Genomic DNA, 72,089 nt, shown 5'->3' on the forward strand with positions numbered 1-72,089 from the left:
AAGGAGACTTCGTGCAGAGTTCACGGCCTGGAGGGTACACGATACGGCACCAGCACCTGTCACGCGTGTGTCCGTTCTGGCCACATTCCGAGCATTTGAACGGAGGCTTTTGGGAGCCGCTAGAGTGGGTGGCGAAGCTTTGAAGCTCTCATAGGGAATTTTGAATTTGAAGAAGCCTCTGTTGTTCCCCCTAAAACAAAATAGAAAAAATTTTGGTGATGGGGGAAGGGGTTCCAGTGCCAAAATCTGGGTTCTCAATTGAGAGAATGAATCATTAAGGCCGAGTAAAAACTGGTAAGATCATTCATCCTCTACTTGTTGTTGAAATTCTTTTAGATCACTACATTTTTGGAGGTGACTAAGTTCATCCCAAAGTTGTTTAATCTGGTTGTAGTATTCATGGATGGAGGTGGTATTTTGGTGTAGGGAGGATAGCTCTCGTTTAAGGTGATAGACCCGTGCGTTGTTCCCATGACAGAAACAGGATTGAAGGTCGAGCCACACCTCACGAGGATCAGTATGGAATTTGAGAGAGTTTGCGATGGAGGGACTGATGGAGTTAAGAAGCCAGGTAAGGACCATGTCCTTGGTTTGATTCCATTGAGTATAATTTGGTGAATCTATGGCGGGTGGGGAAAGAGTACCATCAACAAAACTGAGTTTGTTTTTGGCGTTGAGTGCACGGGTCATGGCTTTTTTCCATTTGGGATAGTTATCTTTGGTGAGTACTCCAGAGACTAGAATGAGGCTAGGGGAATCAGATGGGTGGAGGAGATAAAGGGACGGAGGAGGGTTCGAGGGAGTGGCCATGGAAGGCGTCGAGGTTGGAGGATTAGGAACGTTATTTGGCTGATACCATGTTAAGAATTGAACACTTTATTTCTCAAAAGTCTGAATGATAGTGTAAGGACGTCTAAAAATATATAGATACATACTTAGTCTTTCTATGGTAACTATTAAAAATGAAATAATTACAATTGAATGATAAATTTCCTAAATAATTACAATTAAAAGTCAAATTTCCTAAGATCAAGAGATGGCTAATTTGGTGGGATTTTATTCTTTCAATAATTAATGTAGAACCCCTAAATTATTTCAATAGTAATTTTTTAATTAATTTTTACAATATGAAAAATATATTCGATGAAGTGGTAAATATGAAGTCCGCAGAATAATTAATGATCCTGATGTGACAAATTCTAAACCTTTAATTTGAAGATATATAATTAAATAGAGAAAAATAATGTCGAAAGTCCTTTAGGCAGAATGCATGATTCTTCAGTACTCCAATTATTGGTAAACTAGTGGGATATTTATATGAACCAAGAAGTCCATATATGCCAGAGCACGAGTACCACCCAGCTAGGCCTGCGTCTCGTTATAACTCTTAATTTATACGATTTATTTCTCTTGTCGACTATATATACAGCCAAATACGATGCTCCTCGTTAATCGTGCGTTATAAATTATCTGTTTTGTCTGTGTTCAAGTGACATCGTAGAGAATTGGCTACCAAGCAAACATTATCTGGAACCTTATCGGAATTTTGTTTTTTGGAAACGGTGTTTGTCGACTTTGGCCAACTCAAATGAATCAAAATGAAGTATGCCCTTCTCTCTATAAAGCCCATCGACAACCAAAACAACTATGCACTCTTTGGATTCTTGTCTTTCACTGCTTTTATGGCCATCATACTTGCCCTATTTCTCTTTTTGTTATTTCTATTGTGGATATGGAGGAGAACCCAAAAAGCTGCCCCCAAAAAATACTCCCACCAAAAGCAGGTGGTGCATGGCCTATAATCGGCCACCTCCACCTATTAGGAGGGACGCAACCAGCCCATATAACCCTAGGTGACATGGCCGACAAGAACGGACCAATCTTCAGTATCAAGTTGGGCATGCATAGAGCTATAGTGGTAAGTAGTTCAAAGATAGCTAAAGAGTGTTTCACTACCAACGATAAAATCTTTGCCAACCGTCCAAAATCTTTGGCGACAGAACTCATGGGTTACAACTATGCCATGTTCGTTTTCAGCCCATATGGTTCCTATTGGCGTCATGTTCGAAGAATAGCCACTCTTGAGGTCCTCTCAAATCAACGTATCGAGATGTTGAAACACATCCGAGAGTCAGAGGTAAACACGGCCATAAAAGAGATATACGAGTTGTCGACCAAGAACAACAACGCATTAGTGGAGATGAGAAGATGGTTCGGCTATGTAACCCTAAACGTTGTGTTTATGATGGTTATAAAGAAGCGATTTGCTTGGGCTGCTACCAAGGATGAGAATGAAGGAAATGATCAATGTCAAAACACGATGAGAGATTTCTTTGTGCTGAGTGGGATATTTGTAGCAGCAGATGTGCTTCCATATCTTAGATGGTTGGACTTGGGTGGGTACGAGAAGGCAATGAAGAAAATAGCAAAAAAATTAGACCATGAGCTTGAAGGATGGCTAGAAGAACACAAGCAAAGAAGAATTTCCGAGGGGGTAAAGGAGGGACATCAAGACTTTATGGATGTGATGTTGTCTATTGTCATTGACAGTGAGGAGATTTCTAGTTATGATGCTGATACAATCACCAAGGCTACTTGTCTGGTATGCTTTTGATAACCCTATTTAAGCTGATGTAGGGTACTAAGATTGATTTGTTTTATATTTATTGAAGTATACTGATCACGAGTATCCATCTTTTTACTTCTTTAAATTATCCACTGGAGTTTAACATACAATCAGGGAATTTTTTCACATTTTCCAAAAGAATCCAGCTCACTTGTTATGGTAACTACAAAGGGTAACCTCCCCAAATTTTCAGTGAATTTGTTGGTTCTTGTTTGCAAAAATAAAATAGAAGATTTACAGGCCTGCTTGGGCAAGTGTTTTGGAAACATCCGTCATGTTCCTAAAGTCTGCCTAAATATATGCTAGCAGTCCCCCAAAACGAAATGTTTTGTACAATTCTAGGATTTAAAACTCTCGAGCACTCCATTTCAAACCAAAATGGGTAAATCTGGCTCATGAAAAAACTCACTTTCTAATAGTGGCCCCACTGCTTTTTAAAATGAATGTACGGAAATTTCATTCCTAAGGGTATATCTAATATTACTAATACTCGTCCACAAAAAATAAATCATTTCGATATTAAAAAAAAATATGTTTCTCTTCTAAACACAAAATAAGCCCAGGCTTGAAGAGAGCACTCATCAAAAACTTGAAGAAAAAAATACAAAACAAAACAAAATAAACCAAACCACAGAAGCGAGAGGAAATTGCAAGTATTTATTATAGGCATTGCACTTTTTTTTTAATCTTTTGAGGGGAATAGTTTCATTGAGTTCTATTTTAGTTTAATATGGTAAAATTATAATTAGCATATACATACATGCTGGGACTTTTGCAGGGCCTCATCTTAGGTGGTACTGGTACAACGACGACGACAATGACATGGGCGCTCTCTCTACTTCTTAATAACCGAGAGGCTCTTAAGAAAGCCCAACAAGAATTAGACCTCCAGATTGGTAGAGACAGGTTAGTGATGGAATCAGACGTGAAAAACCTAGTCTATCTCCAAGCTGTCATCAAAGAAACAATGCGTTTATATCCCGCTGCACCACTTTCTCTGCCGCACGAGTCTCTTGAGGATTGTAGTTTGGCAGGTTACCACATCCCAACGGGCACCCGTCTTCTTGTTAATCTATCAAAGATTCATAGAGATCCACAAGTGTGGACAGATCCAACAGAATTTCGCCCAGAAAGATTCCTTACAAGCCACAAAGATGTTGACTTGAAGGGCCAGCATTTTGTGCTCATACCATTTGGTAGCGGGAGGAGAGTTTGTCCAGGAATCTCATTCGCACTTCAAGTTATGCAACTCACACTTGCTAACTTCTTGCATGCCTTTGAGATTACGACAGTAACAACAGATGAACCAGTAGACATGACTGAGAAAGTCGGACTTACATCCCTGAAAGCCACCCCACTAGAAGTCTATCTCACTCCACGCCTTCCTTCCTCAGCATATGCATGATCATTTGAGTATATGTTAAATGGGAACAATGCTGTCAAGGAGTTTCGTAATGATCTTCATGCACAAGAATATATATTTAGAAATGCTTTGGCGTGCTCGCGTGTTCTTGTTTTTATTTTTATTTTGGCGTGTTCGCTTGTAAAAGTACGTACCTATCTTATGCATATTAGGGGATCTTGTACCACAATTTCATAATTAAAGTATAGCAATTTCTTTTTTGGAAAATTTATTGTACATGTCCTTCGAATTTGATATTTTTCCAAACTGATCCTAAAGTTGAAAAAGGTTCCATAAAGATCTTTCGGGTTAAGGTCTCTATTAAAATTATCCCTCCATGCTATAGGAAATCAGAAAAAAAAAAAAAAAAAAAAAAAAAAAAAAAAAAAAAAAAGATGGGAAAGGATACTAGCTCTTTGCACTAAACTATGTGTAACCAAATAGGAAACCAGAGTAGCTAGGTATGCAAATTGGAATTATTTTCCAAAGTTAAAGACCCTTTCTAGTGACATCATCATTATATCAGTTACGTTGGGGGACGTAGAAACCAGATTTGTCTTTACCCACGCACGTCTATACATTGAACACTTGATAAAAGCTGAAACTAAACTCCTGAAATTTATTCTACGTCCCTGGGAACTGCATATGGGCTTTTATGCGACAAGCTGGATTTTGTTTTCGGTACTGCAAATGGGCTTCAATGCGTCAAGCTGGGCTTCACCTCTAGCCCTATATAATATACACATTTTAGCAAACAACTATAAATTGGGAATAAATTTTGACTTGATAACTTGCTTAACTGAATTAATGTTTTCTATAATTTTTAATTAAATTCTAATATTTAGAGCGAGAGATAAAATATAAAAACATAAATAGGGGCTATGTTTACCTCCTTCCTGGATCATGCATATCTACGACTAGCCAAACATAACAAAAATCACTTTGTCATCAAAATGAGTGCATTCAAAACAAGGCCAGGTTTACCCCCACAACAAGGTTGTACATATTTGCAGTTAGCCAAGCAGAACATAAATCACTTTGTTACTAATGTGGGAGCACTCAAAACAGATACAACAATTTCACACCTGTGCGAAGGTCAAAATAGTGACGGTCGAAGTGGCTTACCTGTATCGACGATAGGGGCAAGATCGGAGGGTGGTCGCAGGAAGCATCCCATGGAGAGAAGGACTTTGCAGAAGGAGAGAGAGAGTGTGTGTTGGGGGGGCTAGGGAAGGAGAATTGGTAAAACAAAACCCCTGGGTCAACAGGGTGCACTGCACCACTTTTCTTTTTCTCCTACGAGTGGGTTGGGTTTGACATCCCTCCCCCTTATAAAAATTTTGTCCTCAGAATTTGCAAATATCAAGGTCCTTACATAGTGAGCAAGGGATCATATGAACATTTTGTATCCAGAACGTACTCACTTTTGACATGAGACAACAACACTTACCCCTCAAATAATTGTGGATACTTGACCCATATCTCTTCCTCAAGCTCCCAAGAAACTTCATAATTAGGATTATAACTAGACAAAATGGAATAACACTACTAGTTTACTTAGAATTTTTAGAAATTTATAGCATAATAAAAATCTTATGATTTTTGGATGCCAAGTGGGCCACGACTGGAAGAGTGCCACGACTGGAAGAGTGCCACATTTCACACTAATGTGCCAGGTCACCGGCCAGTAGACCCTTGAATTTGAACGCCCAAGCATACGTGGTTCCATCCTCACCATCCATTTGATCTTAAGCCTACACCTGTCAATAAATTTAGATTTGGTTCTGCTTGAGCATGCACAAAGCTTAAGCTGAGTAACACTCATTTCCCCTTCAAATGTATGGTCTGCACAATCGAGAGCATTCTCCTTTCTTTTCTTCATTTTATCTCTCCACACACACCCTCCATTTATCTTCTGCTACCTCTTCTCTCATACACACATCAAATTAACTACACAATCCTTTCCTTGATTAGAAATTGTGAGAGAGTGGTAAGTGTTTACCAACTTTACTTTAACTTTCAAATTTTGGTGATTGTATAACTTTCTTTCATGTTTTCTGTGTTTGAATCATATGTATGTTAGCTAGTCATTGGAAGTATTTTCTGGTAGTAAAATGGTTGCATGATGATGATCTTGTTGGTTAATGGTTTCAGTTAGCAAACTTTGGAGAGTAATTTATGAATCATGTGTTTGGTTGTTATAGGAGCTTTGTCATGAGTTTGACTTCCATTTGAGCCTCTAACTTGAGTATGATGTGTAAATATGTGACTTTTTGTACAAGTCAAACGAAGTTAATAAACAACTGGTGTTGAGCTTTTGTTTCGGTTAGCCCCTATATTATTAGTATGATTGGTTTGAGCTTTAAAATTGATAAAGATTTGATTTTTATTGGGTTGCTTGATGTGTTTGCAACCAGATTAAGTAACAAAAGGGGACACATTTAATTGTTTTATGATTTTTACTTGAGATTCCAAAGGTTAGAGCATAGGATGCAACATAATGTTTTATACATGTTTCGGTTTGACTATTTGTTTGTTGTATGAAAAAAGTTATTTTGAGGCTAGAAATGGACTTGCCATGGAATTTATTTCTATTTTGTGAATTTTGGAAAATGTTGGAGCTGAAATGTGGTTATTGAAAATTAATAGATTTAAAATTCAATTTTCTAGAGTTGTGGGGTTGAATCGCAACTCTATGATTTTTGGAAGTCCAGAAGTTTGCATATGAATTTTTATGATTAATTAGGTAGCCTCTAACCTTAGTGTGCATTTATTTAAGCATTTGGCAGTTTTTGTCTTAAGCAAATGATAAGTTTGTAAGTTAGCTTATAACTTTCTTATGGTTTGTGATAGTATGTTTATTGATAAACGTTGCATCAAAATTAACGTTTATGTTCTAAAGTTCCATTTATATCCAAAATATTCATGTCATGATATAATCTCATCTCTCATGAAGCATATACATCTCATGTAGCATAAGTTATGCATTAAATATGTTTTCTTACGAACGCAAGCTAGGATGTGGCATTATACTAGTGAAACTCCTTTATTTAGTCTGGAGTGAGTAATAATGGAGTGGAGTCCCTAGATTGGCGAAGGTACTAACGTTTTTGTAGCGAAGGTAAGACCATTCTCGCTGATGGGTGTGCTAGGATCCTCCAGGTGAAGGTTGTCATAAATAGCCATGTATAATTTTATTTAAATACACATTATTTTATTTATGCTTCAAATTAGGTTTATTATGCAAGAGGGTTACAAATATGATTATGTGATATTTTACCTTCTCGCAGATATAGGGTCGAGCCCATTAATTATATGTCGTAGGTGACAAATGTTACATTCAATAATCTTTCCAAGTTTTTCATAAACCTTTTTTTAGCTGTTTCATGAAGTTGTTTGATTTTTTTATTGGATGTTTTTTCTTGAACACCATTTGGTTTAATGATGTAACACCCCGTTCCCAGATATCCGGAGAGTTAACTCTTAATACCTAAAATCAACCTAAATAACACAACTATAAAATCCAAAAAATCCCATAAAAAGTTAATCCATTTAATCAATCCAAATATCTAAGTTCCTCCATGGGAACAATAAAGAAAATCTCAATAACATAAATTAAAAACTCTTCAAAACTCGAAATTATCCTTAACTTATCAAATCAAAATGCCCGAAAAATAAAATCAGTTTACTAACTACGACTCTCAAATAAGCACTTGTACCCTCAGGCACTTATTCCACTTCGATCATCACACATTGCTAAAACTTCCTACTCTTGTTCTCCAACTGAACCATCAAAATTATCTGAAAAATATATAGAGATACGGGGTGAGTTATCAACAACTCAGTAAGCAGATGACATATACTAGTGTATAAACACGAGCATTTACAGAAATCAGAATGCAAAACAAAACATTTTCATTTTCAGAGTGCAGAAGCAAAACATGTTATCAAAATATTAGAACGAAGATTTAGAAATAATTTCATTCAAAAATATCATTTTGCATAGCATAAATGATCATCATCATCATTAGAACATCATATCAGAATAGAAACCATGTATAACCCCCGTGGTAGGGTTATGCAATCTGCGGATAACAAAACAGAACATAAATAACTCCGTCACCAGGGTGTGCACTCAAAACAGAGACCACTACTATAACCCGTGGCAGGGCCTTATCCACTATAATAACCCGTGGTTGGGCCGTATCCACTATTATTACCCGTGGTTGGGCCGTATCCACTATTATAACCCGTGGCAGGGCCGTAACTGAACAGAACGGAAACAGAATCAAATTCAGAATCAAAGAGTCATGCCAAAGGTTTTCAGAAATCACATCTTATCCAAACAGAGTACTGAACAAAATCATATTATCTTCGTAATCAACACAGATCCAAAACATATTTACAATATTTATGCACAAATTTTTATATTCGCTCTTTTTGCATAAATCAGAAATAGAATGTCAAAAATAAACTCATGTCTACACCAGTCATGATGGAAAATACTTTCTTCTTAAATACAATCTCATGAATAATGCAGAACAAATAACTGAGATAGTTCAAATTTCTTTTCATAACCAAATATGTATATTTTTCAAAAAGTCAACCTCAACTCATTTTGTTTTAATGCAAAGTCTAGCATAGGAACCCCGCTTACCTGGACTTCTTACCTTTTTCAGAATTTTCCTCAAAAATGTCAAATAATAATTAAACATCACCTATAAAATAACCACGTAATTATCGTAAATTTTCAATCAATCATATATTTTGATATTTAATCATAAGCTTCTAAAATAACCTATATAATTCCTCAAAACCTAGAATTCTCAAAATTCCCAAAATACCATCAATATCCACTTAATCGAATTCATTCCGAAGAAGAATTTAATCGAGCAAGTATTAAGATAATTATAGAACTCAATAAAAATTAATATTCAAAATATCTAAAATTGCCAACAGCATTTTATAAATAAATAGAATACATTGTCTACTAAAATTTCCATAAAATAGGTCATGAAAAACTCATCTCTTAAGAAAAATAGGTTTACTTCTATTAATTAACAATATTATCAAAATACAATATAATACTTAACGAGACTTAAAGTAAAACCCATTTAAATATAAACCCTTATAACAAACAAAACTTCTCACCCGAAAACGGTAAGCTAAAACCGGGAACTTTTCATATATATACATATATATTAGGTTAAAACTTTACATACAAATATACGTATATATATATATATATATATAATTACACCTTATGAAATAAAATTAGCGATGAATATAAACATAAGAATAATAGTAGTGCAACGGCGGCAAGGACTCACCGAGTAGGTATCGTGTGACGACACAGTGCGCGATGGAAGGTGGTGCACTCGGTGGCTATGCACTGGACGAAAAAGAGAGAGAGAGAGAGAAAGAAACACAGTGAAGGTGTGAGTGAGAGACGGAGAGACTATGGTGTTCGGAAGGGGAGAGAACTCACTGAGGGACAGCGAGAAGGTGTGCGACTGGTCGGGAGTTACGTGCGGTGGTTTCCGTCATGTAACGTGGCTGAAAGACCGAGGGGCACAGGGAGAGGGAGAGGCTGGCGGAGGAGCTCAGTGGAATGGACTGCACTGTTTTTTGGACCCAAAACAGAGGAGTTTCAGATCACTCCGTAGATGGTTGTTCTAAGCACTTTGGTGGTGGTGCAGCGGTGTACGGCGGAGGAGCTGGACTTCCAGTGATGGTCAAGTGGAGGTGATGCACGACTTGGAGTGTGAAAAGCCGAGGGAATGGAGGCTGGGGCTTGCGATTCTAAGGTGGTGCGGCGGCAAGTGTTTGGGTAGTTTTTATAGCATGGAAAAACATATGCATCTATATATATGTGAGGTGAAACCCTAGAGAGACGAGAGAGACGTGTGTGTGCATGGAGCTTCTGTGCGTACGGAAACTAAGTCGTGCTTGTGTATGCATGCCGTGAACGAAACGAACACTTACTGGTGAAAAAGAAATATAGACGGAAAGAAAGAAAAAAAAAATAAAACATGCGGAAAAAATATTTTACGTGTCAAGAAAATAAAACAAAACCAATAAATAAAAAAAATGAGTTTGATTGGGTCCGGGTGTTACAAATCAACTTGCTACTATTTAATCAATAGTTTTTATGTTAATATTTTATTTCTTTACTTGTTGAGATAAAAAACAAAAAACAAAAGAAACATTCCAAGAAGCCATATATAGTTCACATAAACATATGTCATGTTTACCCCCTGGCAGGATCGTGCGTATCTACGATTAGCCAATCATAACATAAATCACTTTGTCATTAAAGTGAGCGCATTCAAAACATGGTCATGTTTACCCCATGGTAGGGTTGTGCATTTTTGTAGTTAGCCAAGCATAACATAAATCACTTTGTCATCAAAGTGGGTGCACTTAAAGTAAATGCGAAAATTTTCACACGTGGCAAGGTCAAAATAGTGGCCATCATTTTGCACTTGTGGCAAGGTTGGAATAGAAGCCACCATTTTACACCCGTGGCAAACTCAGAATAAAGGCCGCATTATATACCGTTAAAGAAATAACACAATAGTGCTTAGAGATATAGTCACCTTGAGTTTAAATGTTCTAGTCAACCACAATCCAGTGAGAGAGTTATCTACAACAACAATTAGAACTTATCTAGATAAACTTCTTTCGTTACATGGTTTCTATCTTAGTTGACAAGTCTTATATGTAAACAATGTGTTCTAATCTAAGAGTTGTTACTTGTTAGCAAAGCTTATCAAATGTAAACTAAATATATGTTGTAATTCTATTTAAATACGATGAATGCACAAGGATATCATTCCGCCAAATAACAAAATCCAATCATTCTTTCATATACCCGTGGCAGGGCCTGCAGCCAAAGCAGAATAGAATCTTTTGCCTCAGGGTTTACAAATACAATGCAAGAACAAAAAAATGTACTTAATAGGTAATATCGTATGATCAGATAAAAATCTCAGACTTTTCACATTTTATGCAATAAAAAAACAGAGTACAAAACAATTGAACATGTCTACCCAGTCATGATAAAATATCATAATTTATTTCACAGATACAAAGAAAAGCGCAAAAAATAACCATAGTTGGTTTTGTAACAAAAATATGCAAGTTTTCTAAAAAATCAACATCGACGTATTTTAGGCAAAATCTAGTATATAAGTACCGTTTACCTGACTTTTGCGGTATACCACCTGAGCTTTGAACCCGTACAGTAGCAATGTCACAACCTAATCCAAAAATATCGAAAGCATGTTAATAACTCCAACCAATACAAAACCTACCTAACAAATAATATTGTATAAACTAAACTATGGCTTAATAAGATCCAAAACCCATGAGCCCAAAAACTACCCATAAACAAATAGTCCATCATAGTGCCTCAAATTTACAATCACCCAAGTACAAGGTCCAAACGCAATACTCCACCAGTAGATTAGCCCAATCTCTTTTAACTTTTGCCACAATGACGTCACCATTTATAGCCATACTCTCGACTCATCAGAACACCAAATCACATTTTTTTTACATCTATTCCCTCCTTCATCCACAACAATATTACAAACAAAGCACCTCCAAACATCAACCAACCAAAAATCACCCGACTACAAATTCCAACATAAAAAACAAGGATAAGCCAAACTTCCCGTAGGCACCCAACACAAGAGTCTAGCAAATTAAACAGTGGATACATGGCTAAAGTTTGAGGATACCTTACCCAACTTGAAGCGGTGATCCATTGCATTCGAAAGCAAGGCGACACTGTCTATAGATGTTCAAGATGCTCTGTGACAATGAAAAACAAGGTCAAATCCGAGTTTGAGATTGTGCATCCCCTCATATTCTGCGAGTAATGCCACTAGGTATGCTAGTGGTCCAATGTTCCCATTACTTGGTACAGTCCGATATATCTTGGGCTTAGTTTTCCCTTTAGACCAAACCTCTTAACACTGTTGATAGGTGATACCTTGAGATAACCCAAATACCGTCCACTAAGGTCAACTCCCTTCTCCAATTATCGGCGTAGCTTCTCTACCTACTCCGAGTTGTGGCCATCCTTGTGCATATAAGCTTAATCTAATTTAGGTCTAACCACTTGAGTTTCACCCACCACATCCCAACATATTGGAGATCCAAACTTCCTCCCATACAGTGCCTCGTAAAGGGCCATTTGAATAGTCGTCAGGTAATTATTATTGTGTGCAAACTTGATGAGTCGGAGATGTTTTTCTCAAGATCCCTTAAAATCTAATAGACAGGCTCTAAACATATCCTCCAACATCAGGATAGTCCTTTTCGAGTGTCCATCAGTTTAGTGCTCATCATCTTTTGTAAACTCTTCCAAACGTTGGAGGTAAATCTTGGATCTTGGTATGATACTGTGGTCTTAAGGACTCCATGTAATCTAACTTATCTCCTTTATGTATAGTCGGGTGTGTTTACCTACTGTGTTCATAATGGTAAATGATTTATGATCATTGATATGGCATCCTTTCCACTAGGGGCTTTGGGCAATCCAACCACAAAATCCTTGGCGATATCTTCTCATTTCCATTCAAGAATAGGTAACGGGTGTAGATTCCCCACCGACCTTTGGTGTTTCATCTTTACCCTCTAACACGTAGCACACCTCTTGATGAAGTGGGTGGTTTCTTGCTTCATTCCTTCCCAATAGAATCTCTTCTAAGGATCTCAATACATCTTCGTTCCTCAAGGGTGTATCGAGTATGACGAGGAATGAGCTTCGGCTAGCATCTGTTCTAAAATTTTCGAATTAGACAGAACTACCTTCTACCCTCTAAGTTGCAAGGTCTCATCCTTGCTCAAGCTTAAATGCATAGGCCCTTTGCCTCTGTAGACTTTATGTCGAATCCTCAGCAATTCTGAGTCCTTTTCTTGCTGGTCCTTATTCTTGTTGAAATCTCTTGCCCTAATCTGTTACAGGGCAGTGATAATCTCTTCTTGTGGTCGGTCTTTCATCATTAGGTGTCGCATTCCTTCCAAGAGTGTGTCCAGCTCTAAGAGATCTCTCATGTCTCTCATCTTCGAAATGCGAATTAGGGCATTGGCAACTAAATTGGTTCTTTCCAAGTAATACTTAATTTTGCACTGGTAGTCGCTAATAACCTCCAACCACCTTCCTTGTCTCATGTTAAGGTTCTTTTGGGTAAATAGATGCTTTAAGACTCTTGTGATCTACCTCGCATTCCTACCTGTATAGAGAGTGTTGTCATATCTGTGGCGCCCCCAACCCCCATGTACGGAAACTCAGGAATCGAGACGCACGGATGATGACAACACGGTCACGCATCCCAACAATAGTGCCAAGTGTGTGTACGAGCAACAGTATACAACAAACAACGCAGCGAATAATTTAAGAAAGTCAACTAAGTACCAGAATTTTTTAATACAAATTTACATATGTAAAATGTTTAAACAAGAGTTATACAGTTAGGGTAACTCATCAACAAACACGTCAGGGAATTCTTCCACAACTGGAATTTCCACTAAAGACTCCTTCTCATATGGCGTAGACACCACTTGAACCAAAAAGGCATATGCTCCACAAGCTATATCTCTCTTTGCTTGAATTGCAGATATAACTGCTAGTCTTGCTTTCAACCTGCTTCCCACGAATTCCAAATAGTCTCCATTCGAAAGTTGAAAGCCAATTACCCAACTTCTACAATTAATGTTTGCAGAATATCGATGCAACCAATCCATTCCTAGAATTATGTCAAATCCAAGTAACTTGAATACAATTAAATCTGCAAGTGTCCTCCCACCAAAATCCAAAGGACAGCCTAAAGCAACTTTGGAGCACCACACAAAATCCAAAGGACAACCTACCAAGGATTGTGATAAAGGCTCTGTGACTAGATTGCACATCCGTGCAAAAGTGGCGGACACAAAAGATTGAGATGCCCCAGAGTCAAACAAGGTACATGCATAAAAATCATTTAGACGAACTCTACTTGAGGCAAACACATACCAGTGAAATTAAAAAAAAAAAGACCAACCCACGCCAAACATCAAATCCAACAATTAAACTAAATGCATACTAGTAATCACCTCGGGATCGTGAGTCTCTAGAGCCTTGTAATCCACATCACCGGGAGTCACAGCATAGACCCGAGCTTGCACCAGCTGTCTTTGGCTATTCCTCCCACCACGCCAACCTCTTCATCCTCCTTGAGCTTGATTGGGACACTCACGAGCAAAGTGCCTCGACTAGCCACATCTAAAACACTGGATCCCCCTCTGACCGCAGTCGCCCTCGTGGGCTCTATTACACCTATTACATACTGGAGCTCGGCCTCCTACACGAACACCGGAGGCTGTCTGCTAACGGGCCCCAGTCTTCTGTACAAACTTGTGTGGCGACCCAGAAATACTCCCCTCACCAACAAAACACCACCTCTTCTGACCTGGAGGGGAGCCTACCGCAAAACTATTTTCCCGTTCCACAATAGTGGCCAAATCCACCAACCTCTGAAAATCTAAAATCTGGTGGCAAGCTACTTGTCTGCATATCTCATGTCGCAGCCCCTCCTAAAAGCGCTCGGCTCACAACTCCTCAGTGGCAATGAGGTGGGTAGCAAACCGCCCAAGCTCCATAAATTTTCTGGCATATTGCTCGACAGTCATATCTCATTGAACCAAGCTATTAAATTCTCGTGCCTTCTGCCATCTCACTGAAACAGGGAAGAAATGGTCGTCAAACTCTTTCTTGAAACGTTGTCAAGACAGCTGCAAAAGATCCCAACTCCATCTCTAGGAATTGCCGCTTAGTCTGCCACCAGTTTGCCGCTTCGCCTTGCAACAAGTAACTCTCATACAACACCATCTGAGCCTCCGTGCAACCATAGACTTCAAATGTCCTTTCAAGGTCTTCAATCCACTTTCTAGCCCGTAGTGGATCCTCTTCACCAGTAAAGGCAGGGGTCCTATGCGCTAGGAAGAGCTCATAGGTGCACCCGGCCTGCACCGCTCTATACTGATCTCCTTGTAGCGGCCGAAAATTATGTTGGAGGAACACCGTCGTCCGATTTAATGCCCTTGCCATGGCGTAATTCCCATCGCCTCTCGGTAATTCATCATCGAGCTCATTAGTTGGCCTTCTTGGTCTCACCATCTTCCTGTCATAGAGTAATCTTTAACCCCGCTTAAAACTCCGGACAAAATCAAACACAACAAAAAGCAACACCAAAAATAAAATAAAATAATATAACATAAAATAAAATAAAAATAATAAACCCATAATATAGCATACTTTAAAATAAATAATTTAACTTACAACTTTAAAAATAATATTTCTGGTACCTCACCTAAGAGACATGTGGATTTACCCAGAGCCGAACTGCTCTGATACCACTTGTGGTGCCCCAGACCCCCATGTACGGAAATTCGGGAATCGAGATGCATGGATGATGACAACACAGTCACGCATCCCAATGATAGTGTCAAGTGTGTGTACATGCAACAATGTACAATAAACAATGCAGTAGATAATTTAAGAAAATCAACTAAGTACCATAATTTTTTAATACAAATTTACATAATTAAAATGTTTAAAAAAGAGTTATACAATTATCCCAAAATAAAATATAATACAAGGTTCAAATATAAAATCGGGTGATCCCATATCACTCCTCGGGCAGAGTTGAATCCTCAGGCTCACTCTCAGCATCATCTGCATCGAAATCTGCGTTACCATAAAACAGTATTGCATGTAAGTATAATCCAAACAACCCACGAGAAAAAATTGCATTAATGCAACTAATATGCATGCATATGATGAAGTATGCATTATTCTCAAAACAACATTTTTTCCGAAAATGAACATTTACCAACGCACGCCAAAATTTCATTTTGGCCTAAAAATAAATAATCCAATTTTTTCTCAGAAAATGACCCATACAAAATCATTTTATCCAACACACGCTATTTTTCCAGAAAATAACCCAATCATTTTAACAGTATGCACCATGATCTCCCCTAGGGATCATCCGCACACCCTGGCTCTCATCGTCACACCACGAGTAACGACCGTGCGAGTGACTTCGTAACTAGCGATGCCCAGTTCTGCGCCCAGCGCGTTCATGGCCAAGCATCCTCTAGTCCCTGCCAGCAAAGGGGCCACGAATGATGTGGTGAAGAGATGGTGGCCAGAGGTGGTGCGATGGCGGCACTGGAACAAATGGTGGCCGCGGCTTGAAGCCGTGGGTGGAGGTTAACGGTGGCGCGGGAGGAGCTGAAAACACAAGGGGGTGGTCATCGACCTGTGAGGAAGAGATTGGGAGGGGCGATGAGACACACAGCGGCACATGGTGGCAGTGGTGGTGGACCACATAATGGACGGGGGGAGATAAAGAAATCGCGCGGGAGAGAAGAAAGAGAGAGGAGAAAAAGAAATGGGGAGAAAAGAAGAGAAAAAGAGGAAAAGAAAAAAGAAAAAGAAAATGTGAGGGAAAGAAATGAGGTCCAATCCTCACATCTTGGGTCACAGAAATGATCCAACGAAAAAGATTTCAAAACAGCAAGTTAAATAAAATAATTTAAACCTAGTGATTAAATAAAAATAAAATAATTAAATCCAACAATAAATTAATTTAAAAATAAATAAAAATTTAAATGCATAACAATAATTAATATTAAGAAAACACATCAAATTAATTTTCACAAATTAAAAATCATAAAAATAAACCAACTAAAAATAAAACAAGAGAATCAATTTTTAAACTAATAAAAATAATCATTCAATTAAAAATACACTAAAATACGGGGTGTTACAATATCTTTAAACTAAACACAATTGCTGCCAACTCCATCTTGTGAGTTGGGTAGTTCCTCTCGTGCTCCTTCAACTCTCTAAATGCATAAGCTACCACCTTACATTCCTGCTTCAGGACGCAACCTAGGCCATACTTCAACATGTCACTAAACCACAAATGGCGTATGAGGCTAGGGCAAGGTTAGAGCAAGGGCCCTAGTTAAACTCCGCTTTAGCTATTCAAAACTCAATTCACACTTGTCAATCCAGACGAATTTAGCATTCTTCCTGGTTAACACTACGAATGGACTCGACAATATAGAAAATCCTTCCTCAAACCTCCGATAATAGCTAGCAAGTCCTTAGGAAACTTCTCACCTCTTGCACAAAGGTTGGTTCTTGCCATCCTACTATCACCTCAATCTTACTTGTATCGATTGTGACTCATTCCATGGATATCACATGACTGAGAAACTTCACTTCTTCTAGCCAAAACTCGCACTTGTTGAGGTTGGCGAACAACTGATGGCCCTTGAGCGTTTCCAACACCAATCTTAAGTGGTTTTCATGATCTTCGACACATCTGGAACACACTAGGATGTCATTAATAAAGACCACTACAAATAAATCCAAAAATGGTCGAAACACTATTTATGATGTCCATAAAAGCCGCTGGCCGTTAGCTAACCCAACATGCTAAACTCAAAATGGTCACACCTAGTCCGAAAGGTGGTATTTGGTATGGTTCCGACCTTAATCCTCAATTTGTGATATCCTGACCTAAGGTCAATCTTAAAAAAACACTGTTTCTCTCTGTAGATGAACAAATAACTCATCTATCATTGGCAATGGGTACCTGTTCTTTATGGTCACCTTATTCAGTTCTCAATAGTCTATGCACATCCTAAGGATCCTAGCTCTCTTTTTCATGAACAGTACCGGTGCTCCCCAAGGTGAAATTCTAGGACTGATAAATCCTTTTCACGAGCCGTAACCCCTTATGTAAACCCAATGCAGAAGTGACCCTTCTAGTGGAGTGTGGGCTTCTACATACTATACTACTACACTTTTCAGCATTTTCCATATTGTTCTAGAATGCTCACATATCTACTCCTGTCTATCTTAGATTGTTGATCATCTTTGGCGAGTAGCTCTTGTCTCATCAAAGCCTTCGGTCTCTTCATCTTCTTGTTCTCGCCTTCACGGTTGACGACTTTTCTAGCTTGCCTACCATGAGGCGAGACGCTCATCTCCACCTCGCGTTGGGATGTATCTACCAGGATTTCTGCAAGGTGCTTACTCTCCCACATGTTGAACTAGTTGAACTTTGCAGCCTCCACAACTATTTTCTTCACCAAATCAATGACGTGTCCCTCATCTTTCTTTCCACTCGACCCCATTGGCGGTATGTCCCTTTGCACTGGTAGGGCCCCCACACTGCTTGGAAATTCTGAAACAAACCATCAATTTTTTCTCTAAAAGTAACTTTTTGAGACGAATTTCAATTCGTTTCAAAAAAGTTTCATCCAAAAAAAATTAAATTTGTTGTAATGAAAGTAATGGTAAAATAGCAATGTTAAAAGGTTTATTTATATTGCATCATGTTTTATCTTATCTTATCCACGGGTTAAAAAAATCTAGATGAAGGCAAGATTTTCTAAAGACAAGAGGACAAGTTTCTTTTGTCACATTCATTGAATTTTAAGCTTAGTTTCTATTTGGAAGGCTTTTAATTTTAGCCTTACTGTTGACAATCGCATCAACTCTCTGGGAATTCCTTTGGCCTCAAAATGTGAATGCTGTAATCAGGGGGTGTGGAAGACCAAGATCATCTCCTAGCAAATGGGATGGTTGCAGTAGATATCTGGCGACGTGTATTTGTACAGCTGGGGATGCCGTATGACCCTAGTAGATCATGGAAAGCAACTATGGAATCATGGTTTCGGCGAGCAGCTCATTCGACTCACAAAGGTACTTTGCTTGCTCTTGTTCCTATTATTGTGACTTGGTCTCTTTGGGTTTGGAGATGTAAAGCACGTATGGAAGGTAGAAGGAGTTATGTGGGCTCGTTGTGGGGATCGATCAAGGCTGCTATTGCCTTGGTGAGACTTCGGTTGCGTGCTACTAAAAAGATGAATGATGGAGACGAAAAAGTGCTAAACTTTTTTTCTATCCCTATTAAACCTGTTAAGAGGCAAAGAGCTTGTCTTGTGAAATGGATGAAACCAGTCTCGAGCTAGTTTAAATTAAATATGGATGGGAGCCCTTTGGGAAATCCAGGTCATATGGGTGCAGGTGGGTTAATTAGAGATGACAAGGGGAATCTTATTTGGACTTTTGCTAAAGAACTGGGGCATGGATCTAATAATAAAGCTGAGCTCATAGCGTTTTTCTATGGTCTTCAATATTGTAAGGATTTGGAGATTCGGAGAGTGGAGATTGAATTAGACTCTTTGTTAATGGTCAATTGGATAGAAAAAGGGAGATGTGGTATATGGTACCTTGAAGATTATTGGGAAAAGATTCAAATTATTCTTGCTACTTTGGAAGTTAAGGTACAACATATTTATAGAGAAGGCAATGCAAGAGCAGATTTCTTGGCACGATGGACTTCAGATCAGAAAAATGGTACATGGAATAATTATAATGAAGTGCCACATTTGCTCAAAGGGATTCTCAAAGTTGATAAAATTGGGCTTCATGCTATTCGCCTATGCCTGGTCAGTTGTTTTTTTATTCAGACTTGGTTTGGTTTTTTTGTAGGCTTGTTAGTTACTGGATGTTTTATTGGTTCTTTTGGTTTGTTTTTGACACTTGGTTTTGGGATGGTTTTTTAGTGTTATGTCTTGTAAACCCCAAAGTGTAATGATGTTACAACGGTTTTCTCCCGCCACATGTGAGGGTTCTTAATAAACTTGGGACGGGGCTGCTATGTGTGTGACTACTAGCTCTTCTTAAAAAAAAAAAAAAAAAAACTTAGTTTCTGTACTTTTATTGTTCATGGACAGCTGGATAATATTTTCATCAAAGTGATGGGAAAAGCTAGATCATGACTATGTATCATACGTAGGGTTTTTTTTTTTTTTTTTTTTTTTTTTTTTTTTGAGGAAAAAATCTCGTGTATTCACTTAAATTAGAGATTGGATACAAGTTGGGATAGTATCAACAGACCAGATACTATCTCTAATACTAAGAGCATCTCGACTTAAGACATGAGCTATAACATTACCAGCTCTAAGAATATGTCTCACAGTCCAAGATGTGAAAGAGTTCAAAATAGACTTAGTGTCCCTAATCATTGTACCCACATAAGAATCATTAACTCCACTAGTCTTGAGATAGTTGACAACTTGTAAAGAGTCCCCTTCCAAGATGAATTCCTTCCAGCCTAGTGATTTGCAGAAAATGGCTGCTTACAGGAGAGCATAGGCTTCTGCCAATAGGGGGTCAGGGTAAAGATCATGCTTCATTCTCATAGTGGCCTTAACTGTGCCTTCCCAATCTTGGATAACTGCACCAATCCCCACCTTGCAATTGTTTTTGTCAAGGGCCGCATTCCAATTCAACTTTAGCTGGCCACGTGGAGGTGCTTCCCATTGGGATGACCTCCCCAGATCAGGTGTAGGAGACTTGGCAGCATGTTGAAGCTGATTGAGTTCCTCAGTGAAAGCCTTGGCTTGTTGAATGAGGGAGTTTGGATGCGTGAAAGTTTTGTTAAACACTAATTCATTCCTTATTTTCCATATCATCCAAGATGTGATAGCCAACTCAATCATCACCTCATCTTCTAGGAAATCAAACAGACTTTCTAAAAGTTGTTTGAAAGTCTGTGATTGTAGGCTTGTTTTCTGAAGCTTTCTACTGCTTTGACCCCAGACATCTTGGGCTGATGAGCATTCCCACAATGCATGCTCAATGGATTTTGGATATAAGTGACAGATGGGGCAGGATGCATCTTTAGTAACCTTTCTCTGGAAAATGTTTCTTTTTTAGGGAAGAGCATTTAGGCAGGCCCTCCATAGAAAGGACTTTGTAGCATTTGGAATCTGAAGATGCCATACTTTAGTCTAGGGTTCAAACACCCTCTCGAGCTCAAAGGCATGTTCTGCCTCTCGTTTATCCAACTCAACCTTTAGGTAGTAGGCACTCTTGACTGAGAATGTGCCAGTGGGAGTGCATCTCCATATTAGCTTGTCTGGCTTCTGAAATGGACTGTGGGGTATACTCTTGATGATTCCAGCTTCTGTACTATTAAAGATTGCTTCTAGCATGGGAAGATTCCATTTGTTTGTAGAGTGGTCGATGAGCATAGCAACTTTAGTGTCTACTGGCAGGAACCTGGTTAAACTTTGAGGTCTGAAAGTGGATTTCTGAGGGATCCACTTGTCATTCCAGATGGTCACAGAATTCCCATCCCCAATACGCCAGATTAACCCTTCCTCAAGGAGTGGTTTAGCAGAGATAAAACTCTGCCATAGGAAGGATGAGTTGTAGCCCCTTTTTGCTGCAAGGAAGTTCTGTCCTTTGAAATATTTCTCTTGATGTACCCTGGCAGCAAGTGAATGTGGAAAAGAAAGGATCCTCCAGCATTGCTTGGCTAGAAGGGCATCACTAAAATTTTCAAAATCTCTAAGGCCCAGACCTCTTGACTTCTTAGACTTGCTCATCTGTTTCCATGCTACCCAATGTATCTTGTGGTCATGGGACTGCGGCCCCCACCAGAAGGATTTGATCAATCTATTGAGGTCATGAAGCAATTGTTTTGGCAGCTTGAAAATTCCCATGCAATAGGTGGGGATTGACTGGATCACAGCCTTTACAAGGATCTCCTTCCCTGCTTGTGATAATAGCTTGGTTTTCCAGCTGCTTAGTTTGGCTTGCACTTTGACTAATACCCCTTTGAGCGAGTAGGTTCTGGATCTTCCAATGAGGGCTGGTAAACCCAAATATTTCTCATATGAATTGGTTCCTTTAACCCCAGCAATGCTTGTTACTATCTCTTTAGTTTCCTCTCTAGTATTTCTGCTGAAAAAAATTGAAGTTTTTTCCTTGTTTAGTCTTTGCCCTGATGCTTTTTCATATGTGTCCAGCAAGTAGTAGAGATGACTCCATTCAATTGAGTTGGCCTTGCAGAAAAGCAGAGAGTCATCTGCAAAAAAGAGATGATTAATGCGCAAATGGTTCTGTCTAATAGGTAAGCCTATGATGTAACCATTACATTCTGCCCTATTAAGGAGGCAACTAAGAGCTTCTCCACACAAGATGAAAAGGTAAGGGGATAGAGGGTCCCCTTGCCTAAGGCCTCGAGAGAGGCAGAAAAAAGGTTGGGACACCCCATTTACTATAATGGAATAAGTAACTGAGGTAACACACTTCATGACTAATCCAATCCAAGAATCTGGAAAGCCCATCTTGTGCATAACAGAAGCCAAGAATTCCCACTGAATCCTATCGTAGGCTTTACTCATGTCGAGTTTTAAAGCCATAAAACCATCCTTGCCCTTCAACCTGGTTTTCATGGTGTGCAGGGATTGAAAAGCCACAATGATGTTGTCGGTTATAAGTCTCCCTAGTACAAAAGCTGTTTGTGTAGGGGAAATGATCTCAGTCAAGACAGCTTTGAGTCTATTAGCAATGGTCTTAGCAATGATTTTGTAGAATACATTACATAGACTTATTGGCCTGAAGTCTGTAACTTGAGTTGGGGTTGTCTTCTTTGGGATGAGTGCTATGAAAGTCTCATTTAGTTTGCCTTCCCACTTGCCTCCATTTAGTGCTTCCAAAGCTGCCTCACGGACTCGACTGCCTACTGTATCCCAGTGTTCTTGGAAAAATTTTGCTGGGAAGCGATTGGGCCCAAGAGAGCCTAATGGATTCGTATTGAAAATGGAGGCTTTAATCTCTTCAGCTGTAAAAGGTTTGGATAGGGTCGAGTTCATGTCCTCTGTGACTACTTGTTCCATTGCTACAAGACATTCCTTTATACCCACTGGATGGGATGTTGAAAATAAGTTAGAGAAAAACTGTTGAAAAGCATTGCATATTTCCTGAGGATCACTTGTTACCTAACCTGAGCTGGATTGGATCTTGCTTATGGTATTGGTTTGCTTCCTTTTACTTGCACACTTATGAAAATACTTGGTGTTTCGATCTCCATCTTTTAGCCATGCCTATTTAGCCCTTTGTTGCCACTTAAGATTTTCTGCATCCATAATAGCATTCAGCTCTTTCTGTACCAGCTTTATTTCAACACGTAAGTGACCTTGATTGATGTTCTTCAAGTGGTTTAACTCCTCAGTTTTAGATTTGAGGTACTGCCCTTTATTCTTCTGATAGCTTCTGTTCCATAGTTTTAAATCCTCTTGACAGAACCTGAGCCCTTGAAGAGTTCTTTGGATGGCCCCTGGTTTATGAGTTGAGGATGCTCAGGCCCTTTTGATAATGCTCTCACAGTCTTCCAAGCTACTCCATGCTGCTTCATACCTGAAGATCTTGTTTCTTTTGTGAACATTATCTTGTCCCTTTGATTGAATCAGTAGTGGTTTGTGGTCTGATTGGGTACTTTCCAAATGGGAAATTGCTTGGGTGCCAAATTTTTCAATCCAAAGGTTGTTGCCACAGGCCCTATCAAGCCTTTCTTTAGTGTATTGATCCCCCTCCCTATTGTTTGCTCAAGTAAATCTGTCACCATGGTAACCCAAATCATACAGGCCACATGAAGACAATGCTTCTCTGAAATTAGCCATCTATTTATGAGGTCTAAGGGAGGCCCCAACTTTTTCTTTTTGGTGGGTGATCTCGTTAAAATCACCAAAACAAAGCCAAGGGATATTATCACCAGGTTTTAGAGCCTTTAACAAGTTCCAGCTCTCATGCCTTTTTGTAGTCATGGGATGGCCATAGAAGCCAGTAATTAGCCACTTGGACTTTTCTGAGATGGGCTTTATCATGGCTGAAATATGCCAGTTAGTGTAAGTGAGGAGGTCAACTTCGATAGAAGAGTTCCAAAATAAGGCCAGACCACCACTCCTACCTCTGTTGTCCACACAAAAACAGCTATCAAATCCCAGTCTAATTCGTATCTTTTCCATTCTATCACGAGAGCATTTAGTTTCCAGAAGAAAAACCAAGTTGGGGCACTTTGTTTTCACCAAAAGGTGAAGTTCATGAACTGTTCGAGGGTTCCCAAGCCCTCGACAGTTTCAACTTAAGCAGTTCATTGGAATTGGTGGGGCTGCAAAGTAGCCTCCACCAAACTGTTCTAAGTTTTGCTCCTTGCAAACATGAGCCTTAGCTTAGGTTTCTTATTTTCTTTCATATTACAAACATGGGCCATTTCCTTAGCATTCCTCTTGGTCTGAATAACACGAGCATGGGCAGTGGGTTTGTTTGTGGCATTTGTGAGGGCAGTTAGTTTCCCTCTTGCCTTTCTCTTCCATGTACTGCCAGTGACAAGTTTAATGGGTGAAGGAACCCTCATGTCAAGGTCCAGAGTGGTATGGCACCCTGAGGGTTGTTGAACTGAGGTGAGTGGTTCCTCAGTCTGTCTCGCTTTTTCACCCTCAACAAAAGAGGTAGGTGGGGTCAAGGGGTGTACCTGATTTGGAAGGTCTGTGTGATCCTTCGAGGGCCTGTTCTGGATGTCAGTAAGACCTTCTTCAGAAAGGAAGGTCGCAAGACTTGTGTTGACAAAGTCCCTGCAGCTGTCAGGTGGCCATTGTCATGCCAAAACTGAAATGTCATTGTCTTGGGAACATGTGCCAGCTACTGTGCCACCTGTTCTGGTCAACTCTGGGTCATCTTTCCTTGTCTGAGTTTGTGTAGTCCCGAAACTGGAAGTTCCACCCCCTACCTCGTCTGTGCGCCACCTCCATAAAGATCCATGGTCATGTTCCATGGAACCTCCATATTTTTTCAGGGGTTTACCTTGTGAAAAGGAAGAACTAGCACGTAACCATTGCCCATATTGCTCTGTGCCATGAGAGTCTTGGGCTAGTTTTGCACAACTACTTTTTCCATGCATTAAGAGGCCACATTTGAAACATACAAGTGGCAGTCTCTCATACTTGAAAGAAAGCCAGTGTTGTCTGTCTCCAACCTTAAGAATACGACCTCTTGATAGGGGTTTTGTGATATTAACATCAACCCTGGTTCGTAGGTAGCTGCCCCAGCCATATCCCTCAGTGTCAACCTCAACTTCCAGTACTCTCCCTAGACCCGAGCCAACTAACGCACCAACTTCTTTAGTCATCCCAGCAAAGGGGAGATTATGAATTTGAATCCAAAATGGCTCATGTGTGAACTGTACCTCTGTGGGAGATAATCCTCCTTCGAACTCCTTCATCCAGACTAAGTGACGGTCAAAAGATCATGGTCTCCCATTCATAACTTTGTTCTTGTCTGAAAAAAATTGAAAATCAAGGAGAAATTTGTTCGTACCAAACTCCTTGAAAGTAATCCATCCCTCTGTGTTCCATGACTTGGACATTGTCGACTTGAAAGCCTCCCTATTTGCTGTTCTATCATTGAAGATCATTGCAAAAAGACAGTGCTTACCTTTGGTAATGGATGATAAAAGTGCTTCCTCTGGGAGAGTGAGCTGCTTCTGCTCCTCCTCCGTTAGTTTCAGTGATTCCCAACATTGTGTAATGTCCTCAGCCATCTTGCCAAAGCCTCTCTAGACTCAAAGCCTAAGAGAAGTTAGTTTTGTCGAAAGACAAAGGAAAAACCTCACCCTACAGAGGAGAGGAAAAAAAAGGTCAGCAATATCCCTTATTCGTACGTAGGGTTGTATCATAGGGCTTGGGGATATATAATATATAAGCCAAAACGTGTGCAAAGATCAGTTTTTTATCCGCACATTGTAATATTGATTGACAGAGTTTTGGATTGGTCTTAATATATATATGGATATCTTTGTTTCATTAATGAATAGCACTTGAAGTTGCCATATTCATTTGGAATTTATAATAAACTATCTCTGTCATACAATCTGTAGATATCCACGGTGATCAAAACCCTATATAATTACAATATTAAATATGGATTTTTCTATCTTTGGTTAACGGCAACCAATTACATCACAGTTATGGAAAAAGCAAAGGAACACACCAACATATTGAAAGTCGATTTGACATGGTTTTATTCTAACAATTATCCAAAGATTTGTCTACTATCTATTCTTACTTAAATGCCCCATTGTAATTGAAGAATGAGATTTTACGTCAAGACTAAAATTGTATTCAAATTTGATAGTCACAAGTGAGAAAGATAATCATAGGACATGGATCCTATAATTTTTATTGTTTCTTTGAACGACTTTAAATGCTCGTTAAAATTTATAGAACCCATTATGTGTCTATCTATCTTCTATTTAAGATTCTCGAATCTTATTAATTATAGAGGGCTTGATCATCAATTTGGCCAACTTATATTATATATATATATATATATATATATAATATCAGTTATGAATTATGAGTGAAATCTTTAATTGACTTATCCTAAAAAAAAGGTAAAAAATATGATAAAAACAAACATAAAATCTTCTACTCCTCACCATACAAAGTACTACAAGTGATAGAGCTACACAATACCATTAAGGGTCCGTTAGGATAGTGAAATGATATAAGTTTAAGTGATTTATAAAAATCAATGAGATTATTAGTTGATATTAGATGAGATGAATAGCTCATCTCACCTCTATATCCAAACGGGCCTCAACAAGAGGAAGTTGCCCACAATTGAGATCAAGGGCGAAAAAGTCTTCTCAAGTGTGAAAATGAAACTCCACTATCATGACTACATGTCAGCAGACTTTTTAATATTGCTAGCTTATAGATCATAATAAAATATAAAGGATCAACATCCACAATATTTCACTAGAGACTGTACGTGTAGTAGTGGACTTGGAGATAAGACCATTTGCAAGTGACTCACCCCGAAACCTCTTTCCGCAGCTAGCCATTAATTAATTAAAGCAATTATATATGTTCTTTAATACTCACTCAACCTTTAATTACAGCCTTTATGGCTAGCATCTTCACCTTGTTTCCCTTTGTCTTCTTTCTACTATGGAAACAAAGCGATAATTATTTCTAATGTTTGTTCCATTATTTGATAAAAATCTGAACTCGCTTGATTAATTTAGAACCCCTAAATTATTTCAATAGTAATTTTTTAATTAATTTTTACAGTATGGAAAATATATTCGGTGAAGTGGTAAATATGAAGTCCGCAGAAAAATTAATGATCCTGATGTGACAAATTTTAAATATTTAATCTGAAGATATATAGTTAAATAGAGAAAATATTGGTAAACTAATGGGACATTTATACGAACCAAGAAGTCCATATATGCCAGCGCGCGAGCGTACCACCTAGCTAGCTAGGCCTGCGTCTCATTATAACTCTTAATTTATACGATTTATTTCTCGTGTCGACTATATATTCAGCCACATACAATGATTTTTAAAGTTTAGACTTTACACTTAAAATCTGTTTGGAATTGCGGTAGTAATCTTAAAAAGTGTTTAAATAGTCTTAAAATTTTTTAATAAAAAAATTAAGTTGTTTTAGTATTATATATTAAAATATTTTAAATTTTAAATAAATTAAAATATACGTTTAATATTTTTTTTAAACCTAATTTTCTGAATAATGTGGGACCTAATTACATACACTTTCTTCCCTTCATGATAGCAAGATCAGTGTCTCAAAATATCCACTTCCATCTTTTGATGGTCGCTTCTATTTATTTTTGGCTTTTGGCTTCCAATTCCACCAGTATATATCCAGAATGAAAGCAAGCGTGCAACTCTCTCTGGGGGATGAGAATTGCTTCCAATTTATTGCAGGCTTTTGGCTGCTTCCATCTCTCTCTCTCGTTTTCTTTAGAATTGGTTTCAATTCAGAGATTAGATAAAATAATTTTAGACGAAAGATTAAGTTTAAAAAAATATATATTATTATTTTAAAATTAAAAAAATTGAATTAAAATTTAAAAAAATAAATTATTTATTATATTTTATATAAGAATTTAAAAAATTATAATAATAAGATATAATGAAATGAAACAATCTTCAAATTCAAACCAGACCAGCCTTAAAATTCAAACACTCTTCAAATCCCCACATGGGTATCTGTTGGAGCATTGCATCGTGAATAATTAAATGGCGTCTTAAAATTAACAACCAGAAATGTCTCTTCCGTGCAACTTGCTAGTCCAGCCTATCGTACTTTTGTCTGAGCTTGGCCCCATTAACTGGTAATGTCATGTTAATCACCATTCTTTGCCTTTTAGATAACGATTAATCGTGTAAGCCAAAATATCATAGAGATTTGACTTTCGATCCGTTTTGTCTGTGTTGTGACGTCATAGAGACAATTGGCTACCAAGCAAACGTTATCTGAAACCTTATCGGAATTTTGTTCTCTGGAAACGGTGTTTCATGTAGACCTTGGCCTGCACAAATGACTCAAAAAGAAGTATGCCCTTATCTCTATAAACTCCCATCGACAACCAAAACAACTATGCTCTTTGGATTCTTGTCTTTCACTGCTTTTATGGCCATCATACTTACCCTATTTCTCTTTTTCTTATTTCTATTTTGGATATGGAGGAGAACCCAAAACGCTGTCCCCCAAAAGATACTCCCACCAAAAGCAGGTGGTGCATGGCCTATAATCGGCCACCTCCACCTATTAGGAGGGACGCAACCAGCTCATATAACCCTAGGTGACATGGCCGACAAGAACGGACCAATATTCAGTATCAACTTGGGCATGCATAGAGCTATAGTAGTAAGCAGTTCAAAGATAGCTAAAGAGTGTTTCACTACCAACGATAAAGTCTTTGCCAACCGTCCAAAAGCTTTGGCGACTGAACTCATGGGTTACAACTATGCCATGTTCGGTCTCAGCCCATATGGTTCCTATTGGCGTCATGTTCGAAGAATAGCCACTCTTGGGGTCCTCTCAAATCACCGTATCGAGATGTTCAAAGACATCCGAGAGTCAGAGGTAAACACGGCCATAAAAGAGATCTACGAGTTGTCGGCCAAGAACAACAATGCATTGGTGGAGATGAGAAGATGGTTTGGCTATGTAACTCTAAACGTTGTGTTTATGATGGTTATAAAGAAGCGATTTGCTTGGACTGTAACCAAGGATGAGGATGAAGGAAATGATCAATGTCGAAATGTGATGAGAGAATTCGTTGTGTTGATTGGGACATTTGTACCGTCAGATGTACTTCCATATATAAGATGGTTGGACTTAGGTGGGTACGAGAAGGCAATGAAGAAAACTGCAAAAAAATTAGATCATGAGCTTGAAGGATGGCTAGAAGAACACAAGCAAAGAAGAATTTCTGGGGGGTAAAGGAGGGACATCAAGACTTTATGGATGTGATGCTATCTATTGTCGTTGACAGTGAGGAGATTTCTAGTTATGATGCTGATACAGTCACCAAGGCTACTTGTCTGGTATGCTTTTGATAACCCTATTTAAGCTGATGTAGGGTACTAAGATTGCTTCGTTTTATATTTATTGAAGTAGACTGATCACGAGTATCCTTCTTTTTACTTCTTCTTTAAATTATCCTGGAGTTTAACATACAATCAGGGAATTTTTTCACATATTCCAAAAGAATCCAGCTCTCTTGTTATGGTAACTACAAAGGGTAACCTCCCCAAATTTTCAGTGAATTTGTTGGTTCTTGTTTGCAAAAAGAAAATAGTAGATTTACGGGCCTGCTTGGGTAAGGGTTTTGGAAACATTCGTCTTGTTCCTAAAGTCTGCCCAAATATATGGTAGCGGTCCACCAAAGGGAAATGTTTTGTACAATTCTAGGATTTAAAACTCTCGCGCACTCCATTTCAAAGCAAAATGGATTAATCTAGCTATAGCTAGGTCCAACATGAAAAAACTCACTTTTTAATGGTGGCCATCACTACTTTTCAAAATAAATGTACGGTAATTGCATATCATTTCTTAGAATAAAATATGTGATGCAGTTTCCCTGAACATAAGCTATTATGAATGCGCAAACATGATATATATATATATAAATGAATTATAGCTATTTGAAAAGAAATAGGGATTGGGACGAATGTCTGAAATGTAAAATAAATGTTTTGGGGGGAATAGTTTCGTTGGGTTTTATTTTAGTTTAATATGTAAAATTATAAATAGCATATGCATACATGCTGGGACTTTTGCAGGGCCTCATCTTAGCCGGTACAGATACAACGACGGTGACAATGACATGGGCGCTCTGTCTACTTCTTAATAACCGAGAGGCTCTTAAGAAAGCCCAACAAGAATTAGACCTCCAAATTGGTAGAGATAGGTTAGTGATGGAATCAGATGTGAAAAACCTAGTCTATCTTCAAGCTGTCATCAAAGAAACAATGCGTTTATATCCCGCTGCGCCACTTTCTGTGCCGCACGAGTCTCTTGAGGATTGCACGTTGGCTGGTTACCACATCCCAATGGGCACCCGTCTTCTTGTTAATCTATCAAAGATTCATAGAGATCCCCAAGTGTGGTCAGATCCAACCGAATTTTGCCCTGAAAGGTTTCTAACAACCCACAAAGATGTTGACTTTAAGGGCCATCATTTTGAGCTCATACCATTTGGTAGCGGGAGGAGAGTTTGTCCAGGAATCTCATTTGCACTACAAGTTATGCAACTCACACTTGCTAACTTCTTGCATGCCTTTGAGATTATGACAGTACCAACAGATGAACCAGTAGACATGACTGAGAAATTCGGACTTACATCCCTGAAAGCCACCCCACTTGAAGTCCATCTCACTCCACGCCTTCCTTCCTCAGCATATGCATGATTATTTGAGTATATGTTAAATAGGTACAATATTGCCAAGGAGTTGGGTAATGATCTTCATCGACAAGGAGTATGCGTATATTAAATTATCTTTTTTTCTTTCATTCTTCTTTTTACTTTTATTTTGGCATGTTCGCTTGTATATTAAAGTAAGGGATACCATCTCTTTGCGCTAAACTATGTGTACCTATCATATAGGAAATCAGAGTAGTTAGGTATGCAAATTGGAATTATACCATCTCTTTCACGAGTAATAGTTGGAAAAGTATGACGTTTCTTATGCGTGTTAGATAACCTTAAGATTATCATTATTATAGAAACCTTAGAAGGTCTTTAGTTAAATTATAAATGCGCATGAGCTACAATTATCATAAAAGTTGAAATTATCAACAACTATATAAAACTAAACCACTATTTTACTTTTGAGAACATTGTAGATAATAACGTAAGTTGCATGTTATTTTCTCTAAGTGCACATTATTATTATTTTTTGTCATGTTTTTAATGGACTGGCATGATTTCATTGGCTATTTAAAAATGAGTTGTAAAATAGTTATAGGCACGTATATCATTACTCTTGATGAACTCGTGCCACTCTATTAAAAATAAATTTTAATATTACAAAACTACCTTCCATTTTTTATAGAATTATAAAATAGTTGTAAGACTATCATTTTCCAAGTTTAAGACTCTTTTTAGTGACATCATCATTATATTTGTTACATCGGGGGATGTAGAAACCAGATTCGTCATTACCCATGCACGTCTATAAGCTGACAAATGATCACCCGAAAGGTCCTACAATACATACATTGAACACTAGATAAAAGCCGAAACTGAACTCCTGAAATTTATCCTACGTCCCTGGGTACTGCATATGGGCTTTTATGCGACAAGCTGGGCTTTTAACATTTCAGCCGACATTTTGTTATCGGTACTGCAAATGGGCTTCAATGCGTCAAGCTGGGCTTCACCTCTAGCCGTGTATAATATACACATTTTAGCAAGAAACTATAAATTACGAATAAATTTTGACTTGATAACTTGCTTAAATGAATTAATATTTTTTAGATTATTTAATTAAATTCTAACATTTAGAGCAAGAGATAAAAATATAAAAACAAAAATATACGTTTACCTCCTTGCTGGGTCGTGCATATCTACGACTAGCCAAGCATAACATGATAAATTACTTTGTCGTCAAAATGAGTGTATTCAAAATAGGGCTATACTTATCTCCACAACAAGGTTGTACATATTTGCAGTTAGCCAAGCAGAACATAAATCACTTTGTCACCAAAATAGGTGCACTCAAAACAAATACAACAATTTCACACCTATGCCAATGTCAAAATAATGATGGTTGAAGTGGCTTACCAGTATCGATGACATGGCAAAATCGGAGGGTGGTCACATGAAGCATCCCATGGAGAGAAGGATATCGCAGAAGGTGAGGGAAAGAGAGAGAGAGAGAGTGTGTGTGTGTGCGCGCGCGCGGGTGTGTGTGTGTGTGTGGGGGGGGGGGGGGGGGGGGGGGGGGGGGGGGGGGGGTTAGGGAAGAAGAAGAGGTAAAACAAAACCCTTGGGTCAAAAGGGTGCACTGCAGCACCTTTTTTTTTTCCCCTACGAGTCGGTTGGGTTTCACATCCCTCCCATTTAAAAAATTTTGTCCTAAGAATTTGCAAGTATCAAGGTCCTTACATAGTCAGCGAGGGTTCATATATCCAAAACATACTCACTTATGATATGAGACACCAACACTCACAACAACACAATTTTTCTTTTATGACAGAGAAAACTATCACAAAAAATTACCAAAACGTCATTAAAAATATTTTTAGTGACAGTTGGAGGTGTTCCGTTTGGTGTAACGTTTGAACGTTCCCTTTTTTTGTGATGGTTGAGATCTGTCACAGAAAGTAACATTCGGACTTCCAATTAAACGTTCAAACAACAACCCGACCCATTGACGTTCAAATGACAAAAGTTGACATTCATTGATTCTAGTTCGAACGTATCATATTTACGTTCGAATGTTTATGTGTCTAAATGTTAATTGCAATAAACGTTCGAATTTCTGTTCAAACGTTAACGGACCAATGTTCAGACGTAACATGTTTAACGTTCAGATGTTATTTTGAATGTTAACGAAGAAGCGTTCCAATGCAAGTGGTACGATCGGAGGTTTGTTCGAATATTAATCGTTTAATCATTCGAACATTTTGTTCATTTGAGGGTGATTACGTTCGAACGTTGAGGCCTACGTTTGAAAGTTACTATATAATTTTGTGTATTCACATTCGAACCAAAGTTCGAATGTGAACCAATGTTCGAACGTTTTTAATTTACATTCGAACATACAGATTAGAAATACTAATTTCATAAAATTAAAAAAACATATAAATTGTATCATATTACACACCATCAATTAACAACTAACAATATCTTATAAAATTTCAAAATTAGATATTAAAATTAATTATATACCCTGATAAAATTGATAAAATTCATTATATCATGGGATGGCACGACACAACAGAACTTAAACATTATAAGCTTCCTTATTAAACTATGTAGTAGAAGCATGTTAACCGTGCGGTAAAGAGTTGTGCGAAGAGCAGGGAGGTGGAAGGCAGCTATGTCAGCAGCTGGGCAACTAAGTACAAAGAGATAGAGAGATGAGAGAGAGACCCACTGATGAGAGATAGAGAAACATGATGAGAGGGAGCAAAATGTGAGGGAACAATACGTGAGAGGCAGGGGTAGATTCGACATAGGCATATTGTGCTGATGATGAACGTGCAGCTGATCAGGGCTGATGAAAAGTGTTTGAACGACGATTTGTGGTTGGCTGGGTGGTTTCCCGTCGTGTAACGGGGCTGAAAAACTGAGGGAACAGGGAGATCTTCTTATCTGTTTTGGGGGGGTAAAAAATAGAGTGTGATGGCAGCTTGTGTCTTCCGTCGTGTATAGGAGATCTCGTTCAATGCAGTGGCTGGAGGCATGGATCCTCTAACGTTACAGTGACTTGTTGGTTTTCATGCCTGGAGTTGCAGTGGCTGGGTTGTAGCTACTTGAAGGTGGTGAGGCGGCTAGAGTGGTGAACTCTTTAGGAGTTTGGGTGGCTAAGATGCAAGGAGTTGGCTTTCTAACACAACAGCACCACGGTTGTGCCACCAGTCGTCTCAGGCTAGCCTCGCTAGCAATAGCGGAGTGGAGGTCTCAGTTTGATCTTCTTTGATGAGGAGGACAAACGGCAACTTAGTCTAGGGTTGAGGATGCTTAAAACTTGTATAATATTGAGGGCTAACAGTAGGTCTAAATAGGTGAATGGAAGACCAAAATAAAACCCTAGAGAAGAGAGAAAGTGGCATGCATGTAGAGGAATAAAAAGGACATGAAACCATGTAGAACGTGGAGTCTGAAATAAGGTAACATGGGCTTGGGTTTTTTCAGGGAATTATAGGCCTCGACTCAACTTTCAAAAAATAATTCAACTAGTCCAAAAATTTTCTCAACCCATAAAAAGATTTTTAACCTAATTATTTATCAACACCAAAGAAAAATCATAAACCACCAAAACAAAGAGTTGAAGCCCGTAGTCTATTCCAAAAAAATACTAGAACATCAATTGGGTTTTTCATACGCATAAGCCCAAAGATATTTAAAAAATCGCACTTGGCTGGGTCCGGGTGTTACACGCACTGTCGCCATTGATAGCACCACGACGTCGTCGTCGAACCTCTCCTCCCTCTCCCTCTCCTTTCTCTCCATCCATTGTTGCGCCCCAACCCTTACTCTACTCCCTCTCTATTTCTCTGTTTTCTCCCCCTCTTTATTGTTGTGCACCGTCGCAAGCCCAGCCACCGGCGTCGATTTCCTCTCAGCCGTGCGAGAAGCTCTCTCATGTCCACCCTTTGAGTTTCTCCCTCTTCCAGTCCTGATACCCCTTTGTCTCTCCTTCATCTCAGTTTCTCTCATCTCTATAAGTTATGGTCACAAGACTTATGAAAATATTGTCCTATATATCCATTGATTTTTGTTTATTTTGTAGCTTCTGATCATCTCTAGCTTTTCATCTTGGGTCGAAATATGCATTTTCGTTTTAGAGTCAGTAGTGATATTTTAATTGACCAGAGATCATATTATATAGTGCAGGCTGGTGAAGAAAAAGAGAGGTGATAGTACTGATCAACCTGTTTATAAAAAGTTTGTGTTGAATATGGAGCAAAAGAAAAAGAATGCAATATAAGTTGTGCCAATTAATTATAGAATGTTCATTTCTCCATCTCATGACTGGTGTTTTATTAAAGCTGATGTTCCTAATATTGATAGTGATTGGCATAAGGTGGCCAATTAATCACCTGTGCATCTTCTTTAGTGTACAAGTACTGAATTGTCAGGTTGTCTCAGTCTCTTATCATCACAGAAAAAAATAAATAAAAACTGGTTTTTATTACTCCAGCTTGTTTTTAATAATATCTATGGAGCACAACTTATCCTTTCGTTGTGCTAATTACAAAAATTAGGTTCCTTACACACCAAGTGATCAATAAGGCAATCATCCAAAATCTATTTTTTAATTAGCAGGCAAAGAATGGCTAATCATCTTTCTTAATCAGTCAATATTCCCTTTAAAAAAAAAAACATGTACAAGAGGTAAAGCAAAGAGTCTTAGTGTCTGGGCAATCCCATCCACATGTTACACATCCAATTCATTTTTCCTTTATGAATAACACTTTAATTAAGTACTCATTATGACCTTTTCAAACCAGATGCATGAAAAAAGAGCCTAGCTAGGTTTTCAGATATATATTATATTCCCTATCAAAAAAAGAAATATATATTATATTTTTTACTCACTTTTATCTGTTACAAATCCAAAAAGCTTATAACAAAGGGATATTGTAAGATTGTTGAGATGTCTCTCCATTGCTGAACCAATAACAGCTTTCTATTTAGTTATTTGTAATTTATTATCTATGTATTTGTTTCTTATTTTGCATGATTCAAAGTGAAAGAGGTGCATGTAGGTCTTGTCAACAAGACTAAGGAATCGTTGTACTGTTATATATATATATATATATATATATATATCTATCAACAGGTATTGTTTAATGTGATGGGAGGCATGACATGGAATTCTATGTATATATCTATCAATCGATTTAGGAACCTAGGAGTTAAATATGCTTTAGATGATCAATAGCTTTATAAGCTAAACTAGGGAAATGTTTTGGCTATAGTATAATGTAGCAGATGAGAATACTGTTGCAGTGTCAAAATGTACTACTTTTTAGTTGGCCATAAGCTAGATCGAGTTGGGTAGAACAACAGGCAGCATAAGCTAGGCTTTGATAATATAAGCTTCTAATGCAACAGTATTTGGGGATTTACACTTGGAATCATGTGAAAGGAGCTTCATTGGAAGTGTCTACTTGGCATTAGAGGCCAATCTCTCATGTTTGGTCATCTTTCACTTAACCAAACAAAACTATGTTTGATGGCCATTGAAGACCACTTTACTTTTAAACTACTAAGAGCCTTAATAATTGTTCAGTGTAGGTTGCGTCACAATAACATGCAGTTTTCAATGTCCTGTTCCAATAATATAGATCTGATCCTTGTAACTACCTTTAAAAGGCATGTAAACTATTTAAGTTTTAGATGTTTTGTCCTTTAGTACTTGATATGATGCAAGCTTGGATGTGTTGAGTTTGAGTGATGTATCTTGTAGCTTCTGATCTGTTTATCAACTGGCCGGAGTGCCTCTTCTATTCTGTTCCATTTGGTGCATTGGAGACCTACAGAAAATTTATTGAATCTCATCAGCTACAGTTTGAGGTAAATAATCTATGTATTCTGTTTTTGTGGAAATTCAAGTAATAAGCAAGAGTAGCAGCCTGCGCAATACACACAACAACCATGTGTAGCTTTTCTTTGAATATCTGCTGTTGTCCAGAATTTATGTTGTGAGTTTCGCCTTCCTTTTCTCACATCTTTCTTCTATATCTTGTGCAGTTGAGTGGATAATCATAAGGAATGAAAATATGATCTGTAAATAGGATTAAACCCACCTGTTATAGCTAAAAGTACATCAGGAAATTTGTGATGTTTTCTATTTGTGCTGCAGCCATTTTTCCTTCATTTTTAGCTTATATCTTCACTCTACAAGGCTGGAACTTTAGCTTAAATTTCATTTGTAAGAAGACTATGTTCAGTTTAGATTAAAACGCCATCATTTTCGCCTCTCTTAGCTCACGTCTAGCACCTAAAAGGATAGCAGCAACACACTTCCCAGTTCTGAAATTTTCTACAACAGATTCTGTTATGGTGTCTTCCAACCTCATCTGTCATTACATGTTCCCCTAGTACTTGTTTAGTTGGGTGTGTAACCAAGTGGAGGGAAGGTAGAAACATGCATAATTCGTGCAATCTACTGCTTGAAGAGGTGAGATGATTTTCTGCCTTGTTTTGTTCCAAGCTGTACAGTTTCTACAAAAAAGTTCTACTATAGTTTTAACTATAGTTCTTCCTCTATTTGAATCACTTTTTAATTATGTTTAGGCCTCCATTTTTATGTGTTAAACTAGTAGAGATCAGTATGTATTTTTTTACCTTCTACTCAAGCTAATAACTAAAGTAAACAACTAAGGATTTCATTCAAACTAGAAAGTTTTCTCTTAGATTTTTCTGGTTTATCAAGAACTATCCCTTGCCATTTTTATGCTATGTCTCTATCCATAAGTCATGCTTATTTCCAATTTTTCTTCAATGCTAGTTATTGCTTGTGTAGTTGGAATTATAGTTGAAGAAGGGAGATTTCGAAACAGGTTTACAACTAACTTATTGGTTGTACAAGCTAGTACAGAAAATTCAGCAACTTTAGCTCTAATTCTTCTTAAGTATTCAAAATTGCCAACTGAACTCTGTAAGGGATTATATATAAGGGGGTTGTATTGCTCCTTTCAGGCTAGTGTCGTACTTGGTGTTGGATCACCTGTGGGTTGCGAGCTTCAACAGCTTGCTAGTAAAGAGGCAAACTTTGAAACCAGTACTCTAGCAAATTTTGATTTAAAGGACTGCCATGTTTTTTTTTTAATCTCTTTAATCCAGAACTCTGTTACACCAGATTCTCTCATTGTTTTTGTTCGATGAACTGCCTTTATTCTTTGTTATGTATTGGATTGTGAGAAGTTCTTGTTATGCGTCTACCGGTAAAGTGAAATGACATTATTGTGTTGGATATGTAGGTACTCAACAATGTTAGCAAAAAGTTAGTTGTTATTTACCTGATAATCTCAAAATGATGACAATTTTTATTGACAATATATTTACACTATCTGACAGAATCTAAGTCAAGTACTGCAGATATGGATGAAGATTACGTTGCACAATTTGAAGACGACTCGGTAGGCTTCTATTGTCTCTTCACTATCACTGGTAGATCTGATTTAATTTTTTTGAGTTTTTTCATTCACTAAGGGGTACTTTTGATCGGTGCATGAAATTTCTAGTTTTACGGTTTAGTTCATATATTAATTATATCTTATAATTATATATACGTAAATTAATATAAGGATTTCTAATACAAAGTATAGTTTGGATATAATAGTTCATCATAATTAATTTTGTAGATTTATTTTTTTATTTTGTGAAATATCTTTTCCGACAAATAAAATTTATCGAAAATATTTTTTTTATATATTATACTTAATTCCGGATATCTTATATCGTTGGAACTACTGTTGATATTCTTTCTTAAATGTGCCAATGCTAGAGCCAATTACATACACTTTCTTCCCTTCATGACAGCAAGATCAGTGTCTAAAAATATCCACTTCCATCTTTTGATGGTCGCTTCTATTTATTGCAGGCTTTTGGCTTCCAATCCCACCAGTATATATCCAGAATCAAAGCAAGCATGCAACTCTTCCTCGGATCGGAATTGCTTCCTATTTATTGCAGGCTTTTGGCTGCTTCCATCTCCCTCTCATTTTGTTGGTTTGGATTAGATTAAATAAAATGATTTTAAATCAAAATAGAGTTGAAAAAAATATTATTTTTTAATATTATTATTATTTTAAAAATTAAAAAAATTTAATAAAAATAAAAAAAAATTAATTATTTATTATATTTTATATAAAAAATTATAATAATAAAATAAGATAAAAAAAAATAATTTTTAAATTCAAACTAGACCTTAAGCTTAGTACTATAACCATTATAACTCTTCTGAATTAAGAACAATCGAAATATATTGCATTGAAGAAAGGGATCTGCAAGTGGGCTATGATGATTTCTCGGTTCTCCCCCCGTAAAGCAATCCCCACACGGGTATCTGTTGGAGCATTGGATCGTGAATAGCCAATTTATGGGGTCTTAAAATTCACAACCAGAAATGTCACTTCCGTGCAACTTGCTAGACCGGCCTACCGTACTATTATCAGAGTTGGCCCCATTAGCTAGTAACGTCATGTCAATCACCATTCTTTGCTTTTTTTGAACAACGGTTAATCGTGTAAACCAAAATAGCCAAACATCATAGAAAATTGAGTATTGTTATTCATAAATCCATTCATCACACATAATAATTTTTTTTATTTTTTTAAAATATTTTTGATTTTATTATTTTTAAAATAATTGAATTATTTTATTTATAATTTATATATCACATATTTGATAAGAAAATAAAATTAAAAAAATTATAAAAATAATAATATGTAATGTATGAGATTTAAGAATAAAGTTTTCTAGAAAATTGGCTACCAAGCAAACATTATCTGGAACCTTATCGGAATTTTCCTTTTTGGAAACGGTGTTTGTCAACCTTGGCCTACACATGACTCAAAAGGAAGCATGCCCTTATCTCTATAAACCCCCACCGACAACCAAAATAACCACGCTTTTCGGAGTCTTGTCTTTCACTGCTTTTATGGCCATCATACTTGCCCTATTTCTCTTTTTCTTTTTTCTATTTTGGTTATGAAGGAGAACCCAAAAAACTGTCCCCCAAAAGATACTCCCACCAAAAGCAGGTGGTGCATGGCCTATAATCGGCCACGTCCACCTATTAGGAGGGGCGCAACCAACCCATGTAACCCTAGGTGACATGGCTGACAAGAACGGACCAATCTTCAGTATCAACTTGGGCATGCATAGAGCTATAGTAGTAAGCAGTTCAAAGATAACTAAAGAGTGTTTCACTACCAACGATAAAGTCTTTGCCAACCGTCCAAAAGCTTTGGCGACAGAACTCATGGGTTACAACTATGCCATGTTCGGTTTCAGCCCATATGGTTCCTATTGGCGTCATGTTCAAAGAATAACCACTCTTGAGGTCCTCTCAAATCACCGTATCGAGATGTTCAAACACATCCGAGAGTCAGAGGTAAACACGGCCATAAAAGAGATCTACGAATTGTCCGCCAAGAACAACAACGCATTAGTGGAGATGAGAAGATGGTTCGGCTATGTAACCCTAAACATTGTGTTTATGATGGTTATAAAGAAACGATTTGCTTGGGCTGTAACCAAGGATGAGAATAAAGGAAATGATCAATGTCGAAATGCGATGAGAGATTTCTTTGTGCTGAGTGGGACATTTGTAGCATCAGATGTACTTCCATATCTAAGATGGTTGGACTTGGGTGGCTACGAGAAGGAAATGAAGAAAATAGCAAACAAATTAGATCATGAGCTCGAAGGATGGCTAGAAGAACACAAGCAAAGAAGAATTTATGGGGAGGTAAAGAAGGGACATCAAGACTTTATGGATGTGATGTTGTCTATTGTCGTTGACAGTGAGGAGATTTCTAGTTATGATGCTGATACAATCACCAAGGCTACTTGTCTGGTATGCTTTTGATAACCCTATTTAAGCTGATGTAGGGTACTAAGATTGCTTTGCTTTATATTTTTTGAAGTAGACTGATCACGAGTATCGCTTTTTTTTTTTTCTTCTTCTTTTAATTATCCACTGGAGTTTAACATACAATCAGGGAATTTTTCACATCTTCAAACAGAATCTAGCTCTCTTGTTATGGTAACTACAGAGGGTATCCTCCCCAAATTATCAATGAATTTAGAAAACAAAAAATAAAAAACAAAACAAACCGCAGAAGTGAGAGGTCGAAATTGCAAGTATTTATCATAGGCATTAATGCACTTTTTTTTTTTTTTTATCTTTTGAGGGGAATAGTTTCGTTTAGTTCTTTTTAAGTTTAATATGGTCAAATTATAAATAACATATACATACATGCTGGGACTTTTGCAGACCCTCATCTTAGCTGGTACAGATACAACGACGGTGACAATGACATGGGCGCTCTGTCTACTTCTTAATAACCGAGAGGCTCTTAAGAAAGCCCAACAAGAATTAGACCTCCAGATTGGTAGAGATAGGCTAGTGATGGAATCAGATGTGAAAAACCTAGTCTATCTTCAAGCTGTAATCAAAGAAACAATGCGTTTATATCCCGCTGGGCCACTTTCTGTGCCGCACGAGTCCCTTGAGGATTGCACTTTGGCTGGTTACCACATCCCAGCGGGCACCCGTCTTCTTGTTAATCTATCAAAAATTCATAGAGATCCCCAAGTGTGGTCAGATCCAACCGAATTTCGCCCAGAAAGGTTTCTTACAACCCACAGAGATGTTGACTTTAAGGGCCAGCATTTTGAGTTTATACCATTTGGTAGCGGGAGGAGAGTTTGTCCAGGAATCTCGTTTGCACTACAAGTTATGCAACTCACACTTGCTAACTTCTTGCATGCCTTTGAGATTACGACAGTACCAGCAGATGAACCAGTAGACATGACTGAGAAATTCGGACTTACATCCCTGAAAGCCACCCCACTTGAAGTCCATCTCACTCCACGCCTTCCTTCTTCAGCATATGCATGATCATTTGAGTATATGTTAAATCGGTATAATATTGCCAAGGAGTTTCGTAATGATCTTCATGCACAAGGATTATGCGCATATTAAATTATTATTATTAGTTTTTTTTTTGTTCTTGTTTTTATTTTTATTTCGGCGTGTTCGCTCGTAAAAGTACGTACCTATCTTATGGATCATCTACCACAATTTCATAATTAAAGTTTAGTAATTTCTTTTTTGAAAAATTTATGGTATGTCCTTTGAATTAGATTTCTTTCCAAACAGATCCTGAAGTTGAAAATGGTTTCATAAAGATCTTTAGGGTTAAGGTCTCTATATATAGGAAATCAGAATTATAAAAGTAAGGGATAGTAGCTCTTTGCACTAAACTACGTGTACTTATCATATAGGAAACCAGAGCAGCTCGGTATGCAAATTAGATTTGTACTCCTAGAATCTTAAGACAAAACTGCTTATTTCTAGTGACTTATTTTTTATGAAAATGAATATTTCTTGTTTATCTGAGTCGATTCTAAATCATCACAAATAGTAATTTTTGTCACAATAAATGTTTTTTTTTTTTTAAATAGTGTGATATATATTTAGAAATATAAAGTGGCCCTCGCAATATTTAGAGAACAATTAATGCTATCAAAAAATTTAATTTGGATGATTATAAATATTGTAAAGTCTATTTTATGTATCTATCTTTCTTATCCTAAGCGTTCAAAATTTGACGAAATTTGACAATATTTATAATTATTGTTCTTGCTAATTTTATTAGCAGTTGCCAATTTAGACTGACTTGCAACCACTGTTGTCTTATCACAAATGATATATGGAATAAGTTCACCTATATATCTTACAACTATTTTTCAAGTCATTTTCAAATAACTAATTGCGAGAATAATAACCTTACAAAAATCTTACAACTATTTATAACTCTACTAAAGGGTAGTTTTATAATATTAAATTTTATTTTTAATAAATTTGTGATACCCTATATGATATGGATAAGGATAAATTATAACGTTCTAATAGAAGGCTCAAACTACATGACCTATATTTCAAAATAACAAGTCAATGATACATTAGGAATCCTATTAGAACTTTATAAAGATCAAGAACTTCTCATTCTTAAGTAATGTGAGATCTCATACACCATCTATTACTCTTGATGAACTCGTGCCACTCTATTAAAAATAAATTTTAATATTACAAAATTACTCTCTATTTTATATAGAATTATAAACTAGTTGTAAGACTATTATTTCCGAAGTTCAAGACTCCTTTAGTGACATCATCATTATATCTGTTACGTCGGGGGACGTAGAAACCAGATTCGCCTTTACCCACGCACGTCTACAAGCGGACAAATGATCCCAGCCGAAAGGTCCTACAAGGCTACAGTACATACATTGGACATTAGAATCTTAGATAAAAGCCGAAACAGAACTCCCGAAATTTTAACTACGTCCCTGGGTACTGCATATGGGCTTTTATGCCACAAGTTGGGCTTTTAACATTTCAGCCTACATTTTGTTTTTGGTACTGCAAATGGGCTTCAATGTGACAAGCTGAGCTTCACCTCTAGCCGTGTATAATATTCACATTTTAGCAAACAACTATAAATTAGGAATAAATTTTGACTTGATAACTTCCTTAACTGAATTCATATTTTCTATATTTTTAAATTAAATTCTAAAATTTAGAGCGAGAGAAAGATAAAGATATAAAATGAACATGAATAAATTAAATGTTCAATAAATACTGTAGGACTCATCTTGTGTCTTTATGATTCTCCTATTTTGCTAAATCCTAGAATTTGGATAGAAAATCATATGCAATCCAAATCCAATTTATACTCCGACATTTACATGATTTACATGGAATTTGAACGTGGAGAAAAGATCAACACACAACAGAGATGGGGAAGAAATCTTAGCGGATGGTGGGAAAGTTTTCAGGCAATTAAAAACATGATGGAAAATAGACAACAAAAAGTCATTGGATAGAGTGAAAATAATCTACAAGGAATTAGATACTTTAAAGTTTCTATTCTTTAATTGAGAAAACGAGATCGATTTTCAATTGACATAAATACCCGTGTATAATTTTTTTAAATACACATTATTTTATTTATGCTTAAAATTTGGTTTCTTTTTATTAAAGAGTTAGGGCCCCATGTCCATGAGGGACCCCTCCGTAATTTTATTAATACCCACATTTGTGGAGGAAGAAAATTATGGTACAATCATGGATTCCGAGGAAATACTACCAAGACACAACTCTCAGAGACAAAATAAAGCCCAAACAAAGACCAAAAATGATAAAAACGAGATACAGACGACACTTCGGTACAACACTTGCAAAAAAAGTTAGTACGCACAAAAATACTAACAACATAAACCAAACCAAAACAAAAACAAAGGCGTGCTAACGCCAGACATTTCTACATGCGCCTATTCATCTAATTATGGGGAGACCCCATTTATCAACTCTCAGTAAGCCCCATAGCTGAATTGGCATCTCTGTCATATGGGACCATTCCGAATCACCTTGCTCCCCTCCTTGCTAACCAACCACCAGGCGCATTCCCTTCCCTATATATATGAGATACTATGAAGTTTAACTTAGGAAGCAAAGTTTGAAGTTCCTCCCAGTAGTCCTCTAAATACCAAATGCCACATCGTTCACGTTGCAACCAAGAAAGGAGCACCTTGGAATCAATCTCTATATCTACCGCACGGATATTCCTTTGTTACAATATTTAACACCTTCCGACAAAGCCATTAGCTCAGCAAGTGAACTAGAGCCATAACCTATATTGATAGAGAAAGCAAAAATCAGAGCACCAGGCATATCCCGAACCACCCCTCCTACTCCCGAAGGCCCTGGGTTTCCCAGACTACTTTCATCTGTATTTAGTTTCACTCGATCACAAGTAGGCTTTGTCCAAGAAACAAGTTGAATTTGATTGGTTTGAGTTGGAATTGGAGGAATCTTTAGATTGTGTAAAGTGTATCTATCGATTTGAGAAATCCTCTGCACCCAGAAACACCATGACAAATTACACCAATCCAGTGTATGATAGAATGCCACATAGCATGTTCCGAAACCAATATACCTTCCATATGTGCTAGCTGCTAGGCACCTACACTCCCAACGTTTCCATATTATGATTGAAGGCAGCAATCCTAGAATAATCCCCATCTAAGATGAGTTGGACACACGTCAAAACCAGCTAAGAGTTGTTTCACCCCATGATCTACCAATTGGCAAACCTAGTAATGAACCAAATTTTTTCCATACCACAACAACAACCTCCCTAGCGAATAATACATGATTTTGTTATTCATATTGACCTTGTCGGCAGCAATCACATTTCGAAGTTAAAGGAATCCCAACTCTTCTAACTCTGTCATCCACATCCAAAGCTCCATGGAAGGCCTTCCACTTTAATACAGAGACTTTTTTTGGAAGTAATTTGTTCCAAACCCATTTATGTCCCTCCAAAAGTGCACCATGAAATCGAATACACTCCCAAGCTGATTTAGTCATAAACGCACCACTCTCAGATTTAGTCCATATTAAAACATATGTTCCTTCCTTACATTTGCTAAGCACATTTATGATATATCCGCAGTTTCTATTCCCACCACCCTATCTATTAAATCCATATTCCAACCATTATTGATAGGACAATCCTTCACTTTTAATAGCGGTTGCTCTCCACCAAAAAGTTACCAGCAAGGATCCCCTGATCCAACCACTTATCATACCAAAAGAACACCTACCCCTCATTTATTTTCCATTTAGAGTTATTCAAAAAAAAGAGGAATACAATTTGCTATCATTTGCCAAAATCGAGACCCCTTTTGATGGCCTAACAATATCAAAGGCCTATTCCCACTTTGTAGCCAAAATTTTCAAAAGGCAGCAGATAGAGCTTCGACCACCATTAGTGAAAATAACGATATCATCTGCATACATGAGGTGAGATAGCAAACGAGTGCCATGAGTTTGTGAAAAGTGGCCAAATTTCTACTTAACTACATTTTGCTTAATCAGTAGAGTTAAAAGTTCCTGCAAAATAATAAACAAATAAGGAGACAAAAGGTCCTCTTGTCTCAAGCCGTGCCTACTTTTGAAAAAGCCTTTAGTAGTGTCATTCAATATGATAGAAAACCAGGGAGTAGAAATACATTCACTAAACAATGCATAGACTTGTGACGAAAAACCAAATGAGCGAAGAACTTCCAATAGGAAAGCCCAATTAACACGATCATATACCTTCGCCATATCCAATTTAAGCATCACATTCCCCCCATGGGCCTTCTTATGAATAGACTGAACCATTTCCTAAGTAAGACTTATGTTCTCAGAAATAGTTCTACCACGGATAAATGCGCCTTGTTCCGGAGATATCATTTTAGAAAGGAGAGGAGTGAACCGATTCACTATCACCTTCATACAAATTTTGTAAAACACCGTACAACGACTAATTGGTCTAAATTTATCAAATCCTGCAGGATTATCAATTTTCGGGATTAAAACCAAGTAAGAAGATGAGTAAAATTTGGACAACTTACCTCCTTGAAAAAATTCCGATATAGCGTCCATAACATTAGCTTGAAAAATATCCCAACATTTCTTATAGAATCCTGAGCTGAAACCATACGGACCTAGTGGACTATTAGAAGGAATAGAAACCAGTGCTTGGTGAACTTCTTCAGCGGAAGGAATAATACAAATAGCATCACTATCAGCTATTGACATATTTAGCGAAATAAGATTTGATAAATTCGACAACCTACTAGGAGCCTCTTCTTGCAAAAATTCTGAAAAATACTGAACAACAGCTATATGAATTTCCTCCGGAGAATTCAAATTTGTTCCATCTTGAAGACTCATATTCACCACTCATTTCTTCCGTTTATATGATAAATAGGCCTGGAAAAATTTAGAGTTTTGATTTCCTTCAAGACGCCATTTAATTTTCAACATTTGAGCCAATCTAATCTCTTCCCTATGCCTCCATTCATCCAACTCCAGCTATTTCTGCAGCCTCTCATATTCAATCCCAGGGTCCCATTCAGTTATCAAGACTGACCCCAAATCATCAACTTGTTTTTCCAGCTCCCATATGTGCAATTCGGTTCTACCATAAATTTGCTTATTCCAATTTCACATTGCCCTCCGAAGCTTTTTAAGTTTAAGGGCCAACTTCATAAGCCCTATAACCCCCACATCCTCCTGCCAAGCTGAAGCCACAAAAGAGTGAAAAATTGTATGCTCTATCCACATTTCCTGGAAACAGAAAAGAGCAGGACCATAAGAAAAAAGATCAGCATAAAATTCCACAAACATCGGAGAGTGGTCAGATGTTGATCTCGTTAAATAATTGTTAGTAGCATTTGGCACTTTGGTTAGACAATTATCATTCAAGAAAACTCAATCCAATTTTGCCCAACTCCTTAATAAACCACTCTGTCCATTACACCAAGAGAATCTTCTCCCACAACCTTCATTTCAATAAGACCACACTATTGAATTCAAGATTTAAATTCTTCCATTGCTGCTCCTGGGCAAGGCCTCCCACCCCTCCATTCAAAATCCTCACTTATAATATTAAAATCACCTGCAATAATACATGGCTCGTTGCCTAGAACATGACTATTTAATTGTGCCCATAAATCTCTTCTATCAATAATAGTGCATTTGGCATAGACAAATCCACAAAGTAATATGCTAATCCCATCACCAACACGCAGTAAAATGAATTGCTCACTTCGTAAAATCAATTGAACTGAAATATTATCCTGCCACAACACCCAAATTTTCCCAGCCTCCCCTTCACTCGAAATAAAATGATCCATATGTAAATTGTTCATCATATCCTGAGCTTTATCAGACAACGCAAAATGTTCAATCAAAGCAATAATTTGAGGTTTCATCTTACCAACCAATTTCTTTAATCTCCCTTTCGAGGTACGTAGACCTCGGATATTCCATGTCAAAATTGGCTCAATCATAAAGAAAGTTTATTGGTTCTGGGTAAAACCCAAGACGATCTCCGAACCTTATCAAAAATTTTCCAAGTACCTTTTTCTTTTTTTTTGGTTCCTCCTCTTCATTCTCCGTGGCATAATCTTTACGAGTACCAAAAATCTCAGCATCAAGTTCCGGATCAGGTTTAGAAATAGAGTCTTCCAATGTGAAGAAAGCATCACCAGGCACTACTATGGCATCATCAGGTGCCAACCTAACCTCTCCCGCCTCCTCCTGGGCATTTACAACCCTTTCAACCGAACACTCACCCTCTTTTGATACAAACTCATCTGCGGTTTATCAGCCACATTATTATCCTCCACTCCGCAATTATCCTGCGCACCACCTTTACACTCATTCACCAACTAATTTGTGGCCACATCCACAACCTGGAGTTGCAAAATGTTACTAGATTACCAATATCATATTCCGAAATAACCATAGCACCCTTGCCTTTACCAACGTCATCCAACTCCTTTGCATCTTGGACTTTTTTTGCAGTTCCAGTCTCTACTCCCTTCTTCCTCACCCAAACTTTTTCGCCATTATGTAGGATCTTCATTTTACAGGTATGCACATTATGACCTTGAATTTTACACCAAGAACAGAATGCTGGTAATGTCTCATAGATCACTTTCGGTTTGCGACCATCACCTAGCAGCCTTATCCGAAAATACGGGATTGGCTCCTTCGAAGCGTCCATCTCCAGACATAGACGTGCACCATCTGTACAAGTTGCATAGACCGTTGGATTATCTCTACAAATATAACGGCCTATCGATGTAGTGAATATTTTTAAGAACAATTGTTGATAGAAATTGGGCAGGAGCGCGATCCAAACAGGAACAAAGATGGTACTTCATCTTCATTAAAATCAGGTTTCCAATGAAATACTCTGTATTGTATTCCATTCACTTCACAGACTTCACGTGAAAGTGCTTTCTAGAAATCTGCTTCATTTGAAATACGTACAAACACATTTCTTGGACGCCTCATAGTTGAAGCCACTAGTAAACAAAATAATCCCCAACGTTATGATGTAAAGCCTGATGGCATCCAAAGAAGGCCTCTGCCATAAGAATTTTAGAACAATGGAGAAACGGAAAGGCTCAGAGGATTGGACTACCTCCTCCTTAGAGAATTGAAAACATAGTTCTCCATCTACATATTTTAGTCCCTAATAAGCCACATAGATCTCTGGAATTGGTTGAGGTACCACAGAGACTAGATCAACGTAAAGACGTCGACCTACCTCTACATCAGCAGCCATGCTGCCCCACAAACTCGAATGTCACAATCACAAGACCCAGGCAGTGTCTTTCTTGCGCTCCAAGAACCCTTCTTTCTCTTTTACCCACACAACATTTAGTTAAGAACTTCTTTTTCCAGTTATACCTTTACTTCCTGCTAATATAAGTAATAAAAATAAAGATACTCCTTAAAATTAGGTTTATTTTACAAGAGGCTACAAATATGATTATGGGATATTTCACCCTCTTGCAGATACAAGGTCGAGCCCATTAATTATATGTCGTAGGGGACAAATGTTTTATTCAACATTTAGCCGGCTGTTTCATGAAGTTGTTTGATTTTTTTTTTTATTGGATGTTTTTTATTGGACACTCTTTATCTTAATTAACTTTTCTGCTACTATTTAATCAAGAAGTTTTATGTTATTTTTTTTTCTTTACTTGTTGAGATGAAAAAAAAAAAACAAAAGAAATATTTCAAGAAACCTTATGTAGCTCACATAAAAAGAGGCCATGTTTACCCTCTCGTAGGGTCGTGCATATTTACGACTAGCAAAGCATAACATAAATCACTTTGTCATCAAAGTGAGTGCATACAAAATAGTGTCATGTTTACCCCCACAACAAGGTTGTACATATTTGCAGTAAGCCAAGTAGAATGTAAATCACTTTGTCACCAAAGTGGGTGTACTCAAAATAGATACAACAATTTCACACTTGTGGCAAGGTCAAAATAGTGACAGTCGAAGTGGCTTATCAGTATCGACGATAGGGGCAAGAACGGAAGGTGGTCACATGAAGCATCCCACGGAGAGAAGGATATCACAGAAGGGGGGAGAGAGAGAGAGAGAGAGAGAGAGAGAGAGAGAGAGAGAGAGTGTGTGTGTGTGTGTGTGTGTTTGTATGTCTCGGGCTAGGGAAGAAGAAGGGGAAAAACAAAACCCTTGGGTCAAAAGGGTGCAGTACTGCACCACATTTTTTTCCCTACGGGTAGGTTGGGTTTCACATCCCTCCCCTTTATAAAAATTATGTCCTCAAAACGTAATCAATTATGATATGAGACAATAGCACTTACTGATTAAGTGGAAATAATATGAAAATTGAGCATGAAAATTAGGGGTTTTGGTATGAAAATGAATTACATATGCTTAATTACACAATAGGTTTTCAACAAAGGCACCACAAGGGCAAAATGAGAAATACATGTGAAATAGTACTATCTGCCACTTACCTCACACATTCATTCAACACTTAGAGGAAAAAAGAGAAGAATGGGAATTCTTTCACAAACCCTTAACACTTGTTGTTTTGCATCTCAAATTTTGTACCTTAGAGAACAGCATAGAATTGGAGAGAGCAACGACCTAGAGAGAGAGATTAGGAGGAGAACTGGAGAGGATGAGGAAGGAGAGCATAAAAGGGAGAAAATGGTGTGCAAGAAGAGGACGTTGGGATTTTTGGCAAAGTCTAAAAATCACTTTGAAAATTCTACTTCCAATTTTAGGGTTTTTGTTTTTCCTTTTTTTTGGATTATGGACTAGTCCTTTAACCTAATTCATAGTTTGTTTTCGTACTTGATGAGTGAGTACTTTACTAACCTAGGTCAAGGGAAACCTTTGAGCAGTAGGGTTTCAATTGGGGTTTTGATTTCCTTTTGGTTTTAATTTGTATTCTCCATAAGTTTTTGTCATTCTTATAGACACCGAGATTAGGGTTTTTCTGTTTCCTTTTTGGTTCATCGTTGATTGAAGGCATGATGAATGTTTAAGGAATGCAGACCCTAATTCTGAGTTGCATGTTGATTGTTGGTCTGATGTGAAATTTTTTGAAATTATTCAGAAAATGTTTTGTTAATGCTTAAATCATATACATCATCCACATGCTTTAATCTTGACTGAGAATGCATTTGATAGTAATTGTGGAATGCAAAACTCCCCTGAAATCCCTTTATGAGAAGGAGACCCATAGCCTAGGTGTTTGTCTAAAAGCTTTTTAAAACTTCAATTTTAAGTATTGCATTTGTGTTTTTTTATCAACGCAGAGAGTTTAGTTTCTTTGGTTATTTTATATATTTCAGTGTCACCCAAATCCATCTTATTCTCATTTAGGATTTTCAGAAAAGAAACAAGAATTATTTTCAAACATTTGAATTTTCTGGTGTGAACAATCTGGTTTACAAACTTGCCCAATGACCATAAGGAATTTGCCCAACAAATATTTCACTTCCTTAATCCCTTCTATTCCATAAATAACTGCATAGCACTTAATATATCTTAATCCCTGTGAAATCGACCTTGGGACTCTCATTATACACAAGCTAGACACCTTCTGTACTAGGGAGGTAAATTGCAGAGCTATTAGAACAATGTAGAGACAATGGGTGATCTCTAACCCTAACTTTCTCTGTTTTTCCTTTGTTTATTGTGAATAACATTCTCTGTCAAAGCTTACTACATTGTGTCTTTTTTCACTACTACTATTACTATACACCAAAACTTGGTGTTGGATGTGTATTGTGGTTGAGCATTTGCATGTCTGTTTGGAGTAAAGACCAATCCTCCTGATTGGTCAGATCAGATTCTGTGACACTATGATTGTGAGTCACTTTCATTTGAATCATGTTTTGAGAGTCATGGTTGAAGAAGAACAAGATGGGAGGAGAGTGGGGAATCATAGCAGGACTCTCAAAGATTATTTACAACTTGCTAGGACTAGCTCACCCCCATGCATTATACAACCCCTTAATGCAAACAACTTCAATTTTAAGTTGGCATGATCCCTCTTATACCTCATTTCCATGGAATGGAGTCTGAAAACCCATATTTGCATGCTAAAGAATTTGAGGAGGTTTCCTCTACATTCATGGACAGAACTTGTACAAAAGAGGCGATAAGACTTAAACTATTCCCATTTTCCCTAAAAGAAAAGTCTAAAGCCTAGTTGAATTCATTAAGACCTAGGTCATTGGGACATGGCAAGAAATGCAAACAAAGTTCCTAAAAAAATTCTTTCCTATGCATAGAACTAATGCATTAAAAAGACAAATCGTGAATTTTGTCCAAAAAGACATTGTGACTTTTTATCAATGTTGGAAGAGATTTAAGTACTTGCTTAATGCCTGCCCTCATCATGAGTATGAAAACTGGAGAAAATCAAATTTTTTTTTTTTAATGAGGGTTTGAAACCCAAGATGAGACAATTTGTTGAAACAATGTGTAATGGGGAGTTCTTTAATAAAGAACCCGAGGAGGCATTTAAGTACTTTGACTATTTGTCTCTAAATGCTCAGTCGTGGGACACTTCAGATATGTATGATAGTATTGAGCCTATAAAAAGTATCACGGGAGGAGGTAAATACAACTTAAAAAAGGTGGATGATTTGCATGTTAGGTTATCTTTGATTTCCAAAAAGTTAGAAACCATGTTAATAAATCCAAAGAAGTTTAAATTGTTCAGAAAATCCAAGAAAAATCCAATATCTGTGAAGAAATAGAGCATGTCACTAGTGATTGCCCTACAATCCCAACTATTAAGGAAGTTCTTCTAGATCAATCTAATTATGTTAACTTGATTTCAAAACCTTTTGTAGGGCCCTTCTCGAATGCATTCAATCCCACTTGGAGGAGCCATCCTAATTTCTGTTGGAGGAATGAACAAATAGCCCAGTCCTCATCTCATCCACCTGGGCCTAACCAATATGTAACAAATGTGCACCCAGCTGTACAAGGATCACTCCAATACCTAGCACCTATAGCTATGAACCAAAGAAGAAACCTGTATGAGACTGTTCACCAGCTAGCATCCAATCTTTAGCAGTTCATGCAAGGGCAAGAAGTAATAAATAACCAAAATTCTCAAGCACTCAATGACCTCAGAGAATCCTTGTCAAGAATATGCATAGGAGTACCGCTTACCTGACGTTTGCAGTATACCACCTAAGCTTTGACCACAAATAGTAGCGGTGTCACAACCTAAAAGAAAAATATCAAAAACATATTAATGTCTCCTACTAGAACAAAACCTACCTGACGAAAAATATTCTATCAACCGAACTATAGCTTAATAGGAGCCAAAACCCATGAGCCAAGAAATTGACCATAAACAAATAGTCAATCATAGTGCCTGGAGTTTATAATGGCCTAAGTAAAATATCCATACTCAATACTCCACCAATAGATTAACACAATCTCCTTTCACTTTCACCACAGTGCAAGTCACCATTTACAGTCATATTCCAAACACATCAGAACACCAAATCACTTTTTTCTTCTTTACATCTAGTCCCTCCTTTGGTAACAACATTACAAATAAAGGACCCTCCAAGAATCAACCAACAATGAATTCACTCAACTACAAATTCCAACATACAAACTAAGGACAACCCAAACTTCTCGTAGGACCCAGCCTAAGAGTCAAGGAAACTAAATGGTGGTTATGAGGCTAAAGCTCGATGGCACCTTACCCAACTTGAAGTAGTGGTCGGTCAGATTAGCGAGCAAGGCGGTGCTTTTTAGAGATGTTCGAGATGCTCTGTGACATTGAAAAATCAGGTAAAATCCGAGTTTGATATAGTGAGGAAACACACGAAGGGGGAGATATATAGAGAGAGAAAGACTAAAGAGTAAGAGAACGAGAGTGACGGTCGAAGTGGCTTACCAGAATTGATGACAGGGCCAAGAACAAAGAGTTGTGGCACAAGGCATCCCACAGAGAGAAGGACATCATAGAAGGGGGGGAGGGAGGGAGGGAGAGAGAGAGAGAGAGAGAGAGAGAGAGAGAGAGAGATAGATTGTTGGGCTAGGGAAGAAGAAAGGGAAAAACAAAACCCTCAGGTCAAAAGGGTGCACTACACCTCTCTTTTTTCCTACAGGTGAGCTGGGTTTCACATCCCCCCATTTTATAAAAATTTTATCCTCAAAATTTGCAAGTATCGGGGTCCCTGGGTAGTCAGCGAGGGATCATACAAACATTTTGTATCCAAAACCTACTCACTTATGATATGAGACGACAACACTTACCCTCAAATAACTATGGGTACTTCACCTGTATCTCTTCCTCAAGCTCCCAAGAAGCTTCTATTAAGGATAAGTGGAATGTGAATGAACTAGCCAGTATTTTTGTTCAGGAAGAGGCAAGGCTTAAGCAACAAGGAGATAATTTAGTTCACTTTAAGAGCTAATAAAAAGTGGAAGAAGCCTAAAAGCGCAAAGGGTCATGACCACCAAGGAAAAATAGGCCTCCTCAAGGAATTCAAGTTCATGAGAGGACAAAACAGTATCAAGTGCCATTTATGTAATAGATCTGGTCATGTTCAGAAAGATTGAAACAAATGTAGGACTTGGTTTGAAAAGAAAGGGCTTCCTTACAATCTAGACCATAAAATCAAATAAAAACTCCATAGTCATGGAAAATGGACTCATAGTTCTGGTTGTTGCCATTGGGTCTTTTCATTTATTTTTAGACACTAAATGTTACCTAGATTTCCTTCAGACACATTATGTTCTTTTTATTTCTCGAAATTTGGTTTCTTTGTCTAAACTTGATCTTGAATTATATTCCTTTACATTCCATAATAGAAAGTTCGTTTTATTTAAAAATACCTCTTTCATTGGTTCTGGGTATTTATGAGATGGTTTATGTATTAAATCTTAATAGTCGGTTTGCTAAAACTCGTCTAACCCTTCATCACAATGTTGGAACTAACCAAAACCTGATCGATGAAAATTCTTCTATCTCGTGGCCCAGACGTTTGTGTCATATATTCAAAGACAGAATGAAGAGACCAGTAAAAGATGATGTTTTTCCGAATCTAGATTTTACTAATCTCAATGTGTGTGTAGTTTATATTAAGGGGAAACAAACTAAACATACAAACAAATGTGCTACAAGAAGTGGATGATTACTTGAAATTTTTCTTACATACATTTGCCAACCTTTTGACTCTATGTCTTTAGGTATAGAAAAGTATTTTATCACCTTTATTGATGACTTTTTGTGTTGCAGTTATATATATTTATTACATGAAAAACCTCAAACATTAGGCGCCTAGAGGTATACATTGCTAAGGTTGAAAGACAATTGGATAGAAAAGTAAAAATAATTCAATCAGATAGAGGTGGTGAGTATTGTAGAAAGTATAATGAATTGGGCCAATGTCTTAGCCTATTTGATAAATTCCTCAAAATGCATGACATGTGCACAATACACTGTGCCAGGAACACCTCAGCAACATGGAGTAGCCAAAAGGCGTAATCGTATAGTAATGGATACGGTAGGAGTATGTTAAGTAATTCATCTTTACCCACTTCAATAGACATAATCGGTTTCCCACTAAAGCAGTCTCGAATAGTCCTTTTGAACTGCAGATAGAAAGAAAACTAAATTTGAGGCACCTGCATGTTTGGGGTTGCCTAGCAGAGGCTAGAATTTATAATCCAAAATGTATAGGTTTTACAGTCCTACTCATAAGATGAAACTTCTTGCAAAAAGTAATCCAAAATTCATTAAGAATGGTAAAATCAGTGGAAGTTCCCTCAATCACAAAATATAAATGTTCAAGTTAGGGTTTAGAGGCGATTTTGAGGAGGCGCTCTGGCGATTTTGAGGCAATTTTGGACGCTTTGGAAATTCTATTTTTGGCAGTTTTATTTTTCTCGAGATTACCTTATTGTGATTTTTCTTTTTAAACTTTTGCTCCTAGGATTGGCCATGTCAGCTCCCGTTGCCCCTCAGACAGTGGTGTCATCGGCGGGGCCAACTGTGAATGGTGTTCCAAATTTTTCTTCTTATGCTCAGGCATTGATCAAGTCGGCAGAGTTCTCTGGTTTTAAAATTTCTATGCGTTTTCCAATGGATATTAATGGTGAACTGGGGTTTATATTCACAAAGCCTGAAATGGTGAAGGCGGCAGCGGATTTCTGCTTTGCTCTTGTCATGAAGTTTATGCGTGCTCTCCCTTCAATCGACAACATTCGATTGGCAATCGTGAAGACATGGGGGTTGGTGGAGATTCCCACGATCAGTTTTATGGATGAGTATCATGTGCTTATTCAAATGAAAAATGAACATAATTTTGTGCATGGATGGGCACGTGAAGGTTGAAAGATGGAGGGTTATGTTTTTAGGCTTTTCAAGTGGATGAAAGATTTTAATTCGTCTAAAGAATCTTTGTTGGCTCCTCAATGAGTTTATTTACCAGGGTTGCTAATGCATATATATAGAAAGGCTTGTTTCCAAATTCTCACCACTCATTTTGGCTGTTCTTGGAACGGATAATGCTACCCTTAATCGGATTAGAGCATCGAGAGTACGAATATGTGTTGAAGTGGATTTATCGATGGAACCAGTGTAGGGATTCCTTATTATTTTATCCTCCACTAAGCGTATTTGGCAAGAGGCATGGTATGAAAAAGCAGGGTTCTATTGTGACAAATGTTTCTGACAGGGACACACTTTCATGGTTTGCAGGGTTGGTGAGAGGTGGAAGGAAGAAGTTAAGCAAAAAGAAAAAAAGGATGTGGCAACCGAAAGTGCAACATGGTAAGAGAAAATCAAATATCACTCAGACGGTTTCGGTTCAAAACAATGTAGAGGGACCAAGCCAAACAATTGCAGGGGAGGCTATGACCAATTCTGCTGTAGATGGCTAAGATATGCATATGCCTGAGGAAGAAAATAAGGACGGATCAATGTAGAAAATTGTGAATGGCAATGGTTTGAATGATAATGGTGATAATGATTCTTAGCGTAGTGAGGAGAATTGTGAGGAGGTTTGGTGCGATGTCGACCCTGGCGCATCTAATAAAACTTTGGTGCCTCAGAGTGAGGCCACGACTTCTCTTCCAATGGTTCTAACAAATAGCATCCCTGATAGTAATGCAGTGGCTTCAGACGAGCTGTCTCAGGTTGAATAGGAATAGGGTGTAGATGTCATGCCAAGCTATGTTTCTGATAGGGAGGAAGGGGAATTTTCGTCGGTTTTGGGGAAAGACAGGCTATGACTCGAATGTGGAGCCGTGTCAAAATTCTTAAAAATCAAAAGAGAGTTTATGTAGGACAGTGTGCAAGTCTCTACGGGTTCATTCTCGACCTTAAAAAATTAATTTATAATGGATAACATTCTTTTTTGGAATACAATGGGGTTAGGCCGGTCATGAAAAAGATTGAAGAGTTTAATTTCAAAGAATAATGCTTCTCTAGTTGCGATCTCAGAACCTTTTGCTGAGGTCGTATGTCAATACTTGGTAATTTTCTTAATTTTCCTCATTATTGCTCTAACGAAGTAGAGGGGGGAATGCTATGGATTTTTTGGAGGGTCCCTAACGCATTTTAGATTTTATACTGCCCGGCTCAAATGATTACCGGTTGGTTTGAGATGGATAATAAAAGAACTCTAGTTTCTTTTTGTTTATGCTAAATGTACTCAAATTAAAAGAAGAGTTCTATGGCGGGATTTAGAAGAGGTGCAAGTGATGAATCATTCGTGGGTGGTAGTGGGGGATTTTAATTCTATTTGTTATGATTTGGAACGCATTGGTGGCAATCCTCAGCAGCTGGCTTCTATGGTGGGATTCAATGATTGTTTAAATCAATGTGGTCTCTTTCATCTCTCTAGGGAATCACATGTCTTGGTGTAATGGGCACGAAGGGAGTTCTAGAAGCTGGGCAAAATTGGATAGAATGGTCTTCAACAATACTTTCTCTTCTCAATTTTTGTTTGCGCAACTGGAATATTTGAGGAGGAAAACCTTAGATCATTGTCCGATGGTTGTACATCTCGAAAGGCCTCACACGTCTTATGGTCCATCTCCTTTTTGTTTTCAGAATATGTGGTGTTCACATGAACAATTTTTGGCTTGTGTTGAACAGGTTTGGAATAGGCCCGACTCGGCTATGGGTCTGTTGAAGCTGGCAATCCACCTTAAACGAGCCAAACTGGCCTTAAAAGCCTGGAACAAAAATGTTTTTGGACAGGTGGAGGTTATTTTGAAGGACCTGGAGGCTCGCTTGGATAATCTCGAACACCAACTCCTGATTGGGTATACACAGGAAGTTGAAGCTGAATTTTTGGTGACTAAAATTGAGTTGCAACTTTGGGAGCATCGCGAGGCAACATGTCTTAGCCAGATTGCTAAGTGGCTACTTGAAGGAGACCAAAATACTAGTTATTATCACTCAGTGATTTTTCAAAGGCGCAAGAAAGGATTTATTTCTCATATGGTCCTTTCAGATGGAAGGGTGTTGGAGAATGCCAAGGCTGTTCATCAAGGTGTCACTACCAATTTTCATAATTTTCTTACAGGGGACATGGGGGTGGATAATGCAGATTTATCTTCGTTAATTGATCCAATCATTTCGGACGTTGATAATGAGATGCTTTATATGGTCCGTCTGAGGAGGAGGTCAAAGAAGCAATTTTCTCCATTCCTAAGCAAAGTAGTCCAGGCCCTGATGGGTTTGGTTCGGCTTTCTATATTGCTTGTTGGGGTATTGTTAAACAGCATGTGATTGAAGCGACGCAAGAATTCTTTAGTGGGGTGCCACTACCCAGGTTTTTTTCCTCCTCATTTATCGTTCTTATTCTAAAAGTACAAGATCCATCGAGTTTTGATAAATTCCATCCTATTAGTTTATGCTTGGTGGCTTTCAAGATTCTTTCAAAAATTCTTGTTAAAAGAATGACTCGGATTATTCACATGCTGGTTCTTCAGAACAAGGTGGTATCTTTGAAAATATTACACTTGCACAGGAAATGGTTCATTCTTTAAATATGAAAATTTTGGGTGGCAATGTGATGATGAAAATTGATATGACAAAGGCTTATGATTGCATGGACTAGGGTTTCTTATTGGCTGTTTGTAAAGTTTTCAAATTCTCTCCTAATTTTTGTCAATTAGTAGGGGAGTGTACAAAGTCTCCATGGTTTTCAGTGATGATGAATGAGACCTTTAAAGGGTTTTTCCAACCAACTTGGGGTTTACAACAAGGAGACCCTCTATCTCTGTATTTATTTATTGTGATGGAAGAAGTTTTGACACGGTTGCTAAAAAAGAATTTTGAAGAAGGTAGCATTGGAAGGTTCTATCATCAGACAGGGGCACATTTGATTTCCCACTTATTGTATGCGGATGATCTCCTAAATTTTGTTAATGGTGGAAAGCGCTCTATTAGGAGACTTGTTGAGATTCTTGGAATTTATGAAAGGTGGTCGGGGCAATTGATTAGCAAAGAAAAGTCTGCTCTTTATCCGTCCAAGTCTATTTCCTCAACTCGGGCACGTGCACTATTTAAGCTACTTGGCTTCGGGGAAGAAAATTTTCCTGTTACTTATTTTGGTGCACCGCTTAGGTCGAGGAGACTAACGACAAGAATTATTGAATCTCTAATGGAAAAAGTCAGGAAAAAGGTGGCAGAGTGGAAATTCAAACTATTTTCTCAAGGGGAAGGTTGATTTTGTTGAAACATGTTTTATCGAGCATGCCTAGTCATCTCCTTTCCGTGATAAATGTGTCGTTGGTTACCATTGCTCGCATTAATTCTATCTTGTCAAATTTCTTCTGGGGTAGTGTTAATGGCTTAAGGAAGATGAAATGGAGAGCTTGGCCAAAATTGTGTATGCCTACGGAGGAGGGTGGATTGGGTTTGAGAAACTTCAAGGAGGTTCTACATGCACTTCACATGAAATTTGCATTTAGAATGATGTCCAATAATTCTTTATGGACTGATTTTTTCAGGGCAAAATATCTCAAGGATGGCCATGTTTCTTTAGCTACTGCAAATTATCAAGGGTCTCGTCTATAAAGATCAATCCTTCCAGTGTTACCCGAGGCTTTCGATAATGTCAACGTGTTGGTGAGAGCAGGGAATGCCTCTTTTTGGTGTGATAGGTGGCTTGCGTCGGGACCACATTCTGTGTGGATGGATGATATTGCAAACTCAAAGGTTCGAATCAATGAATGTTGGCTAGAGAATTATTGTGACGTGGGACGTTTGACAGAACTAGTTAGGGAGGAGGCCACCATGGAAATAATCCACAACGCTCATGTGGGTAAAAGGGCCTGATCTATTTGTGTGGAAGCCATCCCAAGATGGCAATTTCTCAACAGCCACCGCATGGAAAGTGGTTCGTAAGAGGGATAATCAAATGCAATGGAATGAATGGATTTGGCATCGTTTGTTGCCTAAACGAATTTCCATTTGTATTTGGAAAGCTTATTTTCGTTCGTTGTAGTAGATGAGAGGGTGAAAGCGAGAGGAGTTAAATCTTGACCTTGTATTCTTCTGCTGTGAAATTAATTGTACAATTGTTTACCTAGCATATGAAAACACTATTGTCATAAAACAAATGCAAGGGGTGTGTGACCCTTACAGTGAACATCATTGCATCACAGTTTCCGCCAAATCACAAGTGAAGCAGAGGGTATCACAATTAGATATTCTATGATTGATCACGTGATTTGTCAAGGTTCTCTAAAAATGACACATTGAGACAATCTTAGAGAAATCCAGTATGGAGAATTGTTTGGCTAGTGTTGCATTTGTTCAAAACGGATATAAATTTAGGGTCATTTAGACACTTGGAATATCTTATAACTTTGTTAGTAGTAATGAAATGATTTGAGTTAAAATGTTTTATTGGATTTTGAAAAAAATAGAGTAAAAAAAAGTTAAATAAAAGTATTACAAAGTAAATATATATATTTTAATATAATTTTTTAATATTATTCTTGTTATGATGTTTGTAAAAGTTTTATGTTTTATTTTGAAATTTGAAAAAGTAGCATTGAATTCTGTGTTTGAATTTAAGGAATATGTTAGGAGAAAGGGTCTTGGGAACATGTTTAGAGAATGAGTCTTTGTAATACCCAAAAGAAAATTAGATTAGAAACTTTTCTTCAATTTTGGATATATTGATCTAATATGAAGATCTAGGAATTTCAATAGATTAAACTAGTTAGACTTTCATCTCAATAACAAAGTTGATTTATGATCCTGAAGTGAACTTGAAACTTGTTGAATTGTTTTTTAATACTTAGGATCGTAATTAGACAAAATGGAATCAGACAATTAATTTAGTTCAAATTTATAGAAATTCATGGTGCGATAAGAATTTTGTAATTTTTCAATGCCAATTGGGCCACTAGAAGAGTGTCACATGTCACACAAATGTGCCATGTCACCGGCCGGTAGACCCTTTGAATTTGAACGCCCAAGCACACATGGTTCCATCCTCACCATGTCACACAATAGCATTCGTCGACGTCATCGTTCCCTGCCATTCACTTTCGTCTCCCTTATTTCCGAAACAGTGAGCTTTCTTTTTGCAACCCATTTCTGAAATAGTGAACACTTCAACTCCTCCACCAAAATCTGAATTCGGTCATGAAACAACTAGAGGGAAATTCAGAGCTTGACACTTTGAAGGAGGAGAAAGCCTAGGCTTTGAATAATGAGAAGCTTGCAGCTTCTAGCGCTCAAACCCTGATAGAGGAGAATAATAAACTTTTAATGAATTGGGAAATTCCAGGGATGAAGAAGAGAAGAGCAAGTTGGCGATGGAAAGCTTAGCTTCAGCCTTGCACGAGGTCTCTATTATCTAGTCAAGGTGAGCATGAAAATTATGAGACCCAGATAGAAGATCTGAAGTTGGCCTTGAAAGCAATGAGTGAGAAGTATGAAAGCATGCTTGATGATGCAAAACATGAGATTCATGTCCTTACAGATACAATTCAACAATCCAAGAACGAATTGGAAAACACCAATACAAGTATGAAAGAAGTCAGAAGAAGAGAACAAAACAGAATCAAATCTAGAGAGAGAGAGAGAGTACCTTGGGTTTCTGGGTTAAAAAACCCATCTCGGGTCCTGGTTGTGCTATGGAGATGGAGGATAGTGAGAATGGAGGAGGAAGATGATGTGGAACTTAGGATTCAAAAACCATATCGGGTATGACGAAGCTTCTGAGATTGAGGGGAGGGAGATGAAGGAGAATGGAGGAGGGAGATGGAGAAAGGAATCCAAATGTCTCGTTCGTGCGAAACGCACCGAGAGCATTCCCCTTTCTTTTCTTCATTTCTTCTCACCACACACATCCTCCATTATGCTTCTGCTACCTCCTCTCTCACACACACATCAACTTAACCACACAATCCTTTCTTTGATTAGAAAGCGAGTGAGAGTGGTGAGTGTTTACCAGTTTTGCTTCAACTTTCAAGTTTCAGTGAGTGTATAACTTTCTTTCCTGTTATCTGTACTTTAATGATGAGTATTATGTTAGCTAGTCATTGGAAGGATTTTCTGGTAGTAAAATGGATGATTGATGATGATTTTGTTGGTTAATGGTTTCAGTTATCAAACTTTAGAGAGTAGTTTTTAAATCATGTGTTTGGTTGTTATAGGAGCTTTGTCATGATCGTTTGACTTCCGTTTGAGCCTCTAACTTGAGTATAATGTGTAAATATGTTACTTTTTATATCCTTTTTATGATCCTTATGTGTTTAAGAAGACATTCAAACATCGATTTGAAATGCCATTCCGGGTTTTTCTTTGACCTGATCTTACCAAATTGTTTTTTCACAAAAATTAGATTCAATGAGATGTCTCCCTTCTATGTGCATTCTTTCAGGAATTTGTCACCTTTCTTCCTTGACAGAAGATAAATTTCATGTGAATTATCATCCCATTAATTTTATTTTAAATGTATTTCCCTGGCTATATATTTAGTCTTTTCTCTGCATTCTCTCTTCTAAAGTTGGTGTGGTGGGACTCTGCAACAAACAAGCTACCAACGTGAGCTTATGAATGTTGAGAAATAAAGGGAAGGTTTAGGGTTCATGTTTGGCATGAGAGAGAGAGGAGATCAGGGAGAGAGTGCTAGCTGTAATGGCCACCGTTTGTGCTCACGTCGTGCGGGATGAGTTTGCTGAGATCTTGATTTCATCGTGGATGGAGTGGAAGAAGTTAGGAGGGAGGCATGGAAAACGAATGAGTGAGGAAGAGGTGTATGGATTCTCTAATTGGGTGTATGTAGATGTAGAATAAGCACAATAAACTGCCTACGTGTCACCGTGTGAATGGAGGGTTGCTCTTCTCACTTTAATAGACAGACTGCTCCCCATGTGTTCTCTATTGATAAATGCTGCATCAAGATTAATGTTTATGCTCTAAAGTTCTATTTCTATCCAAAATATTCATGTCATGATATAATGTCATCTCTCATGAAGCATATTACATCTCATGAAGCAGAAGTTATGCATTAAATATGTTTTGTTATGAACGCAAGCTAGGATGTGGCATTATACTAGTAAAACTCCTTTATCTACTCTAAAGTGAGTAATAATGGAGTAGAGTCACAGGATTAATGGAAAGCAGTCAATGACTTCGAATGAGATACTAATGCTTTCGGAGTGAAGGTATGAGCATTCTCGCTGATGGGCATGCTAGGTTCCTCATGGTGAATGTTGTAAAAAATACCTATGTATAATTTTATTTAAATACACATTATTTTATTTATGCTTCAAATTAGGTTTCCTATGCAAGAGGGCTACAAATATGATTATGTGATATTTCACCTTCTTATAGAAACAGGATCGAGCCCATTAATTATATGTCGTTGGTGGCAAATATTTTATTCAATAATCTTTCCAAGTTTTTAATAAACTTATTTTTTTGTTGTTTCATGAAGTTGTGTTTTTTTTTTCTTTTTTTTTTTATTATTGGATGTGTTTTGTTGATCACCCATTTGGTTTAATGAACTTCTATGTTACTATTTAATCAACGGTTTTTATGTTAATATTTTATTTCTTTACTTGTTGAGATAAAAAAACAAAAACAAAAACAAAAACAAAAGAAACATTTCAAGAAACCATATATAGTTCACATAAACTTATGTCATGTTTACTCCCTTTGCAGGGTCGTGCATATCTACAATTAGTCAAGCATAACATAAATCACTTTGTCATCAAAGTGAGTGCATTCAAAACATGGTCATATTTACCTCGATGGTAAGGTTATACATATTTGTAGTTAACGAAGTGTAACATAAATCACTTTGTCATCGAAGTGGGCGCACTTAAACCAAATGCCAACAGTTAAAGAAACAACACAACAAGGCTTAGAGATAGAGTCACCTTCAGTTTAAGAGTTCTAGTCAACCACAAACCAGTGAGAAAGAGTTATCTGCAGCAGCAATTAGAATTGATCTAGATAAACTTCTTTCATTACATGGTTTTTTATCTTAGTTGATAAGTCTTATATGTAACAATGTGTTCTTATCCAAGAGTTGTTAGTTGTTAGCAAAACTTATTTAATGTAAACTGAATATATGTTGTAATTCTATTCATATACGATGAATACACAAGGATATCATTCCGCCAAATTACAAAATCCAATCTTTCTTTCATATACCTATGGCAAGCTCGAAACAGAGGCTACAATTATAACCAGTGGTAGGGCCTGTAGCCAAAGCATAAGAGAATCTTTTGCCTCAGGGTTTACAAATACAATGCAAGAACAGGAAAATGTACTTAATAGGTAATATCATATGATCAGATAAATATCTCAGACTTCATATTCACATTTTATGCTATAAAGAAACAGAGTACAAACAAATTGCTCATGTCTACACCAGTCATGATAAAACATTGTTTTTAAAGAAAAGAGCAGAAAATAACCATTGTTGGTTTCGTAACAAAAAATATGCAAGTTTTCTCAAAAATCAACCTTGGCGTATTTTCGGGAAAATCTAGTATAGGAGTACCTTTTACCTGAATTTTGCAGTATACCACCTCAGCTTTGAACACCAGCAGTAGCAATATCACAACCTAATCCAAATATCGAAAGCATGTTAATAACTCCAACCAATACCAAACCTACCTAACTAAAACAATTCTATAAACCAAACTATAGCTTAATAAGAGCAAAAATACATGAGCCCAAAAACTGCCCATAAACAAGTAGTCTATCATAGTGCCTCAAATTTACAATGGTCCAAGTAGAAGGTCCAAGTAGATTAGCCCAACCTCCTTTAACTTTCGCCACAACGCACGTCACCATTTATAGCCATACTCTCGACTCATCGGTATACCAAATCAAATTTCTTACATCTATGCCCTCCTTCGTCAACAAAAATATTACAAAAAAGCGGACCCTCCAAACATCAAGCAACAAAAAAATCACCCGACTACAAATTCCAACATACAAAACAAGGACAAGCCAACCTTCCTGCAGGCACCCAACACAAGAGTCAAGAAAATTAAACAGTGGTTACGAGGATAAAGTTTCAGGGTACCTTACCCAGCTTGAAGCAGTGGTCGATCGAATTAGAAAGCGAGGCGATGCTATCTATAGATGTTCGAGATGCTTTGTGACAATGAAACACAAGGTCAAATTCGAGTTTGAGATTGTGCATCCACTCATATTCCGTAGGTAATGCCACTAGGTATGTTAGTGGTCCAATATCTCACATTACATGGTACAGTCCAATATATATTGGGCTTAATTTTCCCTTAAGCCAAAACCTCCTAACACCGTTCATAGCTGATACCTTGAGATACACCCAAATACCATCTACAAAGGTTGACTCCCTTCTCCTATTATCAGCGTAGGTCCTCTACCTGCTCTGAGTTGTGGCCATCCTTGCGCATATAAGCTTGACCTAATTTCCGGCCTATCACCTGAGTTTCACCCACCGCATCCCAACATATTGGCAATCCAAACTTTCTCCCTTACTGTAACACTCTGCTCATTCTTTCTAACGTAAGTAAATTTGATTGAGAGTCTCATTATGCATGACGAATCTCAATGGCGTATTTTTAAAGATATTGTGTGATTTATAAAGTAAGCCCAGTGTTTTAAAGCTCTCGAATATTTTAAATGCCCTGAAAATATTTATATGGGGTATTTCCAATATTATTGAACTAAGCTTGATTTTAAATAAGAAAATTATAATATTTTTTAAGAACTCCAAAAATATTATAATTGTAGGAAATCTGATATTAAAATGATTTCAGTTATTTAAAATGTTATGTGATTTAAATTATGTTGGAAACTCTAATTAATTAGATAGTTTTATTCTCTTAAAGATATTAAATAATACTTCATCATTTTATTAATGATGAAAGAATATTATTTTGTAAACTAAAGTTTAGTTTAAATAATATTATTTTGTAAACTAAAGTTTAGTTTAAATAATATTCTATGTTAATTCCTCTCAGTGTTTTTAAGTTAAGTCAGTGTTTAATCTCCTACTGTTAGATCATTTTGAATATCCCAAGATAAAGGGTTTGGATTAAATACCCAAGCCCTCTCTCTTTCTCCCTCACTTTTCCCTTCCCTCTTTCTCTCTTCCCTCTCCTTCTCGTGTACGCCCCCTTTCCCCCAGCCGATTCTCCCTCAACCCAGCTCGGCGCTGCCATGCGCCACCCAGCCTCATTGCCACCGCTGGTGTCATCCCCTTACGTCGGTGAGCATCGTCCTACCACCAGTGAACCCCACGATAGCCTCCCTCTCCCTCTCCCTCGCACACATGCACACTACCCTTAAATGGGTCTCACATGGGTTTCACCACCATTGACGGCCCTAGCGTCATCGTCGTTATCCATGGCCACCACCGAGCACCACTATGAGCACACCCTGACCTCCCCCTTCCTCCTCCCCTTGATCTGAAGCAGGTAACCTCTCCCTGGATAGCACACACGCACCTCCTCCACTCACGGGTTCGCCATACCCATGGCCGAGCTCCTCCTCCCACTGGTGACCTCCCCTAGCCACTGCCATGTCCAGCCGAGCCACCTTGCTCCCCCACTCTCCCTCACTCTCTCACGGACTCTCCCTCATGCACGGCCTAGATCTGCCGTCGTAGTCCATCACCACCACAACTCCATCAGCAGCCCTCTAATCCCCACCTCACCACCACAACTACATCAGCAGCCCTCTAATCCCCTCCATGCTCAGCCCCTTCCAAACCCACACCTCTAGTGGCCAAAACAGCCACTGTACGTGGGTCAGCCGCCACATACGACCCTTCCAACGTCATCAACCGTGACGATCAACGAACAATGCACAGGTTATCCTGACAATGGTATAACCCTTTATCCCTCGTTATTTATGTTAAATGTTAGTTGGTTGGCTAGGTTATGGACTGTGTTATTAGTATTGTAAAGTTCGCTATATTGTGGAGTTCGCTGTGTAGTGAAGTGTTGGGAGTATCTATGTATTGTGGTGTGAAGTGTGGGTGTGAAGCGTGGGCTGTAGCAGTGATGTGGCATAGTGTATGTGAAGGGAGTACACATAGAGTGTACTCGATGAGGTGAAGTGATACACCGTATGGTGTTGCAAAGATAATGATGGTTGTGTAGTTGATGAGCATAGAGCATGATGAGTAGTGTAGGAAACTATGGAATAGTGTCCCAAAGTAATTATGATATGGTCTACAGTCTGAGGTGACATGAGTCACCATGGAGTTGACTTATGACTAGGAGTATGTGCAAAGTGACAGAACAAGTGTAAGAGTGCGCAGTGGAAGCATGATAGGGAAATGTCATGGAGTGACATGGTTAAGTAAGAAGTCGTGCTTGTGATGAGTGAGTTAGCATAAGAGTGATATAGCGAGATGTCAGGTGACATGAAAAGGTCACAGTGTAGCTTGGGAGAAGTCTCAAGCTATATGATGTGACATAAAGTGTAGTTGTAAATGGTGTCTTGTCGAGTTAAGTATTGGGATAAACTGTTCAAAGGGACGGGTAGCATGAAGAGTCGTGCTAGCCGGGTTAAAATAAGTTTGGTATCGGAGTATGGCGCTTGTCCTTAAAAGTATGTGATCAACGTGTTATATGTTGATCTTAGGTGATAAAGGGGGGTAAGGTACGTGTATAATCTAGTGAGACACATGTACCGAACGGATTCACCATATATAATGGGTAATCTGTCCTAAGCATGGTTTCATGGTGCTTAAGTCTCAGATTTGGCTTAGAGCCGTGTGGTGTGAATGGATGGGAGTAGGATTTAGTGTGAGCTAAGGTCCATGAAGGTAGTGACGGGTGTATTGTCTAGGACTAGGATGCGTGACTTAATCGATATGAGTCAAGCATCTGAGTGTGGTCAGTAAGAACAATAAGATGAAGGTCTTAGTGTCTTAATCCTAAGGTAAATCAAGGGTTCACCCTAGTGGATAAGCACTCATAGTTGAACATCGAATTTGGAAGAGGTAGCGACAGTAAGTGGATCCTAAAGGTTTTAGCATAGTAAAGGGCGCGTAAGAGCACAGGATAGAAGGAAAGCGTTTCAAGTGAAGTGTAGCTCTTTTTTTAGTTTAAGTTGCTTATGCACTAGATAGAGAATGATGTCAAAGTTATGTGTATGCATGTAGATTGCCATCTGACACGCACATGAATGGACTGCATGGTATAAAAGTAGCATGGAGTCCAAGTAAGTATTATGTTCATACTCTTCTAGAGTTTTCTAAAAGACATGAAATGAAAAGAAATGTTTTTCCCTTACGATGCCTCACAAAACGACACAAAAGAAATTTTATGAAAAGCATGCTAAGTGTTCAAAGGTATACGTATGTATGCTCCCTCCTTGGCCCCTTTTTACGCACCCAAAGTATTTAATGTACGCTTGTAAATGGATGACTATACGCAGTAACTATTGTATGTATTTTCTACAAAAGGAGATGTTGAGGCTTATGCCTCGTGCTTTAATTGATGCTTTAAACGACACAAAGAAAGTGTTTTAAACATCCCTATAAACTGATGCTTTAAATGAGGCCATGAAAGATGATGTTTAAGCTTATTGTTTTTAAATGACGTTTTTCTATAAATGAACTGTTAAATGAAAATGACTGAATGAAAGGTAAGGGCTGAACTAAAAGAAACGACTGAACGTTTAATACATGAAAATATGTAACGGCCATATGAATGAATGAAAAGGGTACCAAAGGAATGGGTAGATTGCCATGCTGGGTAAGTAGTACTGGTAGTGCACCCAGTGCTGCCCCCTGACTGAAAGGGGTTCCCAACCCATGGCTGCTTGGGGAGTCCCGGTCTAAAAGAAGATCGCTAATGCCAACACACGGGGCGTAGCAGTATGTACCAACCAAAGAAAGTGATAAGAAAGAACGTATGAATGCATGAACTCTTTAAGAAATAAAGGCACTAACGGAAGATACGTTTTACGAAAAGAAAACCTTTTTTAAAGAAAAACTCCATCTAGTGATGTTTTCAAATGAATGCATGTATGCATGTACATATAGTATGTATGGAATGATGAATGCATGAATAAAAACCTATATTATTAGATTTTAACTATATGAAGTAATACGTACGAGTGATCAACTCATTTTAGTTTTTATGTCTGCCCCTCTCCCCATACGAACTGAATGAGCAGTACGCGTCAGGATGAACACAGCCCAAGGGGAAGAGCACGAAAGTCTAGGCATGAGAGTTTTAACTGTATGAGAGGCCTTTTTATCTTAAGATTAATTTTTTTCGTTATAAACCTCTTTTATTCTCAACGCACATTTTTTTTATAACGTAAAATCTTGCACCCTGGGTATGGAAGTAAAAAGTTTTAAATCAAACAGTAATTCCCTTCGTCCTTTCTAAAATCATTTTATAAAAAGTCCCACCATAAGGACGGACGTTACACTTACAGTGCCTCGTAAAGGGTCATTTGAATAGTCGCTTGGTAACTATTATTGTGTGTAAACTCAATCAGTTTAGTCCTCAAGCAAGCTATAGATTTATTCGCCACATTCTTTCATTGTCTTTATTCTAAATCCTTGATCATTTGGTTGAACCTATTTTTTCCAGGCTTTTAATCCTCCGAGATTTATTCTTAAACCTCGCTTATTCTCCAAAATTGTAAACCTCGATAATGGGTACGATTACAAACCTAAAATAATTTGACAACATGATTAAATGAACTCCACAAAAAAGTAATTAAGGCTCTCCACATAGAATAACAAAACTCTTCACATGCAATAATAACCTCAAATAAATCGTAACCTGAGACTCTCCAATGCTCTGATTCTAAATCGTACAACTCGTACTTGGTGATAGAATCATGTTATCTATAGAACACAAGAGTACCACCAATCATCATGAAATACCACACCATATATAAATCTATGTCATAACTTAAAAAATCCTCTAAATTCATTCATAATTTTCTCAAATAAAACTTTACAAAATATAAGATTATTTCCTTGTCAACAAGATGCATCATCAATCTTAAAATCAAAGGTTCTTAACCTCATATTTAGAAGCTTCCTTACCTTATGCGCTAAAACCCTTTCACGTAGTAGGTGCACTTTGACATGCATGTATCCAAAAATTTCATTCATAATTTTTATTAAAACAATAGAATAGCAACAGTTAAAAATACTTACTGCAGAGTAAAACCTGCCTTAGGGAGACATTGGCCTAAACATTCATTTGCTTCCATTTACTATTTACCAAAACTTCACTACTTTAAAAAAAAAAAAAATTCTTCGCAAAATGTTTTCCTCTCTTTATTTTGAAAAGTCTACAGAATCTTTCGACCTGGGCTCTAATACCAACTGTAACACCCCGCTTTCCAATAAAGACACTTTAGAATTTTCAAGGAACCAGTGTGCTACTAACTTGACTAAAAACTTTTCTTTTTAACAGCGAGCCAGATGCGAATGATTTTCATAAATAAAACAAACTTTAACAAATACTTAAAATCCAAAATAGAATCAGCGGAAGCACTTATTTAAAAAAAATACGGAAGTCTCATGTGCTTATCAAAATAATTTATTTAAACCTTAAACCATAAAACTACTCATAGCATAATTTGTCTAGGTCTCTGCCTTGCCTCCCAGGGTCAAGTCCTGTCCTGCAATCTCATCCTCATAAATTTCATAACCTGGGGTGGTTTAAAAACATAAAAATATACAAAAATGAGTTGAATACTCAATAAGAAACACATCATACAGTAAAAATAGTAAACAAAAGGTTTCTTGGAAAATGTGCATACTCATAAATACGTACGTAAATTACATGAACATGAACCTGAACTTATCTTTCACTTATTATAAGCCGTTTGCCACTGTTGACCCCCGTGAGTTAGAGTTAGCGAATTTAAGTAGATTTCGATTCCACCCGTGGCCGCTAGTTGTGGAATTCATACATATGGAAGACAAACAGGGTGTACTACCAGCATGCATGACCTGACAATGCAATATGCCCATAACATAGCTACCGTCTTCATATTGTAACATAGGCCATTACATATCCTATCATAATCATACTTGCATACTTGTCATATCATATATTTCAAATAAAATCGCATTCTTTCATAAATTTCCGTGATACATGTTTCCTTACATAAAATCATGATTTTTCATAAATATTTTGATGCATAAATCTTCATATAAAATCATGTATGGCTTTTCATAAATATTTAATTCACAAGACTCACATAAAATTATGACTTTTCATAAATACTTTTATGCATTTTTTTTAATAAAAAGTCAGGGATCCTTGTACAGTGGAGGTCCCTACCCGAGTAATATTAAAGATCCCTCACTTATGGCGGAAGAACACCGTGAAAACAAAAAACTCAACCACCTATGCTTACAAAACAAAAAACACACAATAATTTCCAAACCAAGGTGATACCCAAACCCCTGATTCAAAAAGCAGAGTCGACCTCTCCAAACAAAAATCCGTGAACAACCAACCTCATTTCTCTCTAATAAAAGGAATTCCCAAACGATCCATGCGCAATAATCCTCTCAACTGAGGTTGTAATATTTCCACACCAATAAAATCCATAGTGACTCCATGCGACCCTTCTCTCACCAAAAAATCCACTGTCATATTTGCTTCTCGAAAAATATGCTTAAACCGTACATTGAGCTCATGAACAAGTTCTTTAATCTCCTCCAAAAAATCCCAAAGAAACCAAAGTCGACAAATTCCAAAAGCAAGCCAATTTATGATAACCATCAAATCTAATTATACTAAGACATCCCGCAAACTTAAACGTTTGCATAACCGAAGCCCATCAAGTAAAGCTCGACACTCTGCGATAGTATTAGATGCGACACTGTAGGAGTGCGCAAAACCTACTATAATTTTACCATTGGAATCTCGGATGACCCCTCCACCCCCATCCTCTCCCGAATTGTTACAAGCACCACCGCCTACGTTAAGCTTCATCCTACCTGCTGGCGGCAAGCTCCAATTAATAAACAAATCCT

The 72,089-nt window shown here is 37.6% G+C and overlaps 2 protein-coding genes and 2 long non-coding RNA genes across 5 annotated transcripts; all 4 read left to right on the plus strand.

Moving 5' to 3' along the window:
* The first annotated feature begins 1,647 nt into the window (after positions 1-1,647).
* Positions 1,648-30,859, plus strand: LOC121242772 (cytochrome P450 CYP82D47-like). Of its 2 annotated transcripts, none has more exons than XM_041140724.1 (2): positions 1,648-2,602; positions 3,405-4,256. In XM_041140724.1, exons 1-2 carry the CDS (start codon positions 1,733-1,735, stop codon positions 4,029-4,031), a joined length of 1,497 nt encoding a protein of 498 aa, XP_040996658.1. In that variant the 5' UTR covers positions 1,648-1,732; the 3' UTR covers positions 4,032-4,256. The 2 variants fall into 2 exon arrangements, with proteins under 2 accessions (XP_040996658.1, XP_040996657.1); XM_041140723.1 differs by lacking the exon at positions 3,405-4,256 and adding an exon at positions 30,057-30,859 and having other exon boundaries at positions 1,649-2,602.
* Positions 5,835-6,944, plus strand: LOC121242778. Its single transcript, XR_005935966.1, has 2 exons — positions 5,835-6,018; positions 6,808-6,944. It is a non-coding gene; the product is annotated as an uncharacterized LOC121242778 (long non-coding RNA).
* A 4,973-nt stretch (positions 30,860-35,832) lies between the features above and the next one.
* LOC121242777 lies at positions 35,833-37,743 on the plus strand. Its single transcript, XR_005935965.1, has 3 exons — positions 35,833-36,654; positions 37,066-37,133; positions 37,655-37,743. It is a non-coding gene; the product is annotated as an uncharacterized LOC121242777 (long non-coding RNA).
* Positions 37,744-39,589: 1,846 nt separating this feature from the next.
* On the plus strand, positions 39,590-41,800 carry LOC121242773 (cytochrome P450 CYP82D47-like). Its single transcript, XM_041140725.1, has 2 exons — positions 39,590-40,538; positions 40,959-41,800. The coding sequence occupies exons 1-2, from the start codon at positions 39,795-39,797 to the stop codon at positions 41,583-41,585; spliced, it is 1,371 nt and encodes a 456-aa protein (XP_040996659.1). The 5' UTR covers positions 39,590-39,794; the 3' UTR covers positions 41,586-41,800.
* The last annotated feature ends 30,289 nt before the right edge of the window (positions 41,801-72,089 follow it).

The sequence above is a fragment of the Juglans microcarpa x Juglans regia genome, chromosome 8D (assembly GCF_004785595.1).
Source record: "Juglans microcarpa x Juglans regia isolate MS1-56 chromosome 8D, Jm3101_v1.0, whole genome shotgun sequence".
NCBI classification, from domain to species: domain Eukaryota; kingdom Viridiplantae; phylum Streptophyta; class Magnoliopsida; order Fagales; family Juglandaceae; genus Juglans; species Juglans microcarpa x Juglans regia.

What these genes read in the sequence shown, in the direction of transcription:
- LOC121242772 (XM_041140724.1), top strand. Translation starts at nt 1,733, where the DNA reads ATGGAGGAGAACCCAAAAAGCTGCCCCCAAAAAATACTCCCACCAAAA. An exon ending in TCACCAAGGCTACTTGTCTG is followed by an intron (nt 2,603 to 3,404) that starts GTATGCTTTTGA and finishes GGACTTTTGCAG; the next exon opens with GGCCTCATCTTAGGTGGTAC.
- LOC121242773 (XM_041140725.1), top strand. Translation starts at nt 39,795, where the DNA reads ATGGCTGACAAGAACGGACCAATCTTCAGTATCAACTTGGGCATGCAT. An exon ending in TCACCAAGGCTACTTGTCTG is followed by an intron (nt 40,539 to 40,958) that starts GTATGCTTTTGA and finishes GGACTTTTGCAG; the next exon opens with ACCCTCATCTTAGCTGGTAC.